The sequence below is a fragment of the Oryx dammah genome, unplaced genomic scaffold (assembly GCF_014754425.2).
Source record: "Oryx dammah isolate SB20612 unplaced genomic scaffold, SCBI_Odam_1.1 HiC_scaffold_22, whole genome shotgun sequence".
Classification (NCBI taxonomy): Eukaryota; Metazoa; Chordata; class Mammalia; order Artiodactyla; family Bovidae; genus Oryx; species Oryx dammah.
In genome coordinates, this window is record NW_024070206.1 from 25,551,091 (window position 1) to 25,623,179 (window position 72,089).

Genomic DNA, 72,089 nt, shown 5'->3' on the forward strand with positions numbered 1-72,089 from the left:
CTTTTAATTTCCAGAAACTTTCAAAATGCAACATTTGAATTTTCCACACACCAGCCACTATTTACAGACTTTTCATATGGTGCTAGTGGTAAAGAATCCACCAGCAAGAGACGGGTTTGATTCCTGGGTTGGGAAGAGTCCCTGGAGAAGGACATGGCAACTCCCTCCAGTATTCTTGCCTGGGAAGAGGATCCTGGTGGGTTATAGTCTATTGGGTCACAAAACATCAGACACGACTGAGCGTCTGAGCAGCAGCTACTATTTACGAAACATTTACATTGTATTGGATGTTATGAATAATCTAGATATTATTTAAACTACACAGGAGGATGTTAGATTTAACAAATACAAATACTACACAAATTATAAAAGGGACTTGAGCACCTGTGGATTTTGTTGTCTGTGGAGGTTCCTAGAGCCAGTCACCCAGAGATACCAAGGGACGACTGTACAGCAAGCAGACTAAACAAAATAAGTAACTGGACGTTATCGTATATTGGAAGTTGTAAAGATCAGGATGAAAGATAAAGAGGATAGGTGGGGTTGGACCAGAGGTGAGAGTGATTTGGAAGACCTCACCAAGAGGAGGCTTAAAACATTGAAGTAGCTGAAGGAGCTTAGGAGACTTCCTGCGAGAAGTACTTCCAGGTAGCTTCAGGCCATGCAAAGCCATTAAGGCAGGAATGTGCCTGACACCTTCGCAGAGAGCAAGAAGCCAGTGTGGCTGAGGCAGAGAGAAGGAAGGAGAAGAGGGGGCCACCTATTCCCAATGGCCCTGTGGCTGGTGAAGGACCGAGACTAGGCTGTGGCCTAGGTGTCAGGACAGAGTGAGCACCATCAGTAATGCCGCTTCAAGGCGGGGTGGGAGGGGGCACCTGAAGGACAGAAACATTCTCTGCTAATGAGTTTAAATAAAGTGGGAGCTATCATTCTTGAGTTCCCATCTAAACTTTATTTTCAATATGAGTAAAAAAAAAAGAGGATAAAATACTGGTGGACTACAGTTCATGGGGTCGCAAAGAGTCAGACACAACTTAGCGATTTAATAACAACAACAAATCCAAAACAACATCAGAAATTTTAGTCTTAAGCCTATACCCACTGTGTATAAGAAAATGTCATTGATAGTTTTTAAATTACCCAATAAATTTTACATTATCCAAGATCTTTAAACTACACTATTTAGTGGCCTACAAGGTGAGTCATCATTCTCTACTTCTAAACTTGAATAATGACAATCTCTTAATTTTGCTGAAAATTAAATTTAAAGAATACCAATCTTTCAATTAGTCCCATTGATCTTTTATCCCATAAATCTTATTTTAAAAAGTTTCCTATCAATGAATATCCTCTTGTAGGATTTAGCAGAAAAATACTAAGTAATAAGTACCAAAGTAATGTTAGCATAAATCCAGAAATAGTTTATCATATTAGGATGCTCAGTCTTTTTCTGGCCATGTGTACTTATGATTATAATTTAACATAATACAGATATAAATATACTTTTGCCATCAGATTTGCTGGGGTTCATTTGCCAAAATTAAATATATTAGTGAAAATAAACTTGCAGAAACTCTAGTTCCACCGTCTATTTTTGACTTTCAACTCTTAGATGGGATCAAATTTTCACTGGACTAACAATCACAAATTCCAGAGACAAAAGCAGCACTTAGGATAGACAGGAAGAAGCTATCAGAATCCAGGGACAAGACCAGAAATGATCCAGATCCCCTGGCAGTGTGGAAGCTCTACATATATTGTTGTGGGAACCTCTCATATCACAGAGATAGGATGGAACTAGCTCAATGCATTGATGATGCTCAGCAAGCACAGTACCTTCATGCTCCATCAGGCACACACGGTCAGGAGAGATTTGTTGCTCTAGGAGATCACTTCCCAAATAGTGCATGGATGATCCAGAAAACCTTGATGCAAAAATCGAAGGTTAAATAACAGCCATTTGAACTTAGGTAGCTGAGTATTTCGGCTTCAGCTTATCAATCAATAAGTTGGAATAATTACATCTTCAGTGCCAATAGCAAAATGCTGTCACAAAGATGAAATAAGCCAATGAATTTAGAAAATTTTATATCCATTTTAAATAAATTATTAATGCTAGTAATAATAAGTATGACTACTCAATAAAGAAGAATAATTAAACTTGAGATGTGAGAAGGTGATTCTGTATATGTGTCTGCTGTGCCCGACTCTTTGTGACCCCATGGACTGTAGTCCACCAGGCTCCTTTATCCATGGGATTCTCCAGACAAGAATACTGGAGTGGTGTCATTTCCTTCTCCAGGAGATCTTCCCGATCCAGGGATCGAACCAGCATCTCCTGCCTTGGATGGCAGGTTCCTTATCACTGAGTCACCTGGGAAGCCCCTGATTCTATATAAGACCATAATTAATTCATCATGTATTGAATATTCATGTTTATGTTCCTTCCTTTTAAGATTATTCTAGGAATAACTGTCTCTGACCTCCTATTGTGTATACCAACAAGCAAAGGTATTTAAAAGTAGGAGTGTGATGTGTTATCTTCACATATAACCTATAGCATTTGAAAGAAGCATGTCAAGAATTTTGCTTTCCTCTAATAAAAACTAAAAGATATTTGACTTTTAAATAAGTCTGTGGGAGGATAAAAGAAGAAATAAAATTATTTAAGATGAGCAATATTTTTAAAAAAGTAAACAGTGCTTCATGCTGTGTAGGAAGAGAAAAAGATATATTAATAGTTAGTTTACTTAAATTTTGCTTGGCTAAATTATAAAAACATCAAAACATCAAATCAAAGTAACATTTTAAAGACCCAGCTTCACCTTACAAACTGAAAATAACTAACAGGCCAAATAAGGAACATTTATGAATTGCATGGATTATTAAAAGGGCACAGTATTTCCTGCTTGCACTCCCATACAAAAATAAGGGCATTTTTTTATCTTCACTCAAGAGGAAAGGGGCAAAGTGGTAGATAATATTATAAAGGAACAATTTATAAAACAAAAACAAAAATAAAATAGATTAAACTCAGTTATTAAATGAAATTTATACAACTAAAGCTCTTAAAGTGATCTAACATCCCTCTTGGCTATTATAAAAATTACATAGCCTACCTTTGTCTGACAGTCCATTAAATGAATAAAAATGTCTTTTGCGAGTACCATTAGTTTTAGTAGCAGAAAATCCTAAAGAAGTGCATAAGTGTATTTCACTGAATGAATTCAATATGAGGGTAGGGTCTTTACATTTTTAAGACAAGCCTGAGATCACAGTTAACAACAACAAAATAATTCCAAGGTATATGTGTGAAATAGTCTTACTAATCTCAGTTGCCCCTTTCTCAGTGTTCCTATACCTAAAATATTCAAATTTGCCTTGCTTTACAGCTAAGATTTTGCTTTGTGTCTTCTGGTCATTTACCTTCAGTCTGATACTACTATTCTCTCGCCACAGTAATACTACCTGGAGAATTTTTTTAAAACAAAACAGGACCATAATTTTTCAGTTCTAGTTGGTGATTTTCTGTCTACTAGGGAGGCTTTATATTGTAGGGGATAGAGTCTGAATTGAAATAATGGTTATACTATTCATTATTTTCACAAACTTGTGAATTTTCTTACATTCTGTGAACTTCATTTCCACATCTGTAAAGCAAAGAACTAAAGAGCCTTTTGATGAAAGTGAAAGACGAGAGTGAAAAAGTTGGCTTAAAACTCAACATTCAGAAAACTAAAATTATGGCATCTGTTCCAATTGCTTCATGGCAAATAGATGGGGAAGCAATGGAAACAGTGACAGACTTTAATTTTGGGGGCTCCAAAATCACTACAGATGGTGACTAAAGCCATGAAATTAAGAAACGCTTGCTCCTTGGAAGAAAAGTTATGTCCAACCTAGACAGCATATTCAAAAGCAGAGACATTACTTTGTCAACAAAGGTCCATCTAGTCAAAGCTTTGGTTTTTCCAGTAGTCATATATGGATGTGAGAGTTGGACTATAAAGAAAGCTGAGCACCGAGGAACTGATGCTTTTGAACTGTGGTGTTGGAGAAGACTCTTGAGAGTCCCTTGTACTGCAAGGAGATCCAACCAGTCCATCCTAAAGGAAATCAGTCCTGAATATTCATTGGAAGGACTGATGCTGAAGCTAAAACTCCAATACTTTGACCACCTGATGAGAAGAACTGACTCATTGGAAAAGATCCTGATGCTGGGAAAGACTGAAGACGAGAGGAAAAGGGGATGACAGAGAATGAGATGGTTGGATGGCATCACTGACATGGTGGATGTGAGTTTGAGTAAACTCTGGGAGTTGGTGATGGACAGGGAGGCCTGGTGTGCTGCAGTCCATGGGGTCGAAAACAGTCGGTCATGACTGAGTGACTGAAATGAAACTGAAACTGAAAGTTGCTGCAAGAATTAGAAACAGCACAGTTAAATCTGTTTACGCAATGCCTGACATGTATTAGGCCTAAAACAAAAGGCACCATTTATATTTTATTGCATTTCTACAATTAAGTTTTAAAGACTCATTATTTGGACCTAGTAAGTATAACCGAGGAAAAATCGTGATACCTTACAACTTTCCAATATAAAACACTAAAACTTTTTCACATTTATTATCTCAGTTATTTCTCACAAAAGAAAGAAAGAGAAAACAACAGCAAGGTAAACAACAAAGATGCTGTTTTGCTTTAGAAGGGGGAAGCAGGGGTTCAATGGGTGGTTCAAATCACCACCATCTAGCAGATCAAGGAGGAAAATTAATTTCTTGTGTCACTGAATGCTCTCAATAGTGTTATTGGAAACAGCAGACAGCTAGGGATTTTCTAGTCTTCTCTTTCAAAATTTTCCTTATTTCATTTGATGACAACATTATCCTTCCATGTACCTGACACCATACATCTTGGAGTCACTCTTCATTCACCTCTATACTACCTTCATATATTACATTTACTCAGTCAGGATTAAAAAAAAACAAAAAACAAAAAAAAACTTCTAAATATCTCCAGATTTCTGCTAATTCTCACTACCAGCCCTGGTGATCTGAATTTCTGTACTGTTGCCACCTGGCACCCTAGCCATACTCAGTTCTCAACGCAGCAGCCAGAAGTGAAAATGTTAGTCACTTAGCTGTGTCCGACTCTTCGGGTCCCCATGGACAGTAGCCCACCAGGCTCCTCTGTCCATGGAATTCTCCAGGCAAAGATACTGGAGTGGGTTGCCATTCCCTTCTCCAGGGGATCTTCGTGACCCAGAGATTGAACCCAGGTCTCCAGCATTGCAGGCAGATTCTCAATCTTCTGAGTCACTATAGCAGCCAGAGTGACTTTTTAATGATATAAGGGAGATCACGTGACTTTTCTCTTGAAACTTTCTAATGACTCTTCTTTTTTTAATCCCAAGTAACTAGTAGTCTACAAGTCTTTACATTATCTGACCCTGCTTAATTCTCTTCTCTCTCTTTAGTTTTCTTAACTCAAGCGAAACCTTATATTAGCCAAACCCCTCTCTGTGATCCCATGCAAGGCCCTCTGGGAATGCTCTTTCCTCAGTATTCTCATAGACAATTTCTTCACTTTTTTCACATCTTTGCTAAAACATCACTTTCTCAATGGGACTTATCCCTGACCTCCCAATATAAAATTGGGATTCATCCCCAGGCTCTTGTGATCCCCCTGCCCTGATCTATGTATCTTTCTATAGTGCTTTTCTCCTTCTAACACAATATGTAATTTATTTATTAAACATATTGGTTACACACTGATTCCCCCCACATTAAAATTCAGGCTCCACAAGGGTAAGGAATTTTTGCCCTAATAGGTCCAAAGGATGTAGACGGGTGACCAGCACAGAAACATGTGCCACCTAAATGAATACTGTCTTCTGCCTGCCATCTCACTTTTAGAACGAAAGACTGACCACCTCTTCCCCACACGTGCACACACACTTGATTACTTATGATAGACCCACTGCTCCTGGGCATTCATTACACCGTAGCTCAGTGGTTCTCAAAATACTGTCCAGGTATCAAAACTTGTCTAGGTCAAATTACAAAGGATTATTGATTAGAAGAATAAATTCCTCACTATCCCTCCAGAAAAGCTATATTAGAATTCCTGGGAGTCAATCCCACTTGCACACTGGTGTTTGAGACCATTAGCTAGCCTTCCCTCATTTCCCCATCAGGTTTTCTTCCATCTCAGCCAAGTTTTTCTTGCGAAACTCTAAAAACAAGCATCGCCTAAAGTGCCAATAATTGAAAGACCCACCAGAGCCATTTGCTCCCACCTCCCATATTCTGCTCCAGAAAATGGAAAGCACTGATGGGGGTGGAGACAAAGGTGCTAAAGTCTAAGCATTCTTAGTTTATGACAGAAGGAAAAACGTGTCACAATCTTGTCACTTGTCCCTTTACAAATAACTTCTTGTATTATTGTTTTTGTACTCTTTTGGTTTTTATTTATTTATTTTTTATTTTATTATTTTTTTATTTCACTTTACAATTCTGTATTGGTTTTGCCATACATTGACATGGTTTTGCCATACATTGACGGGTGTACATGCGTTCCCATAAATCATGCTAGCTGGGAGCTGTTTTCTTTTACGTCCTCCTCCAGCCCTTCCCATCCCTACCACCATCTTAGGAAAACCTGCAGGGGACCCTTCGACCAGCCTGCTCAGACCTGGGAAAGTGGCCTGCTCTTTTCCTCAGCTCTGATTCTCTTTGCCTCATCTCATCACTGTACTAGTGAAACACGATGAGAAGATGAGGTGCTAGGCAGAGATGAAAGGTGCTAAGAACAATTTCAGTTCCTGGACCAGGAGCATGTGCTTCTGGCTCAGACGGTAAAGTGTCTGTCTACAATGCGGGAGACCCGGGTTCAATCCCTGGGTTGGGAAGATCCCCTGGAGAAGGAAATGGCAATCCACTCCAGGACTATTGCCTGGAAAATCCCATGGACAGAGGAGCCTGGTAGGCTACAGCCCAGGGGGTTGCAAAGAGTCGGACACAACTGCGCGACTTCACTTTCACTTATAAGTCTTTAGCTCATACCCATGAAGAGGTCTTTAGCTCATACCAATGATGTTGGGTTTTTTTGGGGGGGGTGTCCAAAAACTTCCTAAAGTTAATTTGCAGAATGCATTTCTTATATTCCTTGTTTTTATGGAAGCAGAGTACTTCTTCAAATTCTCAAGACATTCTGAAAATCAAAAAAGTTAAAAGTCACTTCCTTCAGGACTCAAGGTTTGATGATGATAAACGTCCTCATTGGAAATCTTCTTTGTATAAACAAAAGGGAACCCTCTTACACTGTTGGTGGGAATGCAAACTAGTACAGCCACTATGGAGAACAGTGTGGAGATTCCTTAAAAAACTGGAAATAGAACTGCCTTATGACCCAGAAATCCCACTGCTGGGCATACACACTGAGGAAACCAGAAATGAAAGAGACACATGTACCCCAATGTTCATCGCAGCACTGTTTATAATAGCCAGGACATGGAAACAACCTAGATGTCCATCAGCAGATGAATGGATAAGAAAGCTGTGGTACATATACACAATGGAGTATTACTCAGCCATTAAAAAGAATACATTTGAATCAGTTCTAATGAGATGGATGAAACTGGAGCCGATTATACAGAGTGAAGTAAGCCAGAAAGAAAAACACCAATACAGTATATTAACACATATATATGGAATTTAGAAAGATGGTAATGATGACCCTGTATGCGAGACAGCAAAAGAGACACAGATGTGTAGAGCGGACTTTTGGACTCTGAGGGAGAGGGAGAGGGTGGGATGATTTGGGAGAATGGCATTGAAACATGTATACTATTATGTAAGAAATGAATCGCCAGTCTATGTTCGATGCAGGATACAGGATGCTTGGGGCTGGTGCATGGGGATGGTCCAGAGAGATGATATGGGGTGGAAGGTAGGAGGGAGGTTCATGTTTGGGAACTCACGTACACCAGTAGTGGATTCGTGTCAGTGTATGGCAAAACCAATACAGTATTGTAAAGTAAAATAAAGTAAAATAAAAAAAGAATAGAAAAAAAAAGTGTAATCTTTGTTCCTATTTGCCTCACAAAACCATGATAATATCCTTATCAGTTCAGTTCAGTCACTCAGTCGTGTCCGAATCTTTGCAACCCTATGAATCGGAGCACGCCAGGCGTCCCTGTCCATCACCAACTCCCAGAGTTCACTCAGACTCACCTCCATCGAGTCAGTGATGCCATCCAGCCATCTCATCCTCCGTTGTCCCCTTCTCCTCCTGCCCCCAATCCCTCTCAGCATCAGTCTTTTCCAATGAGTCAACTCTTCGCATGAGGTGGCCAAAGTACTGGAGCTTCAGCTTTAGCATCATTCCTTCCAAAGAAATCCCAGGGTTGATCTCCTTCAGAATGGACTGGTTGGATCTCTTTGCAGTCCAAGGGACTCTCAAGAGTCTTCTCCAACACCACAGTTCAAAAGCATCAATTCTGTGGTACATATACACAATGGAGTATTACTCAGCTGTTAAAAAGAATACATTTGAATCAGTTCTGATGAGATGGATGAAACTGGAGCCAATTATACAGAGTGAAGTAAGCCAGAAAGAAAAACACCAATACAGTATACTAACACATATATATGGAATTTAGAAAGATGGCAATGATGACCCTGTATGCGAGACAGCAAAAAAGACACAGATGTGTATAACGGACTTTTGGACTCAGTGGGAGAGGGAGAGGGTGAGATGACTTGGGAGAATGGTATTGAAACATGTATAATATCATGTAAGAATCGAATTGCCAGTCTATGTCCGATGCAGGATATGGCATGCTTGGGGCTGGTACGCGGGGATGACCCAGAGAGATGTTGTGGGGAGGGGGGTGGGAGGGGGGTTCAGGTTTGGGAACGCATGTACACCCATGGTGGATTCATGTCAATGTATGGCAAAATCAATACAGAATTGTAAAGTAAAATAAAAAATAAATAAATTAAAAAAAAAAGCATCAATTCTTCGGTGCCCATCTTTCTTCACAGTCCAATTCTCACATCCATACATGACCACTGGAAAAACCATAGCCTTGACTAGATGGACCTTTGTTGGCAAAGTAATGTCTCTGCTTTTCAACATGCTATCTAGGTTGGTCATAACTTTTCTTCCAAGGAGTAAGCATCTTTTAATTTCATGGCTGCAGTCACCATCTGCAGTGATTTTGGAGCCCAAAAGAATAAAGTCTGACACTGTTTCCACTGTTTCCCCATCTATTTCCTATGAAGTGATGGGACCAGATGCCATGATCTTCGTTTTCTGAATGTTGAGCTTTAAGCCAACTTTTTCTCTCTTCTCTTTCACTTTCATCAAGAGGCTTTTTAGTTCCTCTTCACTTTCTGCCATAAGGGTGGTGTCATCTGCATATCTGAGGTGATTGATATTTCTCCCGGCAATCTTGATTCCAGCTTGTGTTTCTTCCAGTCCAGCGTTTCTCATGATATACTCTGCATAGAAGTTAAATAAGCAGGGTGACAATATATAGCCTTAATGTACTCCTTTTACTATTTGAAACCAGTCTGTTGTTCCATGTCCAGTTCTAACTGTTGCTTCCTGACCTGCATATAGGTTTCTCAAGAGGCAGGTCAGGTGGTCTGGTATTCCGATCTCTTTCAGAATTTTCCACAGTTTATTGTGATCCACACAGTCAAAGGCTTTGGCATAGTCAATAAAGCAGAAACAGATGTTTTTCTGGAACTCTCTTGCTTTTTCCATGATCCAGCGGATGTTGGCAATTTGATCTCTGGTTCTTCTGCCTTTTCTATTACCAGCTTGAACATCTGGAAGTTCACAGTTCACATATTGCTGAAGCCTGGCTTGGAGAATTTTCAGCATTACTTTACTAGCATGTGAAATGAGTGCAATTGTGCGGTAGTTTGAGCATTCTTTGGCATTGCCTTTCTTTGGGATTGGAATGAAAACTGACCTTTTCCAGTCCTGTGGCCACTGCTGAGTTTTCCAAATTTGCTGGCATATTGAGTGCAGCACTTTCATGGCATCATCTTTCAGGATTTGAAATAGCTCAACTGGAATTCCATCACCTCCACTAGCTTTGTTTGTAGTGATGCTTTCTAAGGCCCACTTGACTTCACATTCCAGGATGTCTGGCTCTAGGTGAGTGATCACATCATCATGCTTAACTGGGTCGTGAAGATCTTTTTTGTACAGTTCTTCTGTGTATTCTTGCCACCTCTTCTTAATATCTTCTGCTTCTGTTAGGTCCATACCATTTCTGTCCTTTATCGAGTCCATCTTTGCATGAAATGTTCCCTTGGTATCTCTAATTTACTTGAAGAGATCTCTAGTCTTTCCCATTCTATTGTTTGCCTCTATTTCTTTGCGTTGATCACTGAGGAAGGCTTTCTTATCTCTTCTTGCTATTCTTTGGAACTCTGCATTCAGATGCTTATACCTTTCCTTTTCTCCTTTGCTTTTTGCTTCTCTTCTTGCTTTTTTGCACTTCTTTCCCATGGGGATGGTCTTGATCCCTGTCTCCTGTACAATGTCACGAACCTCATTCCATAGTTCATCAGGCACTCTATCTATCAGATCTAGGCCCTTAAATCTATTTCTCACTTCCACTGTATAATATAAGGGATTTGATTTAGGTCATACCTGAATGGTCTAGTGGTTTTCCCTACTTTCTTCAGTTTAAGTCTGAATTGGGCAATAGGAGTTCATGATCTGAGCCACAGTCAGCTCCTGGTCTTGTTTTTGTTGACTGTATAGAGCTTCTCCACCATTGGCTGCAAAAAATATAATCAATATGATTTCAGTGTTGACCATCTTTAATTCTGTTCATTGTTAACATGCACCATCAGGTCAAGGAAACAGGTCTGTGCTTTAACTTCTCCTTTCTGAGATTAAAGTGTGAAGAAACAGAGAATCCTAGTGTCTATACATGTACTGAGCAATGCTTTGGTTCCAAGCTCAGAATCTATCACCAAACACTCAAACAACATCAATCCTAGAACTCATCTTTTAAAAATTATTTGGTAATGGGAAATATGAGACATCCTTTTTCAAAATCAAAATTTATCTTATGTATATAAATTCCTTCTTTGATTTATAAAATAAATTTAATCTGCGTATTTTACTTTCTATTTATTTCCTAGCAGCACATTAGATTTTAAAGTAATCTGAGGCTTTGATTAGGAAGGAAATTTTGAGAAGGAATTTGCATTTAACTTCATTTTTAAAAATTTGAAAGCAAATACAAATTTTCATCATACTGAAACATTTAGAATAATGCCAATAATAAATTATCATTATTTTCTCTTAATTCCTTCATGGACAAATGTTATTTTTTATTTCCTCTGTTGTTCAAGATGTGGTATGGGTTATTAACAAACATTAAAAAATGCAAAGATGTGTCTTGCCTCCCAGAGGCTTACAATTTTGAAAGGTGAATGAGACAAATATACCCATAATTACAAAGTAGAGCATAATGGGTATGATATACAGTACAGACAGCAGATATGAGAGTTCACCAAAAGAGAACTATCATTGTGTTATAAGGTATTTGTGGAATGTCCCACCGAAAGAGAAAGAGGATTGTTACTTAATTATAACCATAATGCTCACTGGGCAATTTTATTATTCAGTGTTGATCAGAATCATTTATAAATTTTGGATAAATTTGATAATATACTTTTATAAGACATAAATAACATGGCAATTAGATGCTTAAAGTTTTTGGTAAAGATTTAGTTAATTAATCAACTAGTGTTGAAACATTCACCAGCCCTCTGCTGAACTGGAAAATGAACGTTGGAAGAAAGCCAAGTATTTGATGTAGAACAAGTTCCAATGGTTCAGTGTCCACCCAGAAAAAGAAGCAGTTTCAGGCACACACACAAAAATGTTTCAAAGTGAGCTTCAAACTTAACACAAAGGCAAATAATTATAGCTTACAGTTTGTAGTCAACACCTGCTGTGATACAGGAATTGCAAAGTCCTTTGAGTCTCCTTCAAAACACCATTTGTGAACTTTGAGCTCTAGAAAACTGAATAAAGAGCTTTTTCATTTACAAGTCTCATTAATTTTGAATATTAGAAATTCATATATACATAGCATGTGTAAAATATGTATAGCTGTTGGGGGGAATGTACTTTAGGGCAGCCACTATGGAAAACAGCTTTTGGGTGAGGGCTTCCCTGGTGGCTCAGATAGTAAAGAATCCACTTGCAACATGGGAGACCTGGGTTCTATCCCTGAATTGGGAAGATCCCCTGGAGGAGGGCATGGCAATCCACCCCAGTATTCTTGCCTGGAGAATCCCCATAGACAGAGGAGCCTGGCAGGCTGCAGTCCGTGTGGTTACGAAGAGTTGGACATGACTAAGGGAAGGTACATTACTGCAGCCACTATGGAAAACAGCATGGAGTTTCCTTAAAAAACTAAAAATAGAACTACCATATGATCCAGCAATCCTACTGCTGCCCATATATCCAGGAAAGATGAAAACTCTAATTCAAAATGCTGCATGTACCCCAATGTTCATAACAGTACTACTTACAATAACCAAAACATGGAAGCAACCCAAGTGCCCATCAGCACATGATTGGCGTAAGATGAGGAGCATTGCTCAGCCATGAAAAAGAATAAAATATTGCCATTTCAGCAGATGGCATTGAACCTAGAGAATATTATGCTTAGTGAAATCACTCAGCCATAGAAAGAGAAACATTATGTAATAGCACTTATATGTGGGAAACAAAAAGTAATCCAAATGAATCTATATACAAAACAAAAACAAACTCAGTTCCCTTTATGGTTACCAAAGGGGAAAGGGAGGTGGGCTGGCAAGATAAACTTGGACCGTAGGATTTACTGATAGAAACTACTATATATAAAATAAGTAAACAACAGGAATTTACTATATAGCACAGGGACCATAACCTAAACGAACCTCAGATATGCAGATAATACCACTCTAATGGCAGAAAGTGAAGAGGAACTAAAGATGAAGAGGAACTCTTGATGAAGGTGAAAGAGGAGAGTGAAAAAGAGTGAAAAAGTTGGCTTAAAACTCAACATTTGAAAACTAAGATCATGGAATCCAGTCCCATCACTTTATGACAAATACATAGGGAAAAAGTGGAAACAGTGACAGATTTTATTTTCTTGGCCCCAAAATAACTGTGAATGGTGACTGAAGCCATGAAATTAAAGGCCACTTGCTCCTTGGAAAAGCCATGACAAATATAGAAAGTATATTAAAAAGCAGAGACATCACTTTGCCAACAAAGGTCCATATAATCAAAGCTATGGTTTTTCTAGTAGTCATGTATGGATTTGAGAGTTGTACCATCAAGACTGAGCACCAAAGAATTGATGCTTTCGAATTGTGGTGCTAAAGAAGACTCTTGAGAGTCCCTTGGACTTCAAGGAGATCAAACCAGTCGATCCTAAAGGAAATCTGCCCTGAATATTCATTGGAAGAACTGAAGCTGAAACTCCAGTGCTTTGACCACCTGATGCGAAGAGGCAACTCACTGGAAAAGACCCTGATGCTGGGAAAGACTGAGGGCAAGAGGAGAAAGGAGTGGCAGAGGATGGTTAGATAACATCACTGACTCAATGGACATGAGGTTAAACAAACTCTGGAAGATAGTAAAAGACAGAAAAGCCTGGCATGCTGCATTCCACAGGGTTGCAAAGATTTGGACATGACTTAGCAACTGAACAATAATTTGAAAAAAAAAAAAATATATATATATATATATATATACACACATATATAACTAAATCACTTTGCCATATACTTGAAACTAACACAATCTTGTTGGAGAAGGCAATGGCACCCCACTCCAGTATTTTGGCCTGGAAAATCCCATGGACGGAGGAGCCTGGTAGGCTGCAGTCCATGGGGTCGCTAGAGTCGGGCACGACTGAGCAACTTCACTTTCACTTTTCACTTCCGTGCATTGGAGAAGGAAATGGCAACCCACTCCAGTGTTCTTGCCTGGAGAATCCCAGGGACAGAGAAGCCTGGTGGGCTGCAGTCTATGGGGTCGCACAGAGTCGGACACGACTGAAGCAACTTAGCAGCAGCAGCAGTACAATCTTATAAATCAACTGTACTTCAATAAAATTTTTTAAATTAAAATCATATAGTATGTGTGTGTGTGTGTGTATGTATATCTATATATATATATATATATATATATATACACATGTATATCAACATCTTCAAAAACGTAAAACACAGTAACATACTTGACTGGAAATTGACCATTTAATAGCCACAGTTTACCTTGAGGCTCCAAAAGTACTATGCTTTGTAAGCTTATTTTACCTGGGAGATGAGTGGTACTATTTTGTTTAATACGTATTCAGGCATCTAAATTTCTTCCATGTGCTTATGTGACACAATATTATCTCCTAACTTTTTGAGGGTGGAAACCACAGCAAATACTGCATATTTCTGTAAACATTAAGTAAGTATTTTGTTTTCAGTTAATGATGAAGACCGTCAGGGTCGAATCACCTGAGTTATCCCTTCTTTTGCATGACCAAGTTACACATTGGTTTATGGGTAAAGAATAAGACACTTGTTCCAGTTCTTTTTGCTGAAAATTTTTAAATCCCCAAATCTCAAAGGATTATCATAGTTTTGGGCTGAGAGTATAATAGATATGAATATTATTTTTCAGGAACACCAGGAAATATTATGCAAATTACTCAATTTTACTCAATTCCATAAAAGTTAGTCTCTTGGTTCAGAAATATAAATTCTATGAGATATCTACTGACTTTTAATAAAAGTGTATTTTTTAATGAGAAATCACTTTAGTTTTCTAAGCCTCTCATTTTGAGGAGATGGAAGAAACATGTTTTATTTATTTGGGAATTATGTAACAGCATTATGAAATTTTAATCAACCTTCATATAAAAATAAGCAAGTCTTATTCTTAAAGGATAAGAATAAGAATTTTTTTCTTATTTTCTTAGAATAGAAAATTCTTAAACCCTAAATAAGTAGACATTATTTGCTTATTCCAGTACAAAAAAAAAATGGCTTCACCCAAAAATAATTCTAAGAGTTAGTCATTTTCTATAGCAACATTCCTTAAGAAAACTCATAACCAATGTACATTTGAAACTTTGGAAATAATTACAAATTTTGAAGCTATCAATTAAATAAGATAAATTAACAATACTTACAAGGATATGTTAAAAAACTTAAAAAGTTTTGGGATCTATCTGCTTTGTATCTAAAATCTTAGTCAGTATTTCATAATAAGAAAATATCATTAAAATCCATAGAAGAAAAACAAATACACCAGTGGTATTTGACACATACTGGCCAATTGTAACATGCTCTCAATCAATATAAGCACCAATAATGAGGCAGCTATCATGTTGTCCCTTTAAAGGTCCAGCATTCTGGTGATGAAGAATAACCAACTATTATTTTATTGCAACTGTATCTGTACCACATGGATTTTACTAAATGTTTTATTGGACGTTTCAAAAGACTCAGTTTGCTGACTTTCCAAGTTATAATAGAAATATGATGCTCCGCCAGGGTCAGTCTTTCGGGACTCCCTACTGCCCTTGTTTACTGTCTCTGCCCGCGCCCCCTCCCCCCCCCCGCCCCCGCTGTCCTGCTCATACTGACTTTTGAAATAACCTTGATAAATTCCTCTCATGATCCATATTTACTACCACACATCAAACTCTTGATGTAAAACATAGAGTAAAATCATCTGGTTTGTAAACTAATAACACAAAACCTTACCTAGAACACTGTTTTTCATCATTTCTCAGAACCTCACTGAGTTTTATTAAGAGCGTATAACTTGCCAGAAAGTGAATCAGTGACTTATGCGCATTTAAACCTCACAAGAAACCCATCAGGTAAGAGACATTATTGAGGCAACCGAAGATTAAGAAGGCTAAGAAATCTGCCCAAGGTTATTAGCTAATCAGGGGTGAAATTGGCTCCTAAGTAGCGTGACATCAGAGTTCATGTATTTACCTACCTATACTAGATTGCCCTCTCTCATTAATAGAAGGAAAGATTCTATCTGATTCTAATAAATTGGTTAATACTGTGTCAATAGCCCTGGTGGAAGAGTAAAGGTGCTTATTGTGATTTATCACACATTTTAGCATTTCCTAGGTTCTGTGGTTTACTTTTCATGGTAGATAGTATAAAGTCTATGTCATTGCAGGAGCATTACATCTTTGCTACCCTCTTCAAGTCAGGCAGGGACATGGACTTCCTTGTCTGAGGCAATGTGAGCAGAAGTGACATGGGTCACTTCTAGACGGAGATGTTAAGAGCTGAGGGTGCTGGCCACATTCTTTTCTACTTCAGTCCTAGCAACACCCACAATTCCACACAGTGGCTTCTCTGTACTATTGGTTCTGAGTAAGTGTGTTAGTCATTCAGTAGTGTCCAACTCTTTGCAACCCCATGGACTGCAACTCTCCAGGCTCCTCTGTCCATGGAATTCTCCAGGCAAGAATACTGGAGTGGGTTGCCATTCGTTTTCCATGGGATCTTCCTGACCCAGGGATGGAACCCAGGTCTCCTGCACTGCAGGCAAACTCCTTACCATCTGAGCCACCAATAGTAAAGATAGTAACAATGACAAAACAGAGGCTGCTGCTGACCCAAACAGACATTTGTGAGTGAGATATAAGCCATGGCTGTTTTAAACGACTAAGATTTATACTGGTTATTGCCTGGCTTATCTTGGTTGCTTTTTTTCACCAAATTTGTTTCATCTTGGAACCTATTTTTCATAGAATACCTATTAACATCTAATAAGATGCTTGTATGACACAGAAAATGGCTGGAATAACTTATCCCTCATGCAATATTTGTTGTGGCTGTTCACTTGCTAAGTCACATCCAACTGTTTGCTACCTCATGGACTGCAGCACGCCAGACACCTCTGTCCATGAGATTTCCCAGGCAAGAATATTGGAACGGGGTGCCATTTCCTTCTTCATGGGATCTTCTGGACCCAGGGATTGAACCTGCATCACCAATGTCCCTGGCGTCCTCAAATGAACATACTCAAAGTATATAATTTATCTATTCTGTTTATGGACATTTATGTTTTTCAATATTATTGCTTTTACATAAAAAGCTGCTGTAAGCATTATTATGCTATAAGCCTATCTCTGTATAAATGTGTTTAAGAGCTGCTGTAAAGTACACAACCAGAGATGGACAGCTTCTTCAGCTGTACCAGATGTTGGCAAGTCACTCTATGAAGTTGAACACATTTTTACTAATAATACTATCAGCAGTCTAAAAGTTGTACTCCTACTCTAGGCCCTCACCAGCACTTACTACTATCAACCTTTGTAATCTTGATCAGGTTGATGGATGTGAACCAAAATCTCATTTTTTTTTAAATTTTATTATTTATTTATTTATTTATTTTAATTTATTTTTTATTTTACTTTACAATTCTGTATTGGTTTTGCCATACATTGACATGTCTCATTTTAAATTTTATTTTCCTTTCCAGTGGGATTGAGCATCTTACTTTTATTAGATATTTAAAGTTCTTCAGTTCACTGCCTGCTCATTTCCTTTATATACTTTTGTACTAAGAGTTTTATGCTTTTCATACTGACTACTAAGAATCTTAATATAATTTAAATAATTTATTGGTGGTTATTATTGTAGTATACATTTATTTCTGTCTCTAAGCTGTTTTATTCTACTCTATTAAAAGTACCATTTTATCAGAATTTTATCATTTTAATGTATTCAAAATGGTCACTGCTTTATTTCATAGTCTGCTTCTAGATGCATTCTCAGACTTGCTTTGTGGTCTCCTACCAATTCTGTGATGCCTGGGTATCCTTTTGAAAAATCTTCTTTGGTTAAAATTGATCAGAGACATTCTCTGTTGCTTTCAAACTGACCAAGAAAATCTGAAAGCCACATTATGATTTTATCTGAAAAATAATTACCTTGGGCAGGAAAATCTTTGCATAATGACACAAAAGATCTGCTTATTTACTGAATAAATATATTGTCTTTCTGAAAAATTTGAGATCAAGTAGTATATATAACAACACCTGGTTGAAACTCACAGCATATTTAAATTTCTGTATTATATGAACTCACATGCAAACAAAAAAGATAGTCATCTGGCTGATGAATACTTTTGAAAAACAATATTAAATTATTGAATATAGTGTGAAATGGAGACATTTTGCACTGCTTCTCATTAACATGGAACTTTCTGCAAGTTTCTGTGAGCCCTTGACTTTTGTGAAGCTGACTTTGAGTAAGAAAGACAAGCACAATTAAAAGAGAACAGAATAGAATCTAAAGTTCCAGGGTTATAATTCTCAAGTCACTTCTCAAAATTAGACCAACTGAAACCACTTGCAAAATGATGAGAAGAACCATAAGGAATATAAAAATCTCAAAGTTTTATGAGGGCCAGGCTATTTCATCTACTAAGATTTGCCCTTAGTCATCCAGTCTTAAGAAAAACGATTGTTCTTGGAATCTCTCTGGGGTCAGAGATAAAACCAGAAGAGTTTTTTCTTTTTCCTTCCTGAGATGGCTAATAGCATTAAGGAGTCATAACCCAATAATTTAAAATTTCATCTTACTGAAAAGTTCATCTGGCAAACTACAGAATAATTAGGCAAGGTTTTTAAATAGTTGTGCTCATAGTACTGCTATCTATTGCTAAGTGATACCAAAGATTGTTATGTTTTTCCTGTCACAACAGGAAAATTGGCACTGTGGTAACTAATTCCATGAAGTTGAACTTTAGCAATGCCAACTCTAAAACATGTATATAACCTCTATACACCTGGCAATGATATATTGAAATACAACATATGTGCATGTGTACATGAAAATATATTTAGCCATGTTTCAAGATCTGAGAGAGTATAGAATATAGTTAGAAGTCTCAACGTATACAATTCCTATTTATTCCTATTTGGTTCTTTTCACTAAGTCTCTAGATTTTTTTTTTTCTGATCCTGGTGCTAAAAAGAGCTGATAAATGTGACGATGGTATTTCAGAGTAGAAGCCAGCCACACCTTGGCCTACAGTTTACACTGTCAAAAGTTCCAGGGATCAAGGCTCAACACTTACTTGCTATTGAAAATTCACCAGTCTTCCTCAGATTCATTTGTACTTTGCTATAACTCCTCTTCTAAGTTACTCCTAATCTAGTTTGGATAAAGCACAATTGGTGTGTTTAAGGCTTTAATTAGTTGTCAGGCTGGGTTTTGTTTGCATATGTTTGGGAGTAATTTATCTGTAAAGAGCCTTTCTTTTATTGCTTTCATTTGGGTTTCATTTTCCTGATAGAACTTCAGTTGCATAAAGAATGCTCACCTTATAGCCAATTGTCATCTTACTCTAACAAGAGATAAAAATTAATAGGAATATTCAATAATGGAGAGCACTTAATGGATAATACTGAATATTATTCTTTTATAGCCAGTGTAGTTGCTGTTTATAAATAGAAAAGAAAGAGCAATGTTAACAAAGATGAGAAATAGTCCTCTGGTTAATCCCCCAAGTCATTTTAAACAGGCAGTTGACATAAAGCAAAAAAACATGTTCTGACAAGACCTCTTCATTGGGTAAGAGTCTCTTGATGAAAAAGTGAGATTTCTGAGTCTATGCTGTTTCTAAGTGGTGGGACAGTATGTTAACATGCAGCATTAACTAGGAGTCCAAAGGCAAAATGTTAACAAATAGTAGAGACTAGCAAATGTGATGTCCTTGGTCAAGCTTACTTTCTTTGTAAATGTTCTTTCTACAGTGAACACTACAGTAAACTCTGAATCTCCATGGGACGAAGTAAAGCCATTCAAAATTTTCAAACAATTTAATATCAGTTTTTGGTGCTCATATTTTAGGGTCTTCAAAATAATGCACATATTAGATTGCTGGTCCAGATATATTAAATAGATTTTTCATTTTTATTTTACAGTCCACATTTCAGAATCCTGTTGCAAACCCCCAGTGGCACTTCTGGCCTGAGTACTTGGCAAAATAGATATTGGTGCCTCATTACGACAAACTGACATACGTGTAAGTCATTTCTAACAGGGTTGGGTGCATATATATTTAAGAAAAGAAGGATCTGTTTATTATTTGCTTCCTCAGGGTGGTGCACATCAGACTCTGCAATCAAATAAAGCTGTACTGGGACCGCATCAAGTGAAATATTTTTACAATAACTAGGAGAGTAAATATTTGCTTCCTTTTACAGGAAGAGAAACCACCCATCTTCACTGGCAACATGCAGTTGTGACTGTGACAGGCATCATTTTTCCTGTGCCTCTCAGAAAGTCTCTCTCCCATCCTTACCAGCAGGATAAACAACAGCAACTCACCCCCCTTGTGACGGTACCATCTTATACCCCAGGAAGCTTACATAATCCAAACGCTGCTTTGGAATAACTCCAGAGCAAATTGGACTTTTGAGAAGAGTCTGTTAGGAAAGAAAAAATAAGTGCTGCTTCCCACAACCCTGAAATTGTATGACGCTCATTTTGCCAATAAACATACATAATAGCCCAATCGTTTGTTGTTGGGGAGTAGCCTGTTCCTTACACTGTCTCGGGGGGAATGAATCTCTTCTTTCAGTTTCAGGAAGGAGCAAAGGAGGACCCTTTTCTCGCTCATCCCATTCTTGTCCAACTGGGTACATTTAGGGTAATGATTCCTCCATCTGTGAGTCTTGGGGTGTTAGCTCTTGCGGTCTGTCATCAACTTGACAGATCTCTGAAGGCCAGGACTCATCTGTACTTCCAGGACCCCACTTTTGATGGACATGTAAACTAATTCAAATTTCCAATTATGTGCCACCACAAAAGAGAACAAGAAAGGTCTCTATAAGCTGGTATGAACAATTACCAGTATGTGTAATTAAGTGACGGAGAAGGCGATGGCACCCCACTCCAGTACTTTTGCCTGGAAAATTCCATGGACAGAGGAGCCTGGTAAGCTGTGGTCCATGGGGTCACGAAGAGTCGGACACGACTGAGCGACTTCCCTTTCACTTTTCACTTTCATGCATTGGAGAAGGAAACTGCAGCCCACTCCAGTGTTCTTGCCTGGAGAATCCCAGGGACGGGGGAGCCTGGTGGGCTGCCGTCTATGGGGTCGCACAGAGTCAGACACGACTGAAGTGACTTAGCAGCAGCAGTAATTAAGTGAAAAGGTGAAAACAAGTATGTATAGGATTGATAAATGACTTCAGTGCAATTAAAAAAAAAAACAGAAAAAGTAAGGGAGGGAGGAAGGAAGAAAAGGAATGAAAAGTAAAGCCATAAAATAGTGAAAATGATACCTATGGAGGTAGATGGGAACAAGGCAGGACCGAAACAGTAAGAAGTGTACCACATTTTTATAGTCTAATTTTTGAGCTATAACAATGTTTCATCATATCACATATTCAAAAATAATATTAAATTAGAAGTAGAAAAACAATGAACCCTAAACCATATATACAGAGAAATAAATGAACCTAGGTCCATAGCAAATGGATAACATGGACTATGAAAAAAATTAATTAAAAAGAGAACTTCCAAATACAGCACTTAATGTCCTATTCAAGGAAAGAAACAAATCCAAAGAAGTCTTAAAGTTTACTTAGTAAGTTTATTATTAGTGGAAATAATAGTTGTGTAATTCTAAAACTACTGTCTGTGTGTGTATATATAGACAACTATTGTTGTTTAGTCCCTGAGACCGTGTCTGATTCTTTTCGACCCTGTGGACTGCAGCGTGCTGGGCTCCTCTGTCCATGGGATTTCCCAAGCAAGAATACTGGAGTGGGTTGCCATTTCCTACTCCAGGGGATCTTCCAGAACCAGAAATCAAACCCACATCTCTTGCATTGGCAGGCGGATTCTTTACAGCTGAGCCACCAGGGAAACCACAAATATACCAGTTTTAATTGCCTATCTTACAGTTCTTAATCCATAAATGATGTAATCTCTTAAAATGCAATCCACTTTATAGTATAGAATACCTGTTTCATAGGAACTCAATATATATTATAAAATTCACAATTTTCTTTTAATTCTGAAGTACTATTGCATCTATTTAATGGACTGAGAAGAAAACCAAAAAAGCTAAACATTGGCTAATAAAATGTAGAACAGAGGCTTTCACAGGGCTCTTATTTCCTTTTATTACATTTGTTAATTTTGTATGAGCAATTTTTAAAGCTATTACTTTTAACATGAAATAAGAATGAAAATAAAATAAACCACTAGCACAAAACTGAGCATTATATCAACATCTTTATTTTCTAATTCTATCATCTCAGACAAAAGCTCCAGACAGTCCACATGATTAATATTTTGTCTGGCCTAGAATAAATTCTAGGTTTTGAAAGACGATAAGTTATGAAAATCACAGTTTTATCCATAATGTCACACTCCAAAAATTAGCTGCATGGGGAGTAAGAGAAAACATCACAGAGAGTTTATGAATGTGAAACCATCCGAAGGCATCCTGGTTTTAGAAATGCAATCATTGCCAAAGGAGCTTGAAAACTAGCTCAGAACTCATTTTGCCCCTTTTCTATTACTGTTTTGGTAAGGAGGGAGAGGAAGGAGGGACTGATAAGAGGTTCTTAAAACTAATTCTCAAATTGGACTTCCCAAATTAATTTCTTCCTATGTCTACATCCTGTTGAAGTACTTTTTAGCTCTGAAGCTAAATGACCACAAGGAGTGTTTACCAAGTGCATATCGAAGAAAAAAAAATGCCTCATAATGATGTTCTCTTTTTATCTTGAAACCTAAGTGCTGGCAGATTCTGGAAGAAGCCACTGGTACATACATGAACTACAAGCAGCAGGTGAGCCAATGGATGAGAAGAGCACCTGCTGAGCAGTGCTTTTTAAGATGGTTGTTAATTTGTGTAGATTTGGGGTTTGAAAGACTCGCACCGTTAGGCATAACTGCAAGCAGAAATAAATTTGTGGTTGCCTTGTTATGTATTAGGGAAAGCTACTTTGAGTGATATATATTTTCATTGTAACAGGCCAGATTGCATCTTGAATTATGTCCTTTTTACAATAAACTGTCATACATGTACACACACACACACACAGATATATGAAAAAGTGTGTGCAAATGTTAAAAAGACCTTGCACTGATCTGTGGGTGTTACTATGAATAAACAGGAGTGGACTGAGCAGAATGATACCATATTAGGAATCATCAGTGTTGAGAAACGACCCTTTACATTTTGACATGGAGGTTTCTGGTTAAGACTCTACCTTATTTTTTATTATAATGTGGTTTCCTTGTCTACAGCATCTTAAATTATTTATTAATTGAAGTTGAGCCCAACCACAGCATCATTAATAATTAATTCTTCTTTTGGATCTGTGTGCATTCACGTGATTAAATGTCTGTGTTTTTGCTTATGGAACCCACAATCTGCTATTTCGCATTGATTAGAAAGGCTGCACAAAGAGCCAGTGCCCATTATGCAGTTCCCAAAGGGTACTCTCAGTAACCTTTTCCTGAGCGTGTCTAACCTCTGATGCACCATTAGGTGGAGAGAGGAAAAAACAAACGCTCCGACCGCATTTTGCTGCAGTGGAAACAATCCAGCCTTTATGGTTAGGCAGGTTTCTCTTTCTCCTCTTCTCCGTTGTTCTTACGGCACTTATTTTCCCCCCAGGAGCAGGGAGAAGGGTGAACAGAGGGATATGCCACACAAAGTGTCCTCATAAATGTGATGGGAAAATAAAATGACCTTTTTAAAAAAGTCTGCTTTGTACAGAATTTTCACCTATTACCCAGCATAACTGGATAGACCAGATTATGCCTGAGCAATACACTACTCCTGAAGCGCAGGCACTTTGCAGTAAGAAAGATTGATTTTTCACTCGGGCTCATGCTCCAGTGAGCTTCCCAGGTGGCACAGTGGTAAAAAATCCACCTGCCAATGCCGGAGACACAAGAGATGTGGGTTCGATCCCTGGGTCGGGAAGATCCCCTGGAGTAGGAAATGGCAACTCTGCTCCAGTATTTTTGCCTGAAAAATTCCATGGACAGAGGAGCCACAGAGTCCCACATGACTGAACGCGTGTGCAGGTGTGCACACGCGCGCGCACACACACACACACACACACACGCCTGGTGCAGATCGGTGGAGGCTGTGCTCCACACTGTCCCCTAGAGATGGATCCAACAGGGGCTGCTCCTCTTGTGACTGTGCTCCCTGCAATCAGGCATGCTCAGGCAGGCTCTGCATGAACGGAAAGGCTGCAGGTCATCAGTGAGTTTCTCATCATCTTAGCCTCAAAGGGACACTTTGCTTCCACTCATAGATCATTGGCTATCATGGCCACATGAGTGGAGATGGAGGGGCAAATGGAACATTCAGTGAGCATTCCTATCTATGCTCCAGTTCTTCCATCTAGGTATTACACATCTTTCTGCTCTCTTCTTCCAACAGATGGGCCACAGTTAACCACCTCCCAAGGGAGACCACAGGAAACTTCCAGCCAGTCACAGATTTGGCCTAAAGCTCAGGGTCTCATAATCATCTCTTGTTTAGTTGCTAAGTCGTGTCCAACTCTTTGCAACCCCATGAACTGCTGCACAGCAGGCTTCCCTGTCTGCCACCTTCTCCCTGAGTTTGCTCAAACCCATGTCCGGTGAGTCAGTGATGCCATCCCACCACCTCATTTTCTGTTTCCCCCTTTTCCTCCTGCCCTCAATCTTTCCCAGCATCAGGGTTTTTTCCAGTGAGTTAGCTGCTTGCATCAGGTCGCCAAATTATTAGAGCTTCAGCATCAGTCCTTCCAACGAGTATTCAGGGTTGATTTCCTTTAGGATTGACTGGTTTGATCTCCTTGCTATCCAAGGGACTCCCAAGAGTCTTCAGCACCACAGTTCAAAGGCATCAATTCTTCAGTGCTCAGCCTTCTTTATGGTCCAGCTCTCACATTCATACTTGACCACTGGGAAAACCATAGTTTTGACTATACAAACCTTTGTTGGCAAAGTGATGTCTCTGCTTTTTAATATGCTGTCTAGGTAGTCATCTCTACCTTAGCCCATGTATGGCTCTTCCAGGTCCAAAGATGTATGTGTTAAAAAGATGAGGCTACATTCCATGGGATCGAAAAGAGTTGGACACGACTGAGAGACTAACACTTGCTTCACTTTCTTCTTGTTATTGCCCTAACTATTGGAAAACTCCCTCTGGGGAGAAAAATAGGTAACATACAGTAATGACTTTTGGTACCAACTCTAAAATCCCAGTGAATACACATTGTGGAGGGCACCCTTGGCGGGGTGGGGAATAAGCCTTGATTCCTATATCTCGATGTTCATTCACATCTGAATTGGGCCTTGGGGAGTTTTACCTTTATTGTGGCTACACAGCTTTCTGAGCCCAATTCCTTCTCACAGGACGTTAGTGGCCTGTAGTTGTCTCTATCCCTGCTCGCCAATACTCACTGCCCCTCCAGGCAAGGGGATCACAAGTCCCACTCCATTATCTCTGGCTTTCTCATCATTCTAGCCAAGATCCTATGGGAAGTGGTGGTGTGACATCTAGGGTAGGGCTTGCTCCTGTGCTCTTTACCTTCAGCCACTTTGATTTGTGACACACCAGAGTTAAGGGGGGGACCCAGAGTTAAGAGGGCATACAGAGCACAGCCAGCTATGGTGGGCTTGTGTGCCAAGGAGAAATGAGCTTTGCCTGAAGTGAGCCAGTAGTATTTTCACTTGCTTGTTGCTACAGCATAACTTAACCTGTCTTAAAACTGAGATAAAACCTAGGGTCATTTTAAGGCTCCATCTCTTTTGGTTCAGAGGTTTCTTTGACAATATAGTCATTTCAAAAACTTCATAGAGTTTCTTACCCAATCTTCTCCACTTAGCCCGATGTGCCAATAAATGCACCCGACCTTCTCTCTGAGTTCTCATCTGCTGAACAGTCATTTGCTTTCTCATCCCGGTGATTCTCACTGTCTTCAAATTTAATGGTGGTGTCTAGAGTCCCTTGGGCTTCAGTGAAAAAAATGTTTTTTTTTTTTCTGGGCTCTAATACTTAGTTTAATTGTTCCCTTAAGCATTTTAATTAGTTGAAAGGTTGTACTGAGCAGGCTTCTCAAAAAGTCTTTCTCAACCCTCTTACTACGAGGTGTCAAAGCAGTTGACTCTTCTAACAGTGAAGGACCTAAACGTCCTCCTTCCCTTTCATTAAGCTGCAAATTGACAATTTCTAAGCTGAAACCACCTCTTTCTTCTAAAACCCTGTGAAATACAACCCTAAACCAACCCACACACATTGTTCATGCTCCATCTTCCAACCTCTTCCCAGAGAGCTAGCTACCTGCATTAGGGATGCTATAAGATCTGCTTCCCAAATTATCCTGGGTTCAAGCTCTAGAAAATGGTTCACCCCTGAAAAACCAGAATGCTATTGACACTAGCGGTAAAGAACTTGCCTGCCAATTCAGGAGATATAAGAGATGCAGATTCAATCCCTGGATCGGGAAGATCCCCTGGAGGAGGGCAGAGCAACCCACTCCAGTATTTTTGCCTGGAGAATCCCCATGGACAGAGGAGCCTGGTGGGCTATAGTCCATAGGGTTGCAGAGTCGGACAACACTGAAGCGACTTAGCATGCAAGCACACACTGTCAATCTAAAGCAGTTCTGAAATTTAAAATCTTATTCAAAACATTGATTGTTACCTTTCTAACTTGATAGTCATCCACTCAGTAGCCACCAAACCCAGGGCCAAACGCTTAAAGATTTTGGCTTGTTTTTTTTATGGCAGCAAATCTCTCCTGGTACCAGTTTCTGTGTTGGTCAGGTTAGGTTAGGTTGGGTGATGCTGACATAACCAATAACCTCTTACTCCCAGTGGCTTCATATACCAAAGGGTATTTCCCCATCACAATACACATCCCCTGCAGACGGACAGGAGGTATGCTCTAGACAGCCCAGCAGAGACCCACTCTCTGGGATTTCCACTAGCTGGAAAAGCAGCAGCCTTTATGTAGTCTTAGCCTAGAAATGACACAGAGCAACTCTCCCACAATTTTTTGACCAGAATTGGTCTCCATGACCCTTGTAAAGTGACTGAAAAAAATATAAAGGAGCATTTGGTATTGCTATTTCTATAAGAATAATGTAATACACCAATCAAAAAGAAGCAAGTGACTGTAAATATGAACACAACGACAGGAAAGAGAAAAACTTATTATAATAACAACAAGGCACAGGAATTATGGAACAAATAATCAGATTTCTGACATGCCTTCTTGCGTGACAGCAATATAACACAATCAAGTATTCAGAATATGAGTCTAATTTGCATATTTTATCTCTCCCTTGCTCATCTTACTCTACTGATAGGTACTATAAACTTCTGGTAATTACTGGGCTTCCCTGGCAGCTCAGTAGTAAAGAAACCACCTGCCATGCAGGAGACATAGGAGATGTGAGTTCGATCCCTGGGGTGGGAAGATCTCCTGGAAGAGGGCATGGCAACCCACTGCAATTTCTTGCCTGGAGACTCCCATGGAGAGCAAGCCTGGAGGGCTACCGTCCATAGGGTCACAAAGAGTCCGACACAACTGAAGCGACTTATCACGCTCACATGCCTGGTAGTTACTACTTAGTACAACATATAGAACTCAAAATAAGCCATTTAATATCTTACAGTTTCACTGGCAAAGGTTACTAACCCAAGTGTCAAAACATGTATTGCTTGTACACTTTTGATCTTTATCAACTGTGTGGATAAATATTTATTGCCTAAACCAGAACATTTTGAGAATGAAAAGAAATATTAAATCCACAATTGCAGATCATTTAGCTTTCTTTTTCTAACTTTAAGGCTCTATAAAGAGAAGCTATAGGAAGGTTATGGAATTAAGGAAGTCACCACATGAAGAAGCATCATGTATAAGCCCAAGCTGACTGACTCCCACATCTAAGCTCTTACTCACTGTGTGACCTGAAAGACCTCCTCGTTTCCCACTAAAGGGTCATTAATAGTGATGCTCTAAGCTGAGAAATATGTATGAAGAAATTTAGAGAAGGTAGGAAAGCATTGCTTGTGTTGTATTTAGTTGTAATGATGCCATGTTCATCAGGAAAGAGCAAGCACATTGGTGAGTTTGAAGAATACAAAGAGCCTAGCTAGGCCAACATCTGCTTGAAGGTAGACAGTAATTAAACAGGGCGAAATGTCAGGCATACATCTTTAGGGATTCCGGAAGATTGGTGAAGTTCTTCCTTTTTAAAAACAATGTGTATTAAACATATTCAAAAAAATTTAAAAGAGTAATATCCAATTTATGTAAACAGCTTATACTCTGATATACAACTCAAGCACTTCCACTGATTTCTGTGTCCTTCTAAAGTCCTAATAAAACCTATATGTAATCAGATGTGTTGTGTAATTCATAAAATAGGCCATGGAATTTGTTCGACAGCATAACCTGATGGAAGAAATAGAAAATGCCTTCACTTCTATTACGTGGTCAGCAGAAAAGTTAACAGAACTCAGAAGCAGTGATGTATTTCATTGTCACTGTGTGGCCTGGGAGTTTCACTTTGTTCTTAGCATTGTAGCCTTTTAGGACCATTTATCAATATGCCTACCAACAGTCAAAGTTCATGGATACGTTTGGCTGGAATCCCTTGACCAGTCAGGCATAGTGAAAGTGATGACAAAAGGAGACAGAGGGTAAAACAGAATGAATGAGTAAATAAGCAAATGAATGCAGAGTCAATCTAGAATTTAAAATACCCAGTTCTGTCCCTCCATCACTACTCCTCAACTACATGTACAGATAGACAGGAAATATTCTCCCTTCACCTCCAGTAGTCTATGACTTTGACCTCCAAACACTAATGTCCAAGGTAGGCAGGACATTTGCACAACAAGTAAAGTAGTTATTGGGCATTTTTTAAATAACTTTCAAAACTTTTTCAAAACTAGCATTTGCTCTATAAAATGGGCAGTCTCCACTCATATTAACCAAGGCTTCTCTAAGAGAGTTCTTTATTAACAAGGTACGGCTTAGGTTAGGCTTATTTGATAATTAACAAGGTCATTCCCACAGTCTGGATTAAACTTTAATTTAGATGGATATTAGATGTTTGATGTCTCTTAAAGAGATAGAACTACATTTATATACTTTTTGCTGTGGACAGTTATTTTAAATGACCCATAAACTGTCAGAAATTGATTTAGATTTGCAATAGAGTTTCAACCGAGTAATAATCACAGTCAAATGAATCCTTAATGGCAAGGTAAGTACTCTGAATCTATTGTTGGTATTTTCCATCACATGTATGTAGATGATTAGCCATGACTGTATGTAACACTACCAGCAAAAAGAAAGTTGATAATATTTGGAGATATGAAACATGTAATCGTGGAGTTACATTTGGCATAAATTTATGTATACTGAATATATAAAGACAGTTTGTTGTCAGGATGCCTTGTTGTCTAATTCAAAGATCTAACTGATACTGTAGGTTTTTCTAAGTGGCTGGTCACAAATGAGCAAACGATATTATTTCATGGTTGGAATATCAGTACCATATGACCAAATTTGCTCATGGCATTAGTTTATGAATTTGTTTTATAAAAAAAAATACTCTAGATCTTAGAAAATGGTTAGCCTATGTTATCTCTGTGTTTTGGCAGTAATCTGGAGAGTCTTTTTCTCCTTCATAGCAGTCTCTGTAGCATACAGACTATTTTGAGAGCTGTTACTGTCAACACTCTCCCTTAAGATTCTATGTTCCTCAAGCTTAGTTATGGAAATAAGGTTTTTCAACTTACTTATCTTTCAGAAATGAAATAATGAAGTAAAATACATGCATAGACATATTGACTATAGGGCTTCCCTGGTGGCTCAAATGGTAAAGAAGCTGCCTGCAATGCAGGAGACCTAGGTTTGATCTCTGGGTCAGGAAGATCCCCTGGAGAAGGAAATGGCAACCCACTCCAGTATTCTTGCCCGGAAAATCCCATGGAGAGAGGAGCCTGGTGGGCTACAGACCATGGCGTCGCAAAGAGTCAGACACAACTGAGTGACTAACATATACTGAATATAAGGATTTGGCTTCTATTAGAAAATAAGAAATCTGGCATACAGAAACAACAAATATAGGAACTCTTATAAGACTGCAGAATTTTAATATTTTTAACAGTAACTCCAAATCTTGAAAACAGTCTATAGTCCTCATTTTCTTCTAGACTATCAGATGGGCATTCTGATGGATGTCATCCCTTTGTTTTTGTTCCTGAGCTTGGCACTTAATAACTTTCAGTGGACTTTCTGACCTTACCTTGAGGAGATACCTATTTCTCCATGAGAACTCCTCATCCCAAAATGGGATATCAAGCAAGCCATGGGTTTCTTCTCCGTTTCAAGGAAACAATTCATATTCATCTAGACTTGAATGCATGCTAAGTCATTTCAGTCATGTCTGACTCTTTGCAACCCTATGGACTGTAACCTTCCAGGCTCCTCTGTCCATAGGATTCTCCAGGCAAGAATACTGGAGTGGGTTGCCATGCCCTCCTCCAGGGGATCTTCCCCACCCAGAGATCAAACCTGCATCTCTTACATCTCCTACATTGGCAGGTGGATTCTCTACCACTAGCGCACATCTGCTAAGCCCAATCTAGACTTACTAAACCTCTTTCCCCCAAATTCTACCCCTCATAGGAATGCCATTTCCTCAGAGGACATATCAAATAAACTAGAGCTTCCTTAAAAGTTCTTTCGGTTATTGTTAGAGGAGGTTCTACTATGTGTGAAGAAGGCAATGGCAACCCACTCCAGTACTCTTGCCTGGAAAATCCCCTGGACTGAGGAGCCTGCAGTCCAGGTAGGCTGCAGTCCACGGGGTCGTGAAGAGTTGGACACAACTGAGCGACTTCACTTTCACTTTTCACTTTCTTGCATTAGAGAAGGAAATGGCAACCTACTCCAGTGTTCTTGCCTGGAGAATCCCAAGGACGAGGGAGCCTGGTGGGCTGCCGTCTATGGGGTCGCACAGAGTTGGACACGACTGAAGCGACCTAGCAGCAGCAGCAGCTACTATGTACAAAACAGGACTTCAGTTACACTAGCATTATATTTAATGTATTTTTATAGCAGAGTTGCAATCATAATTTTGGATTCATATAACAACTATATATTTTAATCACAGAATGCAATATATCCTCTTATTTTTTGCATCTGGATACTAAATAGATTTGGGGGAAAAAAAGAGTTGAAGAAGTAATATATATTCTTTATAACACACTTGAATTGTTTTACTCCATCATAATTGAAACATAAATTAGGGAACAAATAAGATTTGCCCTCTAGATGGCATCTAACTATTATTGAAATCAAAAGTTTCCTATGGTGTTTTGAAAGTTTGAGAGCAAGCACCTGCCTTTACTGCTATTGCCTGAGCATTCCATGCATCGCTTCATCATTTAGGAGATTCACTGGTGGCTCACACAGTAAAGAACCTGCCTGCCAATGCAGGAGGCCTGGGTTCAGTCCCTGGGTTGGGGAGATCCCCTGGAGAAGGAAAAGGCTCCCCATTCCAGTATTCTTTCCTGGAGAATCTCATGGACAGAGGAGCCTAGAGGGCTACAGTCCATAGGGTGCCAAAGAATCAGACACAACTGAGCAACTAACACTGGGTCACAGTCATGAAACAGCTACCCAGTCTCTAACACCAATCTGAATACTTTAGTGTCCCCTTCAGCACCTAACACCCAACATGATGGTATAAGGAGATAGGGCCTTTTCAAGGTAATTACATCCCTTAGATGGGATTAGTGCCTTTATAAAAGAGACCCTGCAGAGCTCCTACCTGCTCCCGTTACCCCCTGTGAGGTTATAGCTAGAAGGTGCCAGCTATGAGGAAGCGGTTCCTCACCATACACCAAACCTGCTGGCACTGTAATCTTGGACTTCCTAGGCTCCAGAACTGGGAGAAATAAATGTTTGTTGTTTATAAACCACCCAGTCTAAGCTATTGTGTTATAGTAGCCCAAATGGATTACGATCACTGGCATACCCTATGGTGAAAGTCAAGGTCAAACTCCAGCCACTCAACTCCAGCAGAACTAGCAATGACCCGGATTCTTCAGATATGAAGAGGGATCATCCCCCCAGGTAACGAATCACAACCAACTGAGGTGCTTGCTGGGAACAAAGGAAATACAGAATGGTTTGTAGCAGAAGGCAGTTATAAATACCAGCTATAACTTTAAGACCAGCTGCAGAAATGAGTGCTATAATTATCACTATAATTATAATTATTCCCTTATTTTCTTTTTAATATGTTTGTGTATATACATAAAACACAAACACATATGTATATATAACAAATATATTTCTTTTCTTCCACAATCATTATGTGAGCCCAGTATTTGAATAAATCAATCTCTCTCTCTCTCTCTTAGAGAGATAAATAGGTAGGTAGGTAAGTAGGTACATAGATATATAAGAATAGAGAGGATAAAGATAGAAATTTATCCTATTATAATCTTAATACAATCATACATATCTTTTAGAGCACAAATTTAAATCTTTTTAGGGCAAGAGCTACTTTATGTGACCTCTATAAATGCTTTTCACAGAAGAGATTCAAGTAATGTCTACTAACAAAGGTCCGGTGTTTTATGAAGCCACTCCCATTCTGAGAAGTGGCTTTAATTTACTCTTGTAAACACGTATATGTGTTGTTTTAGCATAATCTGTACTCTGAAAAGATTTTCTTGATAAACTTTGTGTGCATGCTCAGTTGCTAAGTTGTGTCCGACTCTTTGTGATTCCACGGACTATATCACCAGGCTCCTCTGTCCATGGGATTTTCCAGGCAAGAATATGCAGTGGGTTGCCATTTCATTCTCCAGGGGATCTTCCTGACCCAGGGATCGAAGCCACATCTCCAGTGTCTCCTGCATTGCAGGCAGATTCTTTACAACTGAGCCACATGGGAAGTTTCTTGTTAAAACTTTATAAAGCTCTATATAGTCTAGAAAATGATCTCATATTTTAAAGTAATGGAAAGTCCAAAGCCAGATTGTTTGCCCCACTGGATCATTTCTATAAACAAACAATAAAAGAAGGAGACATAATTATCCTCCAACCTACACCACATTTTAAAGAAAATAAAACAGAACATCACTTCTGCAACACAATGATAGACAGTCTCCTCTGTCATGGAATTTGCCAGGCAAGAATACTGGAGTGGGTTGCCATTTCCCCTCCAGGGAATTTTCCCAACCCAGGAGTGGAACCCATGTCTCTTGCGTCCCCTGTACTGCAGGCAGATTCTTTACCATCTGAGCCACTGGGAAAGATTCATTGAGATTAAGGAACTTTCAAGAAAGACTGAAACTAAAAGGGACGTTGGAAAGGCCCTTTGTAAATTTGGGTAGCTCACACAAGGCTTTCTCTTAGGGATTTTGAAGGCTTAAATTCATTTTGTCTATGACTGCAACTTGTCTCCTATGAGGCAGCCATATTTACAGTCATATTATAGCACATGTTGCTTGCATTAGGGTCCTATTGCTTCTGTAACAAATGATCACAAACTTTATGGCTTGAAACAGCACAAGTTTGCTGTCTCATCATTTTGTATAGCAAAAGTCTGAGTTTGCTTGAAAGGTCTCTCTGCTTCTAATTTCATAAGACTAAAACCAAGGCATTAGGCCCTGGGAAGAATCCTAGCTCATTTGACTTGCTGGTAGAATTAAGTGGTGTTTTGTTTGTTGTCGGACTAAGGTTTCTTCTTCCTTTCTGACTATCAACTGAGGCCCATTCTTCACTCAGGGGCTTCCCTCTACACCTCACAGAAGGTTGGCCATCCACTGCAGAACCAGAAATGGAGTGTGGAATCCTTCTCATGTTTGGAATCTCTCTGACTTCCCTTTCCCCCATATCTTTCTTATGCCTCTTCTTCCACTGCATCTCTCTGACTCTAGCCAGAGAAAATTCTGTGCTATAAAAGCTCATGTGATTAGGCTTGGTCCAACTAGATAATCCATGATTTCTCTTTATTTTGTGGTCTTTAACCTTAGTTGTTGTTGTTCAGTCACCAAGTCATGTCCAACATCTTTGCGATCCATGGACTGTAGCACTCCAGGCTTCCCTGAATTTGCTCAAACTCACGTCCATTAAATCAGTGATTTTATCCAACCATCTCATCCTCTGTCATCCCCTTCTCCTCCTGCCTTCAATCTTTCCCAGCACCAGGATCTTTTCCAATGAGTCAGCTCTTTGCATCAGATAGCCAAAGTATTGGAGTTTCAGCTTCAGCATCAGTCCTTCCAATGAATATTCTGGGTTGATTTCCTTTAGGATTGACTGGTTCAACCATAGTTGCCCAGGCAGTTAGGGCATGGACATTGGCAGGAGTGGGGGAAGGCATTATTCTGCCAGCCACAATGTCCCTACTTTATTATTTTGCTGGCCAGATGGTTCATTTTCTAACTTTCACTATGGCATATGCTTGAGAAGCTCAGGGATATTCTGTTTCTTAGGAGATACTAAAAATCAGAGGTTGGCTGAGAAAAATATGATTGGGCTACACATAAGAGTTGGAAAGTCTTCAGGGACATTATCAGTGTGCTATAGTAGTCTCATGAAATACCTCTTTCTATTATGAGGTTTATCCTATGAAGGCTACTACATACCATTTGAGCTGTCAGAACACCCATGTACATTTGTGCAGGATGTCCACTGCACAAATGCCCAGCAGAGGGGCTGGAATCCCATCAATGCTTTACCTGCCAAGCTGTCCTGACAGTGCTACCCGGGTTCACTGAAGCCCTGGAGCTTCTTCCCTCAGTAGTAGTGGGAGACATTCTGACACATTCTTATTCTCCAGCTCTCTTTTCTCACCCTTGGAGATGCCCAGCCCTTTTCTCTTTATTCTTGTTATTCAATTACTGCCTTCCTAATTTCACCATACAGTCTTAAAATATCTCAACTCCCAAAGTAGACCATTTTTTCATTGATTACATTTTATTTTAGCTTGACATTTTCCTGATACCATCTAAGCAGACATTGTAACTTTATCAGTAATATCTCTTCCCACCACATTGTAGGGTAAGCTATTTCTGGGAAGAGAGTTCATTACTTCTGTGGGGATTCCTGTAAAACTCAGTCAAACAGGGGGGCCTTTCCTGGTCAAAGTACCTTATCATTTTTCTCTCTAGACTTTTTTTCTATTGTATGCTGCAGTTCAACTTAGTCTCAAAACCATGCAATGCTATTAACTGTAATTTTAGTTCTCTAATGTTTATTCATATGAATGAGGCACTTATGGTTAAGTTCACCTTACACTAAGTTCATGTTAGAACATGTCATGTTAAGCACTTTGAATATAAATATTAATAATTCCTTTTTCAGTATTGATCATTTTTATCTAGCTGATTTTAATGGCCTGTAAAAAAACCTTCCTGTTCAATTTTTGTGAAATCTTTAAAGGTTAATTTTTTTTTGAAAGACTGGAGGGGAAAAAGATTGACACAATTTTATTTAATAATTTTGAGATCTGAACTAACATAAAACTCAGTAGCTTTCACTGTTCTCCAGGTCTCAGGCAGTTATGTCCCATACACTACATGAGTCTGCATCAGCCTTTTTATGCTTAGTATCTCCATCGCTGTTTCTTACTCAACCTACTTGTCACCTCGAGAGCTTCTGAAATTAAAAATGTTCTTCAAGATCTGGCTGTAACTCCCTCCATGAAACTTTCTTTACCTATTCTACCTAAGTGTGAGTTCTCGCGCCTCTGGATTTCTTTAGCTTTTTTAGTTTTGGTTCCTTCACTTCTATACTATAATCAGAGGACCTGGTGCCATACATTTTTCTGAGCATATATGGTATCTTGGTTTCTCCAAACAATGGATTGAGATTCCTGCTGTGTTTTTTCATAACTGTATGAAAGACTCAAGAGACTGTTTTGTTGATATTAATGACAGACCTATAAGAGTATATGAATTTTGGTGGCAGATTTTAATCTGACTGTGTGGAAAATTGACCCTAGTTCAGGTTACAAGTTCTTTAAGACTTATTACTAAATATCTTTGATCAACTTATTATGTCATAGCCAGAATATCATCATACACCTGATGATTGTACATGAACACTTGCAAGGAAACAATAATATGAAGCATTTTATTCACTTTTTAGACAACATTTCAGAAAGTTGAGATTCCAACAATATATTGTCATCAACCAAGCAATATTAAAATTCTGTGCTGTCTGTGTGTATACAATTCACCAGGCACTGCTCTAGTACTTTTTCCCCCCGCTTTTGGGGTTTTTTATTTATTTGTTTATTTTATATTAACTGTTTTTTAAAATGTACTTATTTTTAATTGGATGATAATTACTTTGTAATATCATGTTGGTTTCTGCCATATATCAACATGAATCAGCCATAGGTACACATATATCCCCTCCCTCTTGAACTTCTCTCCCAATCCCTAATCCATCCGACCCCTCTGGGTTGTCACAGAACACTGGGTTGAGGTCCCTGTGTTATACAGCAAATTCCCACTGACAATCTATTTTACACGTGGCAATGCATATGTTTCAACACTACTCTCTCCTATCCTTTCCCTCCGCCACTGTAACCCTAAGTCTATTCCCTATGTCTGCATCTTTATTGCTGCCTTGCAAATAGGTTCATCAGTATCTTTTTTCTAGATTCCATATATATGTGTTAATATACAATTACATTTGACTCTTACAACCATCCTGTGTGTGTTAGTTGCTCAGTCGTGTCCAGCTCTTTGCAACCCTATGGGATGAAGCCCACCAGGCTCCTCTATCCATGGGATTTCCCAGGCAAGAATACTGAAGGGGGTTGCCATTTCCCTCTCCAGGCAATCTTCCTGACCCAGGGATTGAACCTGAGTCTCCTGCATTGCAAGCAGACTCTTTACTATCTGAGCCACCAGGGAAGCCCACAGCCATCCTAGAATGTCAATATATTTGCTCTCCTAACCTCAAGAAGAGAAAACAAAAAAAGGAAAAAATAGGTAATTTGTCAGAGGTCACCCCGCTAACAAATGGTAGTGCCGGTAGGTGAAGCCAGAGCCTGTGCTCTGAATCACCAGGCTATAAACTAAGTGGAAACACCTTTCCTTTTTTTTTATGGACTACCTCCAGTAGTCTGGAAATGGGTACACCAGGATTTAACAGTGATTAGTCAGTGTTGAAAACTAAGTCTGAGTTTCTGGGAGTTTCACTTGCACAGGTGATTCTATTAGTCAAATACTTTTGGAAAATGCCATAGTTAAAAAACACTTTTTCATAGAATCTGTGATAAACAGAATAGAATTTTAAAAGCTGAGAGATGGCTTAATATAGCTGTTCTGTAACAGGCTATTCTCATTCATTTCCTGCTGCTAAGTCGCTTCAGTGGTGTCCGACTCTGTGCGACCCCATAGATGGCAGCCCACCAGGCTCCATAGTCCCTGGGATTCTCCAGGCAAGAACACTGGAGTGGGTTGCCATTTCCTTCTCCAATGCATGAAAGTGAAAAGTGAAAGTGAAGTCGCTCAGTCGAATCCGACTCTTTGCGACCCCATGGACTTGCAGCCCACCAGGCTCCTCCATCCATGGGATTTTCCAGGCAAGAGTACTGGAGTGGGTTGCCATTGCCATCGTTTCATTTCCTAAGAGATTATTAAAGCACACACATTGATTTCTGTCCCAGTCAAGAACTACTGCATTAGATCCTGGGTGCATCCTTAGTTAACAGGTTCAATTACAGCTTTAGAGTTCAGATTTATAACTGATAGGATTCACCTCACTATAAGTCTATCTACATTCTACATTTTGCAAGCAGCTTTTATAGTAAAAGAGCTAATGTCATTTCCTATTATTATCTTGCTAATTCCAGCTATTTCAAAATTCAATTATTCTTTACATTTATTAATTAGTTTATTATAATATGGGGGTTTCTAATTATCTAATTAGGAGCTTACAATACTTCTGTATAGCTGAAATAATTCAGAAGGAAACGTAGCAAGAGTCGGTACTAACTAAAATAAAGCTAGTTCTTTAATCTCTGTAGCCTGTTGATTTTAGTGTTACACATTTGCTGTATGTCTAATCCCTATGTTGTATATGTTATAATGCAATTTTCAGCCTGCTGCTCTTTCTTTCAGATTTAGAAAAAGCAAGCAACAGTGAGCATAACAAAAAGTGGCATATTGCACGTATCTATGAATATATCTTAAAAATTGGTTTCTTCTAAAAGCGCATAATACTTAGCATCAGAAATGCCACATTAAAGCAAAGCAGCAATTCTTTTGTCTTAAGGAAATGGAAAAGTTTATTAGCAAAGCAATTAAAACACAATTATTGTCTCACTTATATGTCCATTTTGCTCATACACTTGTGGTTGAATCACATTTATCTAGACAGTAAATACAGCTTTTTTCAGGGTTTTTCCATTGCTTCACAAAGGATTTACGAGAATATTTTAGGAAACAGTGTCAGACTTTATTTTGGGGGGCTCCAAAATCACTGCAGATGGTGACTGCAGCCATGAAATTAAAAGATGCTTACTCCTTGGAAGAAAAGTTATGACCAACCTAGATAGCATATTGAAAAGCAGAGACATTACTTTGCCGACTAAGGTCCATCTAGTCAAGGCTATGGTTTTTCCTGTGGTCATGTATGGGTGTGAGAGTTGGACTGTGAAGAAGGCTGAGCGCCGAAGAATTGATGCTTTTGAACTGTGATGTTGGAGAAGACTCTTGAGAGTCCCTTGGACTGCAAAGAGATCCAACCAGTCCATTCTGAAGGAGATCAGCCCTGGGATTTCTTTGGAAGGAGTGATGCTAAAGCTGAAACTCCAGTACTTTGGCCACCTCATGTGAAGAGTTGACTCATCGGAAAAGACTCTGATGCTGGGAGGGATTGGAGGCAGGAGGAGAAGGGGACGACCGAGGATGAGATGGCTGGATGGCATCACTGACTCGATGCACGTGAGTCTGAGTGAACTCCGGGAGTTGGTGATGGACAGGGAGGCCTGGCGTGCTGTGATTCATGGGGTTGCAAAGAGTCGGATACGACTGAGCGACTGAACTGAACTGAACTGAATGGCAGACTCATAAACATATATCCCTAAAGAAAGACTCTAATCTGTATTACTAAGTGATCGATTTCAGAAATAATGATAAACTAGTTTATGAAAAGAGGTCAATGTATTTTATTAAATGCAGCCTTTATAAAGTTTATTTTTGCAAGAATATTTTACTGACTAAACTTCCCAACTTTTAGACACATTTCCTCATTTTTATTGCCTGTGGGTATCATTTTCTTTGACTAGAAGTTTAACAAAGAAATAGCAATTTTTAAAAAAATCTTTCAACATTGAGTATCTGCTCTCTTACAGATGTGGGAAGGGGTTGGGGGCGTATATATGCAAACACAGACAGAAGTGGTTTTGATCTTTTTGTGATTCTTATCAGAAGAGGGGCAAGAAACTTCAAAAGATCCTCTGGCATTCAGTGGCTGGAAAGACTGGTAATTCAGGGTTTATTGTTAAATCAAAAGTTTGCTTTAGGCTTGAGGGTAGCTTTTGTGTTACTGAGTGCACTTGCCTAAAGAAAAAGGGTAAAGAAGCCTTCAAGTCAATCAAGAAACAAACAATAGAGCAGTTGCAAAGAACTGCTGGATATTATCTATAAAGCCCATCGTCTGACAGATTCTCTGCAAAAAGTGAGGCATTGTCTCAAAAGTGTGTCTCATGTCAAGAGGACTACAACAGAGAAAATCACTTGAGCAAGACATGCAGAGGGCTTATCTTTCACTCCTCTCAATCTCCCTCCTAAGCTTAGGTCAGTCAAAAAGTATTTATTGAACATCTATGAAGTGTCACAGGCTACAGTCCCATGGGATCCTTAAGATTCGGACACGACTTAGCAACTAAACAACAACAACAGTGAAGTGTCAAATCATAACAGTGAACAAGACACACACACCCTGAAAGTGAAAGTGAAATCGGTCAGTCATGTCTGACTCTTTGCAACCCCATGGACCATACAGTCCATGGAATTCTCTAGGCCAGGAGGCTGGAGTGGGTAGCCTTTCCCTTCTCCAGGGGATCTTCCCACCCCAGGGCTTGAACCCAGGCCTCCTGCATTGCAAGTGGATTCTCTACCAGCTGAGCCCCAAGGGAAGTCCACACACACACTCTAACCTCAGGCTTTCACATCCTGTCTTATGCTACAGCGGAGCATCCCTCCTACTAGTGCTGTACTTGGTCAATTGTGTCTGACTCTTTGCGACCCTATGGACCATAACCATCCAGGCTCCTCTGTCCATGGCATTCTCCAGGCAAGAATACTGGAGTGGGTTGCCATGCCTTCCTCCAGGGGATCTTCCCAATCCAGGGATTGAACCCAGTCCCCACCATTGCAGGTGGATTCTTTACCATCTGAGCCACCAGGGAATCCCTCCCTTCTACTAGACTGTCAGCTATTTCAAGACAAGAAGTGTGCTTTGTTTTTTTTTAACCACCCCTCATGTGTTAGACAGAATCCTATACATGGTATGTGATAAACATTTAATTTGGTGCCAACTCAAACCACCCAATCACCCAACCTGGAAACTACAATTAACTAAATTTCTCATATCCCTTCACTTTCAATCGATAAACTGGTCCTCTCAGTTTGGCTTTCTAATTAGCACTAAACTATCTCCCCCACTTTAAGTTTGCTCTTCCATTTTCACTGTTCCCATCAAATCATTTACTTTGGGTGAATTAGTGTCTATACTCCAAGTCTTGTTTATCTCTAGCCTGTCTCCTTCACTGTTGGACCAGTTCTTCATGTGAACAGAAACAATAATTTTAAATCCTGGTTTAAACTTTTAATAGGTCCCACAGACTTTGCAATAAAATCTCAGCTCTTTTTAAACTATACAAGGTCATCCTTTGCTGGTCCCTTTATTCTTTTGATTGAAATGTTTTAATTTTTGTTGTCTATAAAACTATGATCAGGAATACACAAGAGTAAAGACTGTAAAATATTGCAAACAGGATGACTGCATCTTTAGAAACTAGTTCTCTTGCAGAAAAGTCTTTTTCTTCTTCATAAAGACCAGTAAATGAGTGTGTAAGTAAAACCAACAAAATATGCAGAAGTTTTACTTATTCACTTTTTTCATTTGTTTCTGTGTCCATTTTCTTTGGCCTGACAATTGCACTAATATAATTCACAACCGTACACAAAAGTAAGCTTATTCAATGTCTTTGTGATTTAAGAAAAACAAGAACATATTATTCCAGATAAAAGAAAGCAATCTCTATAAGGAGCTGTACAAAGAAGGATGAATTTCCCTTCATTATTTAAGAGAACTTGGCTTCTTTGTTAAATAGTTTGACATAAGCAGATAGTTTGAAATGAACAGAAGATCCTTCCACTGCAGGTAACAGCCTTATTTATCAGAAATGTGCAAAGCGTATGACAAGAGAGCAGACTATGTGTTCATCTGGAACACTGAGTACATAGAGGGGTGTGCTGGAAGTCAGAAGAGTCTGAGGAACAAGACTACAGAGGACCTTTAAAATCCAAGTGGGCACTTGAAATACAAAACGTTGTCTAAGCACCATAAGAGGATTCTGAACTGATGTTAATTAGAGTGTCTTAAAGAGTTTACTGAATCCTGGATATGGGGAAGAATTGCTTGAAGTGGGTTGAACTATTGGCAAAAAAAAAAAAAAAAAAAAAAAAACACCACCAAAATAAGGATACTAAACTACAAAAATAAAGGCTCTTTTTGACAGTCATTAAGATAGAATTGACTCCACCACTGTCTTTTGGACAGGGTGACTTAATGGAAATATGGACAGGGCAAATAATGACCAGGCCTGGAGCCAGGAAAGACAGGAAGACAGCCATGGAGGCCAATTACAGTGGTCTTTGCAATCCAATTGCTATCATTAAGTAGGATGTGATTTTAGTGGCTTCACTCCTGTAAGAGCTGTGTGCATCAGTGTGATCCAAGGTCTCATATCCGCCATCTTTCAGGTTCCATAGACTCACGTCTTCTCAACAAAACATTACTTCTATCTGTAGAATAGTGGCTGTCACATTTATCTTTAATTCAAAGAATTATCCTTTGTGATGCAGCTTTTACTCACTTTCGATGTGCTTAAAGTCATTGCCAGTGGTTGAATGACTTGAATGTGGAGGTCAGTAGTAAATTTCTAGCATCCCAACAATTATTCAGGAAATAACTAATTGGACTCATTGACTTGGATTCTGTAAATCTTTTCATCATTATCACTACATTTTCACAGACGGCTTGACATAGCTTTATACTACAACATGGCTTATTTATTAACTTTTTGACTACAAAAAAGTCTCTGTGATTTGAGTTTCAAATTTATATAAAATTTAGTATAAGAAAAAATAAAGTCAATCCATCTGAAAAAAATTCAGTTCAGTGGCTCAGTCGTGTCCGACTCTTTGCGACCCCATGAATCGCAGCACGCCAGGGCTCCCTGTCCATCACCAACTCCCGGAGTTCACTCAGACTCGCGTCCTTCGAGCCGTATTTGTAAACAATTTTAAAAATGAAACAAGTTGAGGTTAACAAAGAAGTGAGAAACTCTATGGAACTTCTGGTCATGTTTAGATTTCAATATTCTCTCTTTTATAAAAAACCTCTGAAAAATCTGAATAGAAAAGAGGATGTGGAGTTTTAACATTCAGTTCAGTTCAGTGGCTCAGTCGTGTCCAACTCTTTGTGACCCCATGAATCGCAGCACGCCAGGCCTCCCTGTCCATCACCGTCTCCCGGAGTTCACTCAGACTCACCTCCATCGAGTCGGTGATGCCATCCAGCCATCTCATCCTCGGTCGTCCCCTTCTCCTCCTGCCTCCAATCCCTCCCAGCATCAGAGTCTTTTCCAATGAGTCAACTCTTTGCATGAGGTGGCCAAAGTACTGGAGTTTCAGCTTTAACATCATTCCTTACAAAGAAATCCCAGGGCTGATCTCCTTTAGAATGGACTGGTTTAACATTAAAGAATTATAAATTCAAGGCAAGATATGAAAAGCAATTTCTTTAGTCACTGGGAAAAAATCAGTTGGCTTCCTGGGAAACAACCAGTAATAACTAACTAAATCTGCTATCAAGGTTGGCAAAAATGGTTGTATTCTCAGTATGTCATAATAAATATACAACTCAAAATCTGAATGTGTATGGCTGATACCAGAAATTCAATAAATGTATGTTAATTGAATAAAAGAAAATGTGGCTTTAGCAAACGACAACAACCAAAAAAAAACCCAGATCTCCAATTTGACCACTGCAACACATGTATCTTCCACACCAATCTCTTCTATCAGGCTCTACAAAGATATAAATTTATAATATTAACTTGATTGAGAATCATTAAAGATTTAAAGAATACAAAGACATATCATGTCCATCGATAGGAAAATCGAAATTCTTTTAGATATCAATTACTTTCAAATTTGTCTACTGATCTAATATAGTTGTAATCAAAGTATGAACTGGAGTCAAAAACATAGCTATCTGATCCCAAAACTTCTATGGAATGTATCTATGCAACACATATGACTTTTAATAAAGTGCCCAGAATATATAAAGACTTCCTATGAATAAATAAGACAAATACAAATAACACAATAGAAAAAGTTGGCAAAGGACACAAATAGGCTTTTCAAATTAATGGAAACATGAGTGGCCCATAAACATGTGAGAAGCTGTTATTAACACACCCAATAGAGCAGAAAATATTTAATGTCTAAAACCAGCCAGTGTTGGTAAGAATGTGAAGTCATGTGAACAAGATCACAGAACTGATGGTGATAAAAATTGCTACATATAATACTTGGAAACAGTTTAGCAATGAGTAATCTATTTAAGTTGTGCACACCCAATGTAAAACAGATAGCTAGTGGAAAGCTGCTGCATTGCACAGGGAGCTCATCTCAGTGCTCTGTGATGACCTAGAGGGGTGGGATGGGGGAGGGAGGAAGGATCAAGAGGGAGGGAATATATGTATACATAGAGCTGATTCACTTCATTGTACAGCAGAAACTAACACAACATTGTAAAGCAATTATACTCCAATAAAAAACAATTTTTTTAAACAAGTAACTTGTGTGCACCCACAATCCTGAAATTCTACTCCTGCCTATATACTCTAGAAAAACCATTGCATACGGACAACCAGAAGACACGAATAAAAAACACAGTGAAAACAAAAACAGTAAAAGGGCCCAGATAACCAACACCAATGAAATCCGTGTTCTCCAGGAAGAAGTTTAGAAAGCAGGAAGCATGTTCTGTTTCTTCCCACTGGAGAGGATAACCTCCATGGAATTTAAAGCCAGCTGCTATTGTTTAGTTGCTAAGTCGTGTCCGACTCCTTTGCAACCCCATGGACAGAGGAGCCTGATAGGCTTACAGTCCATGGGGTTTCAAAGAGTTGGACATGACTGAGTGACTGAGCACATACACACACACAAAAGGATAGAAAATGAAGAAAATAAACATTCACATTATGATTATGGGCCTCTATCCTTGTTTCTCTGAGTTCAACCTTAATGGGAAAAATCTCAAATACTGAGTACCATAGAGCACATGCATTCTTGGGTTTTACTTTCATCACTGGAAATGGAAAGAAATGAAAGGCAAGGTACTTCTTATGTTGCAAAGCCCTTCCTAGGAAGTGAGAACAAAACAAATCCGAAGGAACTCTTTACACCACCTATTCAAACCAAAACTCAATAATTTTCTTATTGAACATTACGGAGAAGCACAGTTAAATTTTGCCTTATTCTATCTGCAGAATTCAAATTTATTCATATTTTTTCTTATTTTTTACCGTTTCTTCTAAGAAGAAACAATTTTTACAAAGAACAAAGTTTCACTAGATATTGTCCTTGTGAAATGAGTTTTCAGTAGAATAAAACTCATTATATTCTAAATCTTTTTTATATATGGTTAAGTGGACTTCTTAAGGTGAAGCCTATAACTTTTAACTGATTCTCATAAAGATTATGATTCATAAAAGGTTAAAACCACAGTTCTATAGTCTTGACATTAAAGATCTTTACAGAGAATTCATCTAACAAATGGAAATGGTAAAGAAATTTAAAGAAAATCTTCAGGTTAGAAAATCATATCAACAAAATTTCTGCTCACTACCATATACATATTTAAAGAATTATTTGATATAACTTTCAATTTATGAGACATCTCCAGAAATGCCTCAGTCACAAATAAGAGTGCACAGCATAGCTTAATGTGCTTTTTAATAATACTCACAGCATTTCTATTGCTAAATCTTCCTTTTATTTAAAAATACCTGGAATATTTTCCAGTATTTAAAATCTGCACATTTATTAGTTCATGAAGAAGTGACAATATTGAAAGTGTTTTAAGTGTTTCAGAGTTCTGACTCTTCATCATTAATCCTCATTATCAGGCTGTCCAAAAGATACACTGACAATGAATATCGAGAACTCTGGCTAACTTGCCTTAAACTTTGCTGTTGTACCACCCAGTTTTATAGTTTTTCCAGCAATGCTTTTACTAAAATCATATTCAATTTTTGACAGTGAACTTATTTTAACTCTTTGTAGATTGGCCTTGGTCATCTCATTAACACCAATTAAAATTTAAAATCCTTTTCATTAAAACAGACTTTTGTATATTCTGATGGCATCTTATATGAATTTCATAAGGAAACACTGGTAACAATCACCAGATTCTGCAACACTTTGTACCTCATTATTCCCAAGACAGATTTCTGAATTTTCATTCATTTATCAGAATCAGTTGTGAACTCATAAAGTATGCCCTTTCATTTAGCTTAATCTTGGACTGCAAGGAAATCCAACCAGTCCATTCTAAAGGAGATCAGCCCTGGGTGTTCTTTGGAAGAAATGATGCTAAAGCTGAAACTCCAGTACTTTGGCCACCTCATGCGAAGACGAAGAGTTAACTCATTGGAAAAGACTCTGATGCTGGGAGGGATTGGAGGCAGGAGGAGAAGGGGACGACTGAGGATGAGATGGCTGGATGGCATCACCGACTCGATGGAGGTGAGTCTGAGTGAACTCCGGGAGATGGTGATGGACAGGGAGGCCTGGCGTGCTGCAATTCAGGGAGTCACAAAGAGTCGGACACAAATGAGCGACTGAACTGAACTGAACTGATGATATACAAAATCATGAGAAAATTCATAAATGCATAACCATAGAATAAATTTATCATGACCGCTACACTATGAATATATATATTCAATGATAAATTTCATATATGTTCTATATCCTTCCATCTATTTTTATTAAACTGATAATTTGTTATTAATCTTATGTATAGAACCATATATATTGCCATTTGGTAGAATATCAGTCAGGTAGAAGTGATACTACTAAAACAATTGCACATACCAAGGCCATCACTTAACATTTTTTGATATTCATTGATTTGATATTTTCCACACTGAATTTTAAGTCAAAATTTTTGTCAACATTCAAAAAAAATTTATAATTTTAAAACTATAGCTGAACTAATAAAACTGATTTATATCATGCCATTTAGTATACTTTTCAAAGCTCTGTTATTTTTAAGACAATAGCAAATAAAAGATTCCACCTTCTGGGAATCTGGGAAAATTATAAACTATACCACCATCCTCATTATTTCTAATTATCATGGTTTGACTTTGACCTCCGGGGATAAATAATGTTACTTTCTGCTCTCTAGAAAATGTCAACACTAGCTAAGAATATAGAAAAGATTAAACTTCACTAATTGTATTTTCACTAATTGAGCTTCTATATGATGGCAAATATATTATTCTGTAACTGATTCAGATATTGGGCTTCCCTGGTAGTTCAGCTGGTAAAGAATCCACCTGCAATATAGGAGACCCTGGTTTGATTCCTGGGTTGGGAAGATCCGCTGGAGAAGGGATAGGCTACCCACTCCAGTATTCTTGGGCTTCCCTGGTGGCTCATCTGGTAAAGAATCTACCTGCAATGCAGTTAAAAATAAAGATCTTTTATTTTTAGTTTCACATCCTATGCTTCTCATCTAAAGTGGAAACAGTTTCTTATCTCTAGTCAAAGCTCAAAAGGAAAAGGCATATGTCTAATATTTTAGCATGACATGTATATGAGGAAAGATGCTAAAATAGATTGAGCGCCTGCAGTGGGCAGTTGCACTAGCAGTCACACTGGAGCACATTTGACCCTATGAAGTCCATAATCGAGTTGCTCTGCTGATCTGGACCAACCATGTTACAAAGTTATGAAAGAATAGATGCATAAAATAAATCATTCTAAGAAGTATCTGAAATTACAGAATATAGGGGAAGCCCAGGAATTAAACTAGACAAAGATTATCTAGATGGTTGAACAAGGAAAGCTTGGGTCCCAAATAGATTAAAATGATGAGATTAGCAATAGTTTCAGGGAAATTTCTAAAATGGTTTTATAAAGTGTACAGAGTGGATGATTTTTGACCATTTAGGAAAAGTATTCATAAGTACATCATTTGTTAAATAAGTTTCCAGTTTGTAGCATACTATTTCTATTGCATTCTTCCTAAGGGGTGTCCAGGTTGATCGCTGTAGAACTTGGAGATAGCAATTGCTTTTCCTGGAGCACTTTGCCAGGTGGTCATTACTGTGTATTTAGCTGAGCTTGATTTTAAATTTCACTTAAAGACTAATAAACCTCCAGTGATTTCTTTGTTTTACCATTTTAGAGACAGCTACCTGCACTCCTCCAAATATCATTGCACTATTTCAATTGTTTGAGTCAATCTTTTCCCATCTGTGTGTTCTTATCTTCTAGATTAACCCAACTAGAATGTTTCTTTCCCTCACTGTTTTTAAGCTTCATTCAAGAAAAAGAACATTTTTCTTACATATACTCTCAACATGTAAGTCAAAAGGGACAGTTTTAAAGGAAGAGAAATTTACTCTTCAAATAAAGAGAAACTGAGATTGCAGAATAAGATGAGGAATGAAAGACAGAGAGAAAATACACCAAGAGGGAAGTTTTGGAATATTTGAAATAGAAAAATTACCACAGTTTTCCCCCAACTAACCAACACAAGTTTCCCAATCCATCCTATGATTCACTGCACTTTGGGATAAAGCAATCCCCTTTGTCTTCTTTGTCTACCTTATCAAATGGCTTGGACCTGGGCGTCCCTCTCCTTTATCCAAGAAGTGCATGTTATCACATTAATTGCCAGCAGGAGAGTTTGAAGAGAATAGGTCCATATACTACCTTTTCTGTTTACTCATGGAGAATACAAGTGACACAGAGTCCTTAAATCTTACAGATGTCAAGGACATGCAGTATAAGGATAGAATATGAGAGTTTCTAAGGAAGGCAGGCAGAAGGAACTGGAATTGAAGACCTTCTGTCAATTCCATCCCTAATGACTCCATTCCTGGTTATTGAAGTCTTGGAATAATCACCTTTTCCAAAAAAGTCATCAGAGAGAAATTAAAAACTAATTCTACCAAACATTCTAACAAAATAGCAGGAGGAAAACAAAAGAAAAAGGAGATTTACAATATTTCATTTGAAATTAAGAAAAAAGTAGCATGCTACTTGAAAATCTTTACAATGCTGCTTTCATCTTTTAACTCAGAGTCAGTAAGCTAATTACAATTACTTTGTATTTATCATATGAATTAAGCCATACAAAATAGTAGACTCATGTTACCCATTCATCCTAGCATTCAGAAAAGAGAAATCTTCTTTAGGTTTTAATAAATGCAAGAAAGACAATCTAGGGAGATACTAAACAGTTTCTGAGACAAATACGAAGTTTCTTTATTCCACTGGAAATCTGAAAAATGTTTTCCTGACAGTTTAATTTTAATTTATATATTTTTAATGTGGTTAACAGACCTGCAACATCAGATGTACCTTCTAGGAGTTTAACAAAAAAGCAGGGTCTCAGGCCCCTCCCAGATCTACAGCATCTAAACTGGCATTTTAACAAGATCAGATCCCAGGTTGATTCATATATATCCAAGTCCAGAAGAACTGCTCTGTTTACAAGAAATGATTTATGAGTAGTCCAAGTATAACATTTGTCATTCACGAAAACTTTAAGAAGAGTTGCCAGTGTTAACATATTCAGCTCAATAAGCCCACAATACACTTCACATATTAAGTGAATGGGTTCAGAATGTAAATCAACATAGCAAATAATGCAAATCATTTTATTTTATGTCTTCCGTTATTTGACTCTCACAGAAGAATTGAGTTACTATAATTGAAGACTTGAGAATTGGCCAGTAAGGAGTGCTCTCAAAGTGTGTTAGGCTTGAAAGTGAACCTAGATGGCTGTACTAGTTTCTGACAAGTTGTGCATTTGGATATAGCTAAGTCCTCCCAAGCTTCTCTGTGCCTTGGTATTTCCACTCTGAAGAGCAGCAGTGCAGTATTATCACAGGCCTTAAATACCTGGGTGAAATCGACCTAGACTGGCACTACAGAATTTTCCAGGATGGGGGAAGGGAAGGAGAGGACATTAGATCAACCTTTCAAATGAAGAGTCATTCTAGAATTTTCTAAAGAAAACAAAGTTGTATGATACTACAATGAGATATAAAGTAAGGAAATATATGTCCTATTCTCAAAGTAGTTAAGCTCATTGTTTAATCTATATCAATATGTAGATCAATGATCAATACATCAATATCTACATCAATCTATTATCAATATCAATATGTTAAATTCTTCCCTTAGTTTTACATCACCCACCCCCCCTATACTGTGTTGTACTTAGGGTATATTTGCATATTTATAATTTACAGGTCATAAGAGACAGTTGTCTCTGAATAGACTATACTTTTATCTCAATGACAGTACCCAAATGTTTTGTTTTTTTTTTAAATGATACTCCAACCAATATGAGTACAAACTTCGAGATTCAAGAAAAGTTCTGGAAATCAAATGTACAGCATGGTGTTTACAATCAATAATATTCTAGCATATACTTGAAAGTAGCTCAGAAAGTAAGTCTTAAAATGTTCTCACAAAAGAATGAAATGGTAGCTAGGGGATGGGATGGAGGTGTGAGCCAAAGCTTGGTGGCCATCATTTGGCAATATGTAGATCCCACATCAACATGCTGCACGCCTTATACATTCACAGTGCCATGTATTAGTCACCAATTCAGTTCAGTTCAGTCGCTCAGTCGTGTTCGACTCTTTGCGACCCCATAAAGTACTTTAAAACTGAAACTCAGCTTCTACTCGTCTCACAGTTGAAACTGCCTTCCAAATCCCACCAAGACTCTTCAATACCTTCCTTGTTAACCAAGAGTCTGAACCTGCCAGAGGTTTGGAACTGACAGCCGAGAACAGTGCCCTGACCTTCACCATGTTGGATTCACGGTCCACGGATCATTGGCTACAGCTTTCCAACACAAAACAATATACAAAAAAAGCACTTTATAATTAGACTGTTTAAATAAAGGGGACTGGTAATAAAGAAATTATATTTCCACAAGCAATTATCTTGACATTCAAAGTTATTCAGTTATACACTGAATATCTCCTCTCAAAATTCCTATGCTGAAGACCTAACCCAGATGTGATGGCATTTGGAGAGGGAGCCTCTGGGAGCTAATTAGCTTTAGGAAAGGTCATGAGGGCAGGGCCCTAATCCTATCTGATTCCATCAATTGGTATCCATACAAAAGGATATCTGAATTCCAGTTCCACTTATAACTCTTCCACTTAAAATTTTAAATGTAATAAAGTAAGGAGAGTCCACCAAGTGCCTCATACATTCTCTTTGTACTTTAAATGTTAATGGCTTTGGATAATAACTACAAGTCATTTAAACTCATAGGGCATCATTATTTCATATGGAAAGCGGATTTGCTATAGTAATGCACATCCCCTTTCTGTCATATGCAATGTTAGGACCAATAAAAATAGACTTCAAAACACCAAATGATATTATTAAAGGCGAAGCAGCTCTCCTTATTAAAATAATTCATTTTATCATCGTCTGAACATTGTCATCAATGTATGGAATCTAGAAGCCAAATCATCAACGCTTTCTGTTCTTTACTTCCCATATCAGGCACCAGAGTATATTAAGGCAATGACATAAACTGGGAGACAACTGTAAAGGAAAGGTAATATTATGTTAGGTAACCAGACTGGAAAGTTATAATGTGAAATAAGGCTAAGTAGGTATTCAACTTTCCTGAATATTAGCTTGCTGTGCTGTGCTGTGCTCTGCTCTGCTCGGTCCCTAAGTCCTGTCTGACTCTTTGTGACCCCATGGACTATAGCCTACCAGGCTCCTCTGTTCATGGGATTTCCCCGGCAAGAATACTGGAGTGGGTTGCCATTTCCTTCTCCGGGGAATCTTCCCAACCCAGGAATTGAATTCATGCCTCCTGTATTGGCAGGTGGGTTCTTGTACCACTGAGCCACCAGGGAAGCCTAAATATTAGCATAGAAAACCCCAAACTTGGCTGACCAAGTAATTTTTAGAAAAAAAAAGAACAACATAAACAGTATTTTAGAAATACAATATGAACACCAGTGCTTAAGGTTTGCTTTTAAACTCTGAATTGAAATGAATGTCCTCAACTGCATCAAAGACATTGTCTCCAGAAAGCTTTACTTCTTTTGGCAATAACACCCTCATTTCTAAAAGTACACCTGCAGTTAGGCTGTGAGCAGCTCGGAGGCAGGCTTAGCATCTCAGCTATCACTCTGTCTGATATAATGCAGAGTAGACATCAGCAGGGTAAACATAACTGTGCTGAATGAGCCAACTGACTGTACATCATTATTTGAAATATGCTGTCCCGTTGTTTGTCATAAACCATTAAAATATCCCAGTAATTGCTTGTGCATCCAAAGCCTATCTTGAGACTGCCAAGGAGAGGTAGAAAACCCAGTGTCTGCTTATATATTAGGATCACTGCTAGGAATGTTCATTTCAATTCACTAAAGATTTGTGAGGTTCCTGCTCTGTCTTTTCAGTATACTAGATGCTATCAGAAAATAAAAGAAGTAAATGTCATGATTCTTGCCCTTAAGAGGAACTTATCCATTTCTATCCCCACATTTATGTGCCATTAAAATTATTTGCCAAAGAAACATATCCCTCAATCTGCCATAGTAAGCCACTGCAGCATTTTTATTAGGGAACCCAAGTCATAAAAAGGGCAATTCTCATAAATGTGAGGCTTGAACAAACAGGGGACTGTAAAGGATCTAGCAGAGTCACAGTGTTTGGAAAGCAAAGCAAGGAAGAAAGCAAGAAGTGGCACTGAAACTAAAATAGCAGTTGAGAAGGAAACTGCCTTACAGGAGAACGCCATGGAAGAAAAACTGCTTGGCAAACAAGTCATCTCTATCTCCTGGGTAGTGGGCAACTTGTTTCTTTCTTTCCAGTCTTCTGATACCAATTTAAAAGATACCAGATGAAGAAGATTGAGGGCAAGAGAAGGGGGTGACAGAAGATGAGATGGTTGGATGGCATCTCTGACTCAATGGACATGAGTTGGAGCAAACTCCAGAGATAGTGAAGGACAGGGAAGCCTGGTGTGCTGTAGTCCATGGGATCGCAAAGAGTTGGACAAGACTTAGCAACTGAACAACAACAAGACGTAAAAGAGAAACAAGGTGTAAAAAAGAGAACGGGACAGGAACCATGAAGAAATGAAGTGATACCTGATTAGCCAGGAATTTAGATGATAAAAAGAATAAGAAGAAATAACTTGGTTAAGCCAAGACATCTCTCGATTCTAATTTTGCTGGATAGTTTGACTAAAGGGAGAGGGTTTTCATCTAAATTAATGGTTAGCATTTACATTTTAATGAAACTTTTTACAAGGTGTCGTAACCAAAATATTCAGCTATTTCCTTAGGGAAGGGACTCAATTCATTTCAAAACACAAAAGCGGGTAAAATTAAGAACCCATTCTCCTAAGACCAAACAAAGTAAGCTTACTGGAAAAATCAGCTCAATAACAAATCAATAACTATGTCTAGATGAGAGATTCTTGACATCTTAGATTATTTCACCTTCACTGAGGGAAAGAAATTAGACATGTTACCAAAAAATAATAATAATAATAATTTAAAAACTCAGGCAGTTTAAACATCTTCAATTAAAACTCAACTACGTCCCAAGTGGTGACTGGCTGCCATGCTTTGGTTTTCATCTCCAAAACTGTTTTCTCTTTTTAAAGTCTTTTTTGAATGTCACAATATTGCTTCTGTCTTATGTTTTGGTTTTCTTGACCCCAAGACATGTGGAATCTTAGCTCCCCAACCAGGGATCAAACCCACACCCCCTGCATTACAAGGTGAAGTCCTAACCACTGGACCACCAGAAAAGTCCCTCCAAAACTATGTTCTAAAATCCAAGACAGGTGGACCTGCTGATAAATTTGCCTGCTTTGTACCAAGCTACTGGGGATCTATAGTTCCTAATCTGCCACTTTGTTTGTTTTATTTTTAGGCATGACCAAGTGGCATACTGATACAGTTTCAGGTTTACTTAATGGAAGAAATACAAAAGATGCTAAGTATATTAATCTGAGAGTTAAGCTTTTCTCTTGCACATTGATAAACGGCTATCTCCTGTTAATTAGTAATTTTCATAGGATGAAATAACAATAATAACATGGCAAATATTATGTTTCTATAGGAAGCCAAGTATTTTGAAAACTGGTTGTTATAAATCCTCTGTGTGTTTTTCACACAGAAGGTAAGAAGGAAAAGGAAGGAATATAGTTACCCCTTTCCTACTAATTGTGCTAAAAATGCAGGCAGAAGTCAAATAATCCTTCCCAGTTTTCTCAGTGAGTCAGATGCAAGCTCACAGAGACTGAACTAAACAGAAAAGAGGCCAACATATAAGATAGCTTATTTACAGCAAAGTGAATATGTTTTTAATATTGATAAATAAAAATCTGAATTCCTGTTGATAGTTTCCACTGAGCCAATACATTCTCCCTCTTGAAATTTTAATGCCAATTCAAATATTTGCCAGAGAGAAAGAGAAAAATGAAGCCTACTTGGATTGATATGAAAACTTGGGGTCATAGATCTGTTATTATGAAGGCATAAGTCCTGGAAAGCAAGTTAATATTTGTCTCTTTTTCTGCAGATGAGAGAATGGAAAGGCAGATGACTCTTTAGCTCTAGGAATGAGGAAGCCTGGAAAGGAGGAGAGTGAGACCCTTAGGTTGGACAATTCATTAGGTACTGCATGGGTGCTCTTAGTCATCCATTCCCCCTGACCTTCCTTACTGTCATCATTTCCTGAATGTTTGAAACTAATAGAGCCCAATCTCAAATAATTCTAAATTTTCTGGCCTGAAACCAAACCTGGAAGAGAGTTAGGAGAGGGAAACTTCTAATGAGCCGGAAGATGAGTGAGTCACAAAAGGACACAGAGTAAAGTGTGGGCAAAAAGTTTCCATCTTTCTAGTGCCTCTTCTTTTTTCATGTTTCTGAAAGCAATAGTGGTTTACTGCTTAATAGGTTGTGGAACTCCGTACACATCAAAGAAAAGTATTACATAGGTATTTCTAGTTGGGCGTCTGTCTCTCCAGATGAGGTCAGCAGTTACCACTGGCAAAGTCACAGAGAGTGGGAGGTGACAAATACAAGACTTTAAGAGCATTAAGGCTTTGTTACTGAGGATTCTGCAAAGTTTCCTTGGAAAGATCGTGAACGCAATGGTCTGTGCCCAGGATATGAAGAAACAGTGCACATAATTAGAAAAAACTACAACTGCCACCTTCTGCTTACAAACTAAGAATCCAGTTAGTGGGCAGCTGTTACAGACATTAATTTTTGAAATACTGTTGCAATTTAAATGAAATCTCTAACTTCTTTTTTTTTTTAATTGATTTATTTTTTTATTTTTAATTTTTACTTTACAATTCTGTATTGGTTTTGGCATAGATTCTAAGAGTCCCAAACTGGGAGAACTGTCCCACTAATCTCATGAGATGACAGAGTGTCTGTCACTAACCCAGTGTTTGTGTTTATGTTCATTTCCCTGCAGTGTGCTTGCAAAGGAAGCAGGATTGTCTCTGTAATAACTCAGGAGGAACAAATTGTGCCTACCCTAAGTCAAGGCGGTTAATGTCTTGGCTAGAAAAGTGAAAAGATGGGTGACACTCCATTAATTATTTTCATAGTACTCAACACCATAACACATATGCTCGTTAGCCTAATGACCACCACAGCTTGGAGAATATGTGGGTGGTTGACGATATATCCAGGGCTGTATACTTCCTGCCATGAAGCCACACAGGAACTAGAGGCAGAGAAAGGAAAAGGCTAATAAATCCAGCAAAGGAGAAAAAATAAGACACTTCCGGCATGGTCTGTGGTGGAAGGAGTTAAAAAGGACAGGTGCACACTGGAAAACTCTTAACATTATTACTGGCCACTGCAAATCCAAAGATATCTTCTGAAAGATTATACTTCATATTCAGACAGAAATAATTTTACTTTTGAAGTAACATTAGGAAATGGCTGCCATTCTTACCTTATTTCCTCATGCTGGCTTCAGAATGTGTACATAATCAATATGAAAATTCCTCCTATCCCAGATACTAACATTCAGAAGAGAAGGTAACTTTCAGATTGCAAAGACAACCAAAGGACAAGGTGAAAATTCCCAAATTCAGACTGTGGAATGAGAGAGATACATTCAGCTTTCTATATATTAATCATTACTTTAAGTTTTATTAACTTTAGAAATTACAGAGTGAGGGTCATGATTATTTTAATCTCCAATTCTCTTCTCACCAAGAAACTCTTTATAAAAAACTTACAAATATCACACTATTCTAGGACCCAAAATATACCAAGTTCATTTATTCCTCAATAATATTGTTTCCCAAAGCATTTTCCATGGACCACTGCCCCTCTTCAGTACACAAGATAAAAAGATTTCATCTTAAAATAACTTAAGAAGTGCTTGAACCCATGTAAAGATATACAATGACCATGAGAATATTAAAAGTTCTGAGAAGTCCTGCAGTTTAAAAAAAAAGTTTTCAACAGACCTCCCCCCACAAAAAAAAAAAAATCACAGGAAAAGATAACTACAGATCATTATCTCATAAATATAGATGCAAAAATTCTCAACAAAATCCAGCAATATGTAACAAAGATTATACACCATGATAAAGTGGGATTTATCCCAGGAATGCAAGGTATGTTTAACATTTGAAAATCAATTAATGTACTCATATAATTTGTTTACATAAAACATCCAAACTGGACAAATTTATAGAGACAAAATGTAATTAGTGGTTTCCTAGGGCTGTAAAAGAATGGGAAGAAGATCAGGTGCAAGATAGGTGACTACAGAAAGGGATTTCTATTTGGGGTGATGAAAACATTCTAAATTGATTGTGGTGATGGTTGTAAAACTCTGGTTAATATGCTAAAAGCCATTCAACTATGTACATTAAATGAATGAGTTGTTTCTTATCTGAATTACATCTCAATAAAGGAGCTACCAAAAAAAATTTTCACACTTTTTATACATAATCTTATAACAGCCCTTACATTCCTTTGTCTTAAAAACTTCTACTTGTTTATTAATAATAAGCCAAAATGTCACCACCACTTTAATGCCTTCCATGATGTCTTATTATAAAAGGCAAATAACTTTGATACATTTTGACCATGACCCACCTATGAACTGATGGATGCTTAATCTTAGTACATGCCGCTCATGGTCTTATTTTCTATTGTATTTTATTCTGGTCTAGTCTGGTCCACTTAATTTTTTAATGTTTTTTATGATCCATTAGATTAATTTCATAACCCCTAGTAAGTATAATTTGAAAAATACTATTCAAGATAAGAACATTGGTACCTTATCGTACATTTTAAGATAAATATCTCTTTATGTGTCAGTTTGCAATAGTGAATATTCTTATCTTAAATTAGTATAATAGGATACTGCAGTCATTGTCTATATTTTTTCATTCATCTCTTTTTTTAATTTTGGAGTTCTGTTATTCTTTTCTGAGAATTCTAAAATTGAACTGCACAGGGACATAACATTTTATGTCAGAGAAATATTACTATTTGGAGAAAAGACTCAACCTCTTATTTTAAAATGATACTTAATTCCAAGCACCATGCTGCATTACCAAGACAACCATTCTCCCTTCCAACATGCTCTGTGAAGTGATGTTTCATTGCTTTATCTATTATTCCTATGATGGTTTCTGAGCAGGAACTCAGTCTTTCCTGAGTGTTATATGATCTAAACAAGCCCCATAGTGTCTTGTTCCATGCTTTCAGTTTCTTTTTAATGTGGACAGACTGGAAACATGGGGAAGGTAATCTCACCCTCAGGTGAGATCTGAGACAAATGGCACTCACTGCAAAGGTAGCGCTAGTGGTAAAGAAAGTGAAAGTGAAGTCGCTCAGTCGTGTCCGACTCTTTGCGACCCCATGCACTGTAGCCTACCAGGCTTCTCAGTCCATGGGATTTTCCAGGCAAGAGTACTGGAGTGGGTTGCCAGTTCCTTCTCCAGGGGATCTTCCCAACCCAGGGATCAAACCCGGGTCTCCCACATTGTAGGCAGATGCTTTACCCTCTGAGCCACCAGTAACCCGCCTGCAAATGCAGGAGACATAAGAGACACAGGTTTGATCCCTGGGTCAGGAAGATCCCCTGGAGGAGGGCATGGCAACCACTCAAGTATTCTTGCCTGGAGAATCCCTTAGACAGAGGAGGCTGGCGGGCTACAGTCCATGGGGTTGCACAGAGTCTTATGCAACTTAGCAAGTAAATCGTCATCACCATATCTGCAGTCCGAGGATTCTACCAGGCATGAATGGTGCAGGACTGCAGTATTTACTATTGAAAAACATCCAAGTGGACCCTCACAGTTCAAATCATGATGTTCAAGGGTCAACTGTAGTTGTACATAAGAAACAACTGGAATTTGAGGCAAAAAAAATTTTATTTCAATGCAACTGTGAATCCCATACATGTAACAGGTAACATAGTAACAAGAAAGAGAGAGTTTTAAAATTCTGAATACCACTGACATCTATATTCAAATGAAACAACATGAGTCAGGAAAGTGTCTCTTGCCTCTTTGCTCCCTTGTATGCAGTGCATCCTTAACACTTGTGGAGGGAGAGGTGTTGGCGTGATAAATATATCAGACTATTACTGCGAAAGGCAATTGGTCTTAAAATGTAGACCCTCCACTCTGAAGAATGTGACCACTTTTAAAATACAGGATTGAATGAAAGGTCAGACCAAGCTGCAGGAAAGAGAAGGAAAAAACAAAGCAGGGAGAAAATTCAAGGTGAGAAGATTGCTGAAAGGACAAGAAAGTCGTCTGAAAGATGAACAATGAATGTATGCACTTTCCTCAGGACTTGGAATATATTCCTGGTTGGCAGAAGTAATAGGCACCCCAGTGGTGAAAGACTGAATCTGTGATCCTTTCCAACTGATACTGAAATTAAGGGTAGAGTTCCCTAAAAGACACAACCAAAGGTTAAATGGAAAAAGTTTGGATAACCTAGTTTGAGATTCCCAGGATATGGCTGGCCATCCACCCTCCCATATCTTGATGATTTCTGCCTTTTGAGGATAAAAAAGAAACTTCTGTGTCAAAAGATCTTTATTTAAAACAACAACAACTGTGTGTTGACACTGAATACCATGATTCACCTGGGATGGGCAATGTGGCTTTCACAGGATTCGGAGTATGGTATCCCTAGCACAGCATGGTCTACCTTCCTTTGGTGCTTGAACACAATGAGGTTTTCAAAGAACTGGCACCTGAGGGTTTCCATTGATCTCACACACTTTTGCTTCACATCCACTATCAGCCAAGTAGGTGTCATAAGCAATACAGACAAGAATACAACCCCTCAGTTCTCAAAGCATTTACAACACAGAGACACATATCTAACACAGGGGGAAAGAGTGACATCATGGAACAGTAAATAAAATACTATGAAAGCAAAGAGGAAAAAAGAATGAAATCTGCATGCTTAAAAAAAGTTTGAATGGCATTTATTCATTTGTACATATTAAGCACTAAAAAGAGGAAAGGCAAGAAAACGCACGCACACACATACACACACAAAGAAAACTAGCCGGCCAACAGAACGTGTGGTTGGCTTGTTCATCAATTGTCCAAGAACTGCTAATGAGCATCTTGCCAAGTTCAGCAGCAGTTTATAAGATCGCTTTGGTGCTAACTTCAACTTAAAGAAACTGTAAATTGCTTCTCACCAAGACGCTGGTGAGCGTGACCTTGAAAAATGAAATCCGCCCATTTTTCACTTACTCCTAGATGAAGCACGATATGAAGACTATAAATGTACAAACAGAATCTAGTGTAGCCAAATAAGTAAAAGGGCACACAGACAAATAAACGGTGCCTGCAAATAGAGACCATCCATGGGAGGTGGTTCCAATCATGCAAGAGCCCTGATCTGAATCACTCAATATGAGTGACGGCTCCCAGGACCACCATACAGAACCGCCTCACCTGCGGCTGGCAGCCCATGCTCCGGAGCTCCTGCTGCATGTCAGCCAAAACTCTTGTATCTCCTCTCTCATGTCCATGCATCACCCCTCATCTCTAAATACGTGTGTTCACCTGCTGCATCTGTTTGTCTGTTTAAATTTCAGATAGGTAGAAGCATCTATGAAAGTGTTTCCACAAGTTAAAGTTATAAAAATTGAAATGAAAGTGTTAGTCACTCAGTCGTGTCCGACTTTTTGTAACCCCATGGACTGTAGCCCACCAGGCATCTCCATCCATGGGATTTTCCAGGCAAGAATACTGGAGTGGGTTGCCATTTTCTTCTTGCATTGCAGGCAGACTCTTTGTCATCTGAGCCACCAGGGAAGCCCATAAAAATGGAAATATGTGGATTTTTATAATAAAAGATTTTAGAGAATTGGGAAAAAGTGGGGAAAATCAAAATATCAATGATAGCTTCATGAGACTAGCAGGAACTTTCTGCAAAAAGTCTGTGCCTGATCACATATACTCCCGCTTCACCAAAATCACATATATACAGACCTTCTCCCCTACCTCTTCTGAGCATTTTCTCAGCGCTATTTGAAATGCTATCTCCCAGGCTGTAGGGCCCATTTTGCCCCAAATAAAACTTAACTCACAACTCTTATGTTGTGCATTTTTTCAAGGTTGACAATGCTCATGCTGCTCCCTGCATTCCCCAGATACTCAGGTCTCAACTCCAGTCTTCATTCCCCTGCACTGGTAAAGGGGAGTTTGTTGTCTTTGCCTCCCCAGGTTGCTGTGGATTAGGTTGTGAATATACGGACTTGCTGCCTTTTCCCTCGGGTAGTTTTCAGAAGGAGGTGAGAGGAGGCCCAGATCCCCGTGTCTACCATTGTCCCACCTTCCACAGTGCCTTGAGCTGACATTTTAAAGTCTTCATCAGAATTCATAATAATGATAATTTCATACAAAGTGAATCTCTGTAGTGATTTTTAGGAAATCAGGGAGCCAGCACACAGCTTGATTCATTTCCTGGTTCCAAGGGTGAGCCTGGGTCTTCCTGAATCTACAGCTCGCCGAAAGCTCCATCTCACATGGTGACCAGCACATTTTTCATATTCAGTCTTCTTTCATTTTTGAGACAGCCTCATCTCACCCTCAACTGTGGCTTCAGTCAGGAGTTCTGAACAAAGATGAAGCAACTTTTTCCTTCTTTTCCCACAGAAATAGTCTGATTCTGGCTGCACTTACATACAGACTCAGTGCCCCAAACAGCTGTGGCTTTGGTCCTCTTCATGGCATGTGTTTCTGCTCCTCAAAGTGTTTACCTTGCTTTCACATCCAGCTATATATCTTTTCAGTTTCCATTTTTATATTTTCTCCACCACTGGGATGTGTCTGGTACAGAGGGAAACATGAAACCATAATTTTATAGAGTTGTTTTTGGCCACAAATTTCCAAATTGAGTTAATATAGGAGAAATCATGGTCTTTAACATAAAATTCTTCTGGTGGATAGCAGAATGATAGGCTATCAACATGTATCTGAACTGGACTTACCACATGCCCAGCACCACAAGTGGTGTTTTATGTACTTTATTATTGTCTGTATTTTTGTACATGGAAAAATAGGTAAGTAAATTATCCCTTATTGCTCAGCGAGGATGTGACAAAAGTGCTATTAAAACCCCCCACTTCGGTTTCCATCCAAAGCCTCTACCAACATATTAAACATTTAATCTTTACTTCTTAATATTTAGGAAAGAATTCTAGGGGCAAGAAAAATAGCCATGTTCTTCATGATTAAAGTTTCTGACCTTGCATCAAAAATCCATGGGGAACGTTTTTTAATGTTTATGAAATACTCTGAGACTTTCTGATGAAATTACTATTAGCACGAATCATTTTCTTCACACTAAAGAGCCAGCAGACACGTTTCTGGGCAGTTTCAATGAAGTGCAGGTATTCTGCTATTGCAATGGTATCTTCTGAGCCTTTTGATTTGCTTAATTTACAGTATGGATAATGCTTATCCTCACTCAATATCAGTGTCCACTGCCCAGTAGACCAACCTGCTTACAAACACACACAGAGCTCCCTCTGAAGGGAATGAGAGGGTAAGACAGGCACTGGTTCTCTGTCCTTACTAATCTCAGCCTCTCTTGGTGAAACCAAGGCCGGGGCGGGGGCGGGGGAGGGGGGGGACCAGAAAAAAAGTGGCCCCTTTTCTCTTTTTCTTCATGTATTTTCCTCTTTATTTTCAATTTGTAGTACTTGCTTTCAGCAGGAAGCCTCTACTTGTTGTTCTGTGATTGACTTTTATTTAATCATCCTGAAATTTATTCACCAAATATTTACTGAGCATATGATATATGCCAAGCTCTGTGCTGGAGATCAGGGATCTGACAATTAATCAGAGAGATAAGACCTTTGCCCTATTGTAACTGACAGTCTAATGAGGGAAAAATCAATAAAACACACCTAGCTCCTTCCTCATTCATTTATTCACCTTGCTTTCAACTTCAAGTTATCACCTTATCTCAGCAGTCTTTATCAATCTCCTTTGCCGGCTCCAGCTCTTTCCCCATCCCTTTCCTATCAGAAAACTCTTCTTTCCTTTTTTTCTTACCCACCATAGTGATTTCATTAAGTCTCATATTTTTAAAAGCCTCTGATGGTAAAGAATCTGCCTGCAATGCAGGAGACCCAGGTTCCATCCCTGGGTCAGGAAGATCCCCTGGAGAAAGGAATGGCTACCCACTCCAGTATTCTTGCCAGGAAAATCCCAAGGACAGAGGAGCCTGGTTGGCTACCATCCATAGGGTTGCAGAGTCGGACACAACTGAGTGACTAACACTCAAACTCTGGACCAATGACTCCCATTTCTCCAAGCCAGATCATCCTCCCAGATTCATTTCCAATGGCCAGTTTTCCATTTCCACTTAGGTGCCAAAGGACATCTCAAAATAATTATGCCCCAAACTGAGCACCTGAGACTCTCCCCTTCACAACTGCCCCTTCAAACCGTCTTCTCCACTTCTGTTGATGGCAAAAATATCTTGGTGCAGGTCTAAAACATGGAATTTTTTTTTTTTAATTTGTTTCCTTATCTCATGCATCCCCTTCACCTTCAAAATTCATCCAGAATCCTTCTAATTCCCATTACTCCTCTGCTCGCCACCTGTTCCAGCTTCCAACCAAACCCCACTTCAATCCAACAGCCTCCTAACTGGTGTCTGTGCTTCTCACTGGGACTCCAACAGTCTTTTCTCAACAAGTCAGCAGAGTTAGTCTCTCACTCTGTAAGTCAGATCACATCGCCCTCATGTTCCATACCTTGTAATGGTTCTCCTTGTGCCTCAGAGTAAAAGCCAAAGTTCAAACATGACCTCCAAGCCTCTCATTACCTCTGATCTCATCTATTACACTTCCATCGCTTATCTTGCTCCCTTAGGTACCAGGCACCCTGACCTCTGTGCTCGTCCTCAGCCCCAACAGCTACCCTCCTGTATGAGAATCATTTACTAGACCATCTCTTCTGCCTTGAATACTACTTCTCCAGATAGTGGATGGTCAACTTCTTATATCCTTTAAGTCTTTCTTTAAATATCACTTGGAACTATCAATCCTTTTACCTTGGTCTTCTCTTTTTTAAATTAAATCAAACTTTATAACATTCTAATATGTTATACAACTTACTCATAACAGACTGTAAGCTTGATAAGAACTTTTATCTCTTTCACAATGCCAGGCACATAATAGGCAACCCAATACATATTTGTTAAATGAATAAACAAAGGATGAGTACAAATAAATACACTTCAAATTACATATTTTGATAAGTGTTCTGGGAGAAATAAACAAAACACTGTGATAGAACATAATCTTCAGCCTAACTTAAATAAACATTTTAGGGAGGCCCAGCTATAGTGATGACACAGACCAAGATGAGAAGGATGAAATGCCAGGAATTAAGGGTGTGGTAGGGAGGTCTGAGGAATTGTAAGAAAGAGAAAGGAACTGTAAGTGAAAACAAAGGGAACAGCAAGTGCTGGCTGAAAAAAGTATTTTCTAAGACATGGGGGGCGGGGGAGGTAGACAGCAGGGCCAGAGGAGAGCATGTGAGAGAGAGGGCCTCACAAGATGAAACCACAGAGCAAGTGAGGGATAAGAAAAGGCATTTATGTCTTTTACAATATCAAGGGGGGAGTCACTGCTAAAGTTTAAGAGAAATAGCTAATTTGATTTCTGTTATTAAAGGTTACTGACTAATGCATGGAGTATAGATTATAGAGGAACAAGAAGGGGACAGAAAGATCAACCAGGGAAAACTTCATTAGTCCCAGGGAAAGACAATGGTTGCTTAGACTGGCTGGTAGGAAGATGGGGGAAAGGGATGGATGGTGGGGGTATATTTTGGAGGCTGAACTGAACTGAGTGCCTAACAGATCAGTGCTATTCATTTGAGTTCTACCTTTCAACTGTCCAGATGAATCATCTGAGGTGTCTGGGACTGAATCTAAAATAGCAAATAGGTCTTGTCTTCTATTTACAATCAACTTAGTGGTTCTGGCTGCTGAAGAATTAGCCTTATCTCTGCATAGCATTACTGTCTATAGCACATATTAGAATTTGATTGTGGTTTCCATTTTCTAGCCCAATGCTATGATGAATGATTCAGAAAAAGCCCAAGATATGATTTGCATTCAATCTAATTTCTTCAAGATTTCTCCCTTACAAAAATATAGTTCTCCTTGGACTAGAGTGAGCAAGGGTCAGAAGCCACAGTTCTGTATAGTCTGATCCTTCAGTTCAAATAATCATGCAGAATTCTTTTGAAAACTACTGTATGTTATATAAAGCAACTTTGTCTTGGTGCCATTGTGTCCCCTCTCGCATCAAGTTCCTATGTTAAACCTGATCTCCAGTGTCATGATATTTGGAAAGGGGGCTTTAGGAAGTGATGGGTCATGAGGGAAGGGCCATCACAAATGGGACTAGTTTCCTTGTAAAACGAGAAATCCCTTGCCGTTTCCCCTAAGTGAGGATACAGCAAAAATATGGCCACCCGAGAACCAGAACAGGACTCTCACCAGATTCTGAGTCTGCAAATGCCTTCCTTGATCTTGAATTCCCTAGACTCCAGAAACCATGAGAAATAAATTTATTTTGTTTATAAGCCAGTCCATGGTGGTTTGTTGTAGCAGCCTGAACTAAGACACTTGTTTTTCATGAAATCTTGACAACATATGCTCTGAGGACTCAAACACCTCTTTTGGTTCTATATATAAAATTTTTGATATCTGAGTTCTGGGATAACAAAAATAGAACTTAAAAAAAGCAAGGATGCTAAAGCACATCTGTGCTTATTCCACTCCATTAAGTTTTAGTAACAGTTAACTACACTTCTATTCAGAGGTAACATTATCTGATAACTTTCTTTGATGTTAATATTATTTTATATTATGTGCTCTCTTCTATCTAGGTCCACATTTTTCTCAAAATGCTTGAGTGACTAACGTTGGTTTTGTGTAGTCAAATAGGGTACAACATACTAGAGTGTTTAGGGTAAGAGAATAATTTCAACTCCAAAAAATACATTGAATTTTAGCTACCTTTATTTAATTAATATTTTACCTTATCTTCCTTATTTCTTTCTCTTTTTAAATTGAGTTCAATTAAGTAAAATATATGTATAATAAAAGAAACATGTTAAGTATACATTTCCTTGAGTTTCAACAAATGTGTTCACCTGTATAACAACCACTACAAATTACAGAATATTTCCATCTCACCCAAAAGTTTCCTTTGTCCATCCCACTTAGGACCCTGCTCACTGGCCCAAGGCCATGACTAACCTGCTTTCTTTCATTACAGATTATATTTTTCTTTTCTATTTCCATTTAAAATGGAACCATACAGTATGTACTCTTGTCTGGCTTCTTTGCTTCAAAATGTTTTGAGATTCATCCATATCATTGCATGTATCAGAAGACTGTTCCTTTTTACTGCTAAGAAGTATTCCATTATATGTATGCATCTAAATTTATAAATTTTACAGTTGTTAGATATTTGAGTAATTTCCATTTGGGGGCCATTATGAATAAAATGTCTATTAAAAATTTTTGTGAGGATCATAGATTATCAGTTATTTTTTATAAATACCTCTGAGTCTTATGATAAATGTACATTTAACTTTTGAAGAAACCATCCAACTGTCTTTCAAAGTCCTTGTACTATTTTACGTAATCCACAGAAAAGAAAAAAGTCTTACCAACAAACACTGATGGAATAGAAAATTTTTAAAGAATTTACTCTGATACAGTACATAAAATGAAACCCAAATAGATCATAGTCCTAGATGTAAAAGTCAAGACTGTAAAACTCCTAAAAGAATACATAGGAGAAAATGTTTGCAGAGCTGGAGGCAGCAAAGATTCTTGGTAGGACAAAAAAGCAAGAGAAAGAGATGACAAATTGAACTTCAAACCAAAACATCTACTCTTTATCAAAGGATACTTTAAGAAAATAAAAGCCATCTATTGGGAAAAAATATTCACTTTATATCTAATAAAGGATTTATATGTAGAATATATACAGGCCTTTAAAAACTCAATAGTAAGATAAAGCAACCTAAGAAAAATTGTTAAAAGACTTAGACACTTAACAAAGGAAGTTACGCAAATGGCCAACATACAGTTGAAAAATGGTCAGCATCTTTAACCATCAGAGAAACGCAAATTAAAACCACACATCCACTGGTGGCTCAGTGGTAAAGAATCCACCTGCCGATGCAGGAGATGAGGGCTCGATCCTGGTCTGGGAAGATCCCCTGGAGAAAGAAATGGCAATCCACTCCAATATTCTTGCCTGGAGAACCCCATGGCGCCTGGTGGGCCTCAGTCCTTGGTGTCATAAGGAGTCAGACACAACTTAGAGACTAAAGAACAACGATGATAACCCATCCACTAGAACTGCTAAAAATTAAAAATAAACCTGATAAATAATATCAGTTCTTTAAAAAGGAAAAGTTTCTTTCTTTTGTAATTGAACATTATTGTAAAATTGTGCCTTATTTTTCTTTAAGAGAAAACTCTGTCTCTTGGTCAGTTAGGAAGAAAATGCAGACTCCTTTCATATGAGGACTTGCCCCATGATCTCACTCCATTTTTCCCACATGTCCCTGCTAGGAATCCTCTTACATGGCTCCCACTGGCCACTCATCTTTACCCAGGTTCAACATACATTTCCTGTCCACGTGCATTTCATCTGTCCACAATATATTTCCAGTTTGCCCAGCTGCGGAACTGTTTTGTTTTGTGAATTAAATATTTTGCTTTTTCTCACCTCTATTTGATTGCATGATGAAATCATGTAATGATTGAGTGATTTTCTTTAAGAAAAATTGTTTTGGGGGTCACACTGGCTTTCTTTCTATTTTTTAACCATACTGGTTACAGTCTCATCTTAGGACTTTGCAGAGGCTTCTAGAACGCATCCCCATCCCCCATCCTCTTCGTGTTTCCACTACCAAATCTTTCATTTCCTTCAGGTTTTGACTCAAAGGTCACTTTCCAGATGAGACCTCTCACTGTCTTATTTAAAATTTTGATATAATCCTGTCCTTGCTCCCATATATCCTGCCACTTCTACCCTCTCCTACTCTTTCTTTATATCCTGTGCAGTTAACATCTTCTAACAGACTCTGTAATTTATCTATTTGTTACTGTTAGTCCATGCAAGCACAGCATTGTCCATCACAAAGGGCCTATTAAATTAACTACTGAACAAATTCATTTGCCTTCATGGGTCTAATGCTTCCTCCTGTTGGGTAGAACAGGAAATGCTTCCTCCTGTTGGGTAGCTTCATTTAACTCTCCTCATTTTTCTCTTAGATGCTGGTGCCAAATACACACGTAGAGTGGACTTCTATGCTCTTCAAACCTTTTATTTGTCTTTCCTTTCATGTTCCTCTGTTAGAAATAAAGAAAAATCAATCAGTGAAATACTGATGTACATTACAAGATGTCATATCTTCACGAGACCAAATTACCAATGATTATGCCACTGCCTCACCCAGAATTTCAGCCTTAAAATGAAAAGATAATTGGTTTTAAGGACTCTTAAATTAAGGAATCTTCTCTTTTATAATTATGTGGATTTGGGTCCTTTTTACTCACAGTTTCTGATTAAATGCCCTATTAGTCTTCTACAATAATACAATGACTTTTTCAGCATTTTTAGATGGCATTTCTCTACATATTCTTGTAAAAATAATGTCCTGTCTTCTATTTTAAGTTATTTAGCTCTTTATCCTTTCAGAGCATTCCAGATTTTATTCTTTGACTTACAGCAAATGCCAACCTAGGTCATTGTTATCATCTATACAAATATTGATGCCAATCTTAACTTTATTTGCAACACTTTACATGTATTAGACTCATTGAAGAATTTTGAAAAGAAACTGTTTTTCGGCATTTATTGCCCACTTTAAACTGTCAAGACTCCATAAGAAATGCAATGTTGCTGCTGAACTTTCATAGATGAATTTCCACCTATATGACTTGAATAAAATGAAATTTTATTCACAGCCTGCACAAGGTGTCAGTAATCCTTGAGTTCTTGGCATTCTGGTGTCCTGGAAGAATAATGGAGAGTTTTCCAGATTATTGTTCAAAATATCCCCAAGATGCTGGTCCCATTTATCAGGATCCAGTATGAACAGGTCAGGTGCTAGACTTGAGGACAGAAAGGTGCCAGAGTCCATTCCATAAGCACTCAACTCATTGGGAGGATGAGTAAGAGTGTTAATGGAATAAGAACTGGGAAGAGGGTTAAACTGCATTCTAACACCAGCTCTTTTGTTCTTCAATAGTGTGATACTTGCGGACCTCATTTCCCCCATTTGCAAATAAAAAGATTTGGACTTGGCAATGTTTTTGGCCACTGTATCCTTATAACCAAGGGGCCGCTGAGATCTCATAACTTTATGATTTGGGTATATTGTCAAATGCTCCCCCACTAAAAGCCCAGAGTTCAAAAAAGCAAGGCAAGGAAGTGGGGGCAATCCTTCACTTCTGGATACCTACTTATTGTACAATTAGAAAGCATCTGTGGTATCTTTGTTACATTTAAGGTAAGAGCATAACTTAGAACCACTGGCTCAAGTATTAGAAAATCAGATGATATGCACTTGCTGAAATGAGCAGAGGTGAAACTAAGTTTCGGGGGCCTGGAGAACATAAAACTGAGGGAAGAAGCAGTTCACGCATGAAAAAAATGAAAAATTATAAGTATCAAATTCCAATTTTTAAAAGTAAATATTTACTTAGAATGAGAAAGGAAGATGCAAAAATAAGCAGATTTTAAATAGTTCACAAGCACAAATATCACCAAAACCAGGAACATAACTTACTGCAGTTTGTTAACTTACTGACACACCTTTGTAATATTTTTACCTACATTTTTAGCTATGCACCCTTAGATAGCCTTTTTACATAGTAAAATAATATTTTATATAGCAAAATAATATTTTGCATTTATAGTAAACTAATATTTACTATATTTTACATAGTAAACTAACTAATATTTACTATATTTCACATAGTAAACTAATATTTACTATATTTCACATAGTAAAATAATATTTACCAGGTGCCGCTAGTGGTAAAGAAACTGCCTGTGAATGAAGGAGGCATAAGAGATGCAGATTTGATCCCTGGGCTGGGTAGGAGAGCAGAGAGGAGAGCATGACGATACTTCAGTATTCTTGTCTGCAGAATCCCATGGGCAGAGGAGCCAGGGGGCTACGGTCCATAGGGTCACACAGAGTCAGACATGACTGAAGCAACTTAGCACATACACATGATATTTTGTAATATTTTCTATATATGGAATAAAAAGATGTCTTTCCTCTAGAAAACTTAATCAAAACTTTAAAAATTGATAGTATAGAAAAGCCTCTTTCAACTTCACTATTATCAGAAACATCATGTAAAATTTTATAATGTTGTTAAATTAGGAAATGCTTTTACAAAGATTCGTCAAAGCATAAATTCTAAAATTTCAGGACACTTTGATTTGCTTACATAGTAACTAATAATATATATATAATTGCATTATATGCAAGTATATTTGATTATATAGGCAATTTATTTCTATTCAATATTTGGATTATTAAACCAAGAGATTATTCATTAATAGTTTTATCAAGTAGGCAATCTCATTACACTTAAAATATTTTTCAAGTCTAAATTAATACATATGCTTAAAAAATTCCATCCACATGATAACCCTGAAAACATGTAACTATTGGAAAATGCTCAATTAGTCAACAAGTTAAAGAGTAGCCTTTTGTCTTCAGTGATAAAAAGTCCTGATTTCATGATGAGCTGAATGTGGCACACATTCTATATGCTTATTAATGTTTGTACAGGGTGTTTGCTGCCAGAACTGGCATCGTAATTTGCAGAGTCTCTTGTTCATAAAATAAAGAATTTCAGAAAAGTGGAGTGAAGACAATTAAGCCAACACAATACCCTTGTGAATGCCAGGCACCTTGTAATCCCACTGGTCACATGCCTGTGAAGCTGGTTCTGCTTGTAGCCCTTTGTTCTTAACTTTTATGCCAGCAACATTGTCATACACTTAGCGGAATTCTGTTCAACAGCACACAGAAGAAACTCTAAACTACATAAACGTCTCCCACTCACGTGCAGCTATTTCTCCAAAAGTGCACAGTACCTACCAAGTCCCATGACATGGAACGTGTGAGGAAAAAGTTAGAATGAGAAAGGAGGCTTCATTTCGCTTTAAACACTTTACATTTGCAAATTTATCAGAACATGTGACCCTATAAACCCATTTCCAGAGCCTCTTCTAGAAGCTTCACTTGGTTTCCTATAAGTGAAGAATATTGAGGCAAAATCTTAGAGCTTTATGATAAATCCACAGCTGAGCCTGGACCTAGCCTTTACAATGACCTAGGTCATGGCCACAAGCCATGATTTTAATGAACACAGATATTTCCACAGCAGAAAGGGTTTTTTCACTGCCCGCTTTGGGGTCACTACAGTTTCCACCTGCTGCTTGAGGAACCCAGTAAGTCAGTCTCGTTCATTGACCTTTTAGGAGACAGAAGATAAAAAAAAAGAGAGACATGAAGTCAACACAATTGAATAGGCTTCCCCACCCCATCATTTCCACAGTATCTCTGGAAGTCTTTTGATTTGGGTCCAGGCACCCTGGATGTCTGAATGCCAAGGTCAGCTAAAGGATATAACTCTACAGTCTTGTACGTGCTTTCGTGCTCAGTCGTGTCTGACTCTTTCTGAGTCAGACTGCAGCCCACCAGGCTTCTCTGTCCTTGGAATTTCCCAGGCAAGAATACTGGAGTGGGTTGCCATTTCCTCCTCCAAGGATCTTCCCAACCCAAGGATGGAACCCTAGTCCCCTGCAGCTCCCGCATTGGAAGGTGGGCTCTTTACCACTTGAGCTACCTGGGAAGTCAGTCTTGTGTAGTCACTTAAGTATCCTACCTCAGAATTATAGTCAGTATAAACTTTTCTAACCACTTTCCAGTTGTTTGTCATAGGACTTTTCAACGTTTGACATTGAACCTCAGAGGTGGCAGTGAGCATGGACCTACAGGACTGATGGTTTCCCTCAGAAGACATCAGCCCTTCATTTAAACTTCCATCAGGTCTCAGCCAAATTTGGCATCTCTGATATCACAGAGCCCAGGAGGGGGCACTTCTTGTAGAGATCCCAAGAAACCCTATCTCCCCAAACTTGGCTGACTCACACGTGAAGGTTTTGTAATTTGCTCTTTCTTGTAAAATCTCAGTGAATCATATTTAGTTCATGTTTATCAGATCTGTGATATGCATCTGACATAAAAATCAACGAGACCACATTATTCAGAGAGCCACACTCCTAACAACCAATAAATTGTTTCTGAAACTGGTTAGAATGAAACTATTCCTGGAGGTGCTCCAGTGCCCCAGTTTGACCTCCTAAATGCCCCTGGCAATGGCTTCCTTTTCATTTGAATGAGATCAGATTTTTCAAAATACTCAAGAAACCCTCCATTTAACTCGACAAGAGAAAACAATAAAATCGTTGGCTACAACTTATAAAGTATATAATTAAATATCTATTAAGTCTTATCAGGTTGCTATGCTGAACTAACTGCAACGACTTTATTGGTCCCTAAATTGCTGGTTTCTCCCTCTTTCTGCCATTCATCATTACCCTTTGTCACCTTATTTGTTCTAGCCAATTTAGTTCATTGATTGTCATTGTAAAGGCTAGAATACTGCCAGCAATTTGGGACTTTCACAAGTTAGGCCAATACATGTTAACTGGTATCACCAACAGCTTTATAGTTGAGAATATAGGATACAACCTTTTTCTTCTGGACATGTCTGTTAAGGAAGAGGCTAGATCAGCAAACAAAAGAAGATT